This window comes from Contarinia nasturtii, unplaced genomic scaffold (genome assembly GCF_009176525.2).
Source record: "Contarinia nasturtii isolate CC-2019 unplaced genomic scaffold, AAFC_CNas_1.1 Cnas_scaffold_285, whole genome shotgun sequence".
In the NCBI taxonomy this organism is placed as follows: domain Eukaryota; kingdom Metazoa; phylum Arthropoda; class Insecta; order Diptera; family Cecidomyiidae; genus Contarinia; species Contarinia nasturtii.
The window spans coordinates 4062240-4134328 of NW_022197640.1; the positions used below are offsets into that span (position 1 = coordinate 4062240).

General features: G+C 32.9%; 1 protein-coding gene across 6 annotated transcripts; it reads right to left on the reverse strand.

Moving 5' to 3' along the window:
• Positions 1-5138: 5138 nt before the first annotated feature.
• On the reverse strand, positions 5139-36878 carry LOC116337729 (zinc finger protein 1). Of its 6 annotated transcripts, none has more exons than XM_031762547.1 (6): positions 36576-36878; positions 34177-34233; positions 24810-25108; positions 7005-8474; positions 6464-6911; positions 5139-6303 (listed from the first exon to the last, which is right to left on the reverse strand). In XM_031762547.1, exons 2-6 carry the CDS (start codon positions 34229-34231, stop codon positions 6107-6109), a joined length of 2469 nt encoding a protein of 822 aa, XP_031618407.1. In that variant the 5' UTR covers positions 34232-34233; positions 36576-36878; the 3' UTR covers positions 5139-6106. The 6 variants fall into 6 exon arrangements, with proteins under 6 accessions (XP_031618407.1, XP_031618408.1, XP_031618409.1 ...); XM_031762548.1 differs by having other exon boundaries at positions 34177-34239; XM_031762549.1 differs by lacking the exon at positions 34177-34233.
• Between the last annotated feature and the right edge of the window lie 35211 nt (positions 36879-72089).

Here is a 72089-nt window from a genome sequence, read left to right on the forward strand (position 1 = left end):
TTCCATTCCAACAAATCGAGAAACTCGTGTGCAGCAGCAATTCGTTCTTCTTTTTGTGATTTGTTCAAAGTTCTTGGAATCCATCGCGAGCAAACCTTTCTCATGTGCAATTTTTCATGAAGTATGTTGTAAATACTCTTCTCTGAGATGTCAAACATTTCTGCTAACACTTTCTTGCTGATTCGAGGATTTTCGTGCACGTGATGTTCAATTTTTTGCACTACATCTGAAGTTGTTGCTTCAATTGGTCGACCTGTATGAGGATCATCTTCCAATGATTCTTTACCCCATTTGAACTGTTTTGCCCATAGTTTTACTGTGGCATACGATGGAGCAAGAACTCCATAAACATCACGTAAGCGATCATTGATATCCTTTGGTGTCACACCTTCTTTTGTGAGAAACTTAACCACCGCACGATATTCAATTTTATCCATTTTTTCAAAAATATCGAGGTTACTTGGTATGTAATGTTTTTGAAAACAAACGACGAAATATCAACTCAATTTTTTTACGCAATACTATTGACAGTTCGTACGTCAATTACAGCACAAGAACAATTGGTAACTAGTGCCGTCTATATGTCAGGCTTAACAGTTGTTTAATTTAAAAAAAATTGACAGAAAAAACATTAATGTGAAAGTGAATTTAAATAATTTCAAAGAAAAACAGTCACACAGTTATACATCGTTAAAACGATGTTATTTGGATGTCAACTGTGCCCCTTGACTGAATATCAAATAAAAAATACTATGAAATAAACCAATATTGCCATCTATGGCCAATTTCATGAATTTTGCATTAGGGTGCCGGTTTATTTATTTGAAATGTTGCATATTTTGGGCATTTCTTAGAGATTTTTTAAATTTATAACATTTTGGCCAAAAAGAAGATATTTCTGCACCACTGATGGTTAAATAAGATATGATAATAATCAATAATAAAAGGTTGATAATCCGGTGGATCAAATTGGTCTTATGTAATGAATATTTTTTAAACAGTTTATGAAGGTTAAAACGTGGTATATACTCGGGATATTTTTTAAATAAACATTTCAATAACATACCTAGTTTTCACCATAGCAGAACAAGATTCAATCGATTTAAATCTTAAAATTTGGTAAAAATTATTGAATAAAATCATTAAAATTGTGATCAATATAAACTAGATGAATACTGCTTTTCGTTTGGTTATAGAAAACACACACATATAGACAAGTTAAAAAAAAAAAAACAGATTAAAATGGCGAGTGCCATCTATGAACGAATTTATCGATTCACACTGTTAGAAATATTCGGATGCGATTCGAAAGCTGTGAAAAAGCTTGCAGGGAAGCTTTTTTATCGTTGAATTGTCCCATTTGATTTTTCGTTGAGTTTTGAATTTTCTGCCAAGTAAAAAAATTACAAAACAAAAATTCAAGACATAAGACATATTCATTCATAACAATTACAATTTTTGAAAGAATAATATCACGATTTAAAGAAAAGACCGATTGTTGTTTGCTCACTTTGAATGAAAGACTTTGATTGAAACAAGCATTCAGTGAATCATATCCAACTGACGAATCAGACATCAATTAATCATACTTACAATTCCATCTTGAGAATTCCCTGTCAAATGTTCATTTAAAATCGAAATCGAAATTACAAACGCACTTTGTGAATGCTTTCAATTGAAATTTATTTATTCTTGAATTATCATAATAATAGTTAGTATAATATACTTTATGTACATGTCTTTGGGAAACTAGCTTCAATTCTGTTGATTTTGCTGAGAATTGTCATCAAGAAAAAATTTACACTTAAAAATAAAAACGTCTAGCATTTGCATTGCATATTACGTTCGAAGTTGTTATAGTTTAGTCATTACCTTCATCTTTCCTCCTATTAATTTTTTTTTTCTCTTTTCATTCATCTTTTAAATTTGCAATTTTATTTGAATAGATTCAAAAATTTCATACACATGCTTTATGTATACTTTATAGAACTTGTGAGTATGTATGAGTGTTTGTTCGTTGATTTTCATTGGTTTTTTTTTGTTGTTGTTGTAAGTAATTGTATTAAAGTAAGTAAAAAAAAGGAAAGGGATACAAATAATAATCATCAGAATAATTTTAAATGTTCGTTGTTTTGGAAACCTTTTTTTAAATATAATTCTGTTCCATCAAACATGTTGTTGTTTGTACATAACAAACTGTCTGAGCATCTTATAATATGGATGCACTAATAAAAAAGAAAAACGAGATTGAAACTTGGTTGATTTTTGTATATATATATATATATATATGTGTGTGTTGTGTTGTGTTGTGTGGTTGTGTGTTTGTGGAAATACAATCGTTGAATTTCTACAATACGTAGAAAGATATATTATTGTCAATATGATTTGTATGTACTAAATATTAGCTGTGTCTCACATGTTGCCCGAATAAAATTTTGCCGAATCAATGTAAAACAAATTTTCAGCACTTCCATATAATAATACTGACATCCATTAATAAAATACTTGTATACTGAACATGTATTAAAAACAATTGTTACAACTAAATATGATTTGTGACGAAAAAAAATATATATGTTTCTCAATATGGCTTAAAAGCAAACTTGCGCAGACAATTTTGGACATTGAATCGGACAATGGACCCATACTTTCGAAAGTGCAAGACCAAGCGTTTCATTTCATCATAGTTTTTCTTTTCTTTTTTCGTTCATTTTTATGATTAATTTATTTTTTATAGTTTATTCGAGTCACGTTGATTTCTATTCTTTATTGTGTTACTTTAGTTTGAATTTTCCGAAATCTTTTTGCAAAAATGTTCAATCCAGCTATTTTACAATTAATCATTAATATTTTTTTTATTCGTAGTCGAAAATGAAAACTAAAAACCAACAAAAATGTCATGGAATGATTAAAACTTGTTTTCTTCTCTTTCTTTCTCTCTCTCTCTCTCTCTCTCTCTCTCTCTCTCTCTTCGTATTAGTTGATTCGTCAGTTATTATTGCAACGAATTATTTTAATGTAGGTATGTGTTTTTCTCTTTCATTTGGCGATTATTTACGTTATGCTCAGCGTATTTTCAAGATTATCTTCTACAGTAATAATACATATCTGTAATAACATTTTAATATATAATTTTTTCTTGTTAATTTGTATTTTTTTTAATACGTAAATATCAATTTTTTACTGACTTAATTGCTAAAATAATTCTGCAATTTTACATCTAAATAAGAATGAGACTTTGTTTGCTTTAAATTTTTTTTTTGTTAAATGAATTCAAAAAGGATGTTGACATTTGACATGAAAAATCGAAACCATAACGAAATATAATCCCATCATTTGTGTTTTTTTTTGTGGTTTTTCGTTTGAATTGAATGCTCGTTGTTTTAAATAAGTTCTTTTTATTAAAGAAAAAAAAAAAATTCAAATTAATTACGATAAAGACACTGCATAAATCTTATTTAATTTTAATATCTTTAATTCTTATTGTATCTAGAATAGATATTTTTTGAATTGTAAATATTGTTCTAATAATGTTCATCATATTCAACATATTCAAATTTGTTATACGTCTTGCTTCATTCAATGAGCATCTCCATTTCTTTTTTTCGTTATTTTGCGAACAACTAAAAGATACGAGACATTCATTGGTCTAAGTTTATTTTTCGTTTTATGGTGAAATCATAGCAAAGCTGTTAAAATATTTAAAAATTCAATTGTTCACCTCTATAGCTTTTGCAATTTCAAATTTGAGCATATGACAAGTACTGAGTGTGTGTGTGTGTGTAGATTACTTACTTAAATAAAAAAAAGGACACGTCGAAGCGATAAATCTCTTTTGTGTTTTAATCATCTCGGTTGAGTGTCACAGTTGTACAATTTTTATCAACTTGAACTTCGAATAGTTTTTCATTCTTCATTTCTTTATTAACAACTATTTCTAAATTGTAGGCGCTATTAATATCAAATATTTTTTTTGTTACTTTAAACCTTATTTTTTTTTGTTTATTTCATTTCAAATAGTTTTTTTTCTTTAAAGGTATAAATATTTTGTATTGTCTTGTTAACACCTTGTGGTCCAAAATTATGCATCGTTCAACCGATCTCGTTGATTTCTTCTATTTATGTTGATGCTATGAACTATCTCTCTCTGTTTACGAATCATTTTTTTTATTTTTTGACAAAGGAACAAACAAAGACAAAACGCTTGGGAAGAAATGGATTATATCATTATAATTAGGTACCAAACCGAGTGCCGAATGAACCACATTTTTATATCATTCAGAAAGTGTTTATCGTTATAATTTTGGAATTTTTAAAGTATGACATGAATGTCCATTGAGCACGCGATACAGGATTGACAAAAAAAAAACATTTTTTCGTGCCAAAAAGAATCTTTGATTAAAAAAAAAAACGAAAACCAAAGTTGATTGTGATAATTTTGAAAAAAATTGCGAAAGACCCAGCCTTCAGTGATAGATATATGCCGATTGTTATTTTTTTCAATTATTCGTTCACCTTTGAGTACATACTATTTAAAATTGATGGAAATTTTGTTAATTTTTTTCTTCAAATTAATAAAATTCGTTGTGTTTAATCGAATTATGTGATTGGTGCATAAAATAAATGCAAATGTATCGGTATGATCAGGTACCGTATAATATGGAAAAAAAGAAATAAGGCCTTATTTACTGAAACAATGCTCTCAATATATATTATCTCTATCGAATGACTTCATCTATGTAATAAATCATAAAACAAGAGAGGGGACATTGGAAATAGCAACAGTTTGATTTAATAAAAAAGACATAGTGTCGAATTTGTAAATGGCATACATGTTTAGTTTTTTAAAAATTTGGAGTCGAAAATCTTTTCGTAATTGTACATAAATTATATAAACACCGTTCGACCTTACTCAAGAGTTCATTTCTTTTGAGGTCCGAACAAATCTGTCTGTTTAAATTATATGAGAATCAAATAAAGGGAAGAAAGAATCTGTTTAATTTGATATTTTTTAAATGGCTCCTTTACATTTCTATTTTTCTAAGGGAACATTTTCCAAACAGATTCTTCAATTTCAGAGTAGATTTAAATGAAGTAAATAAAAGATATAAAGAAAAAATAAAATAAAACAATGCCATTCGGTAAAATTGTAAAAACAGAAAAATATAAAATATACTTAAAAAAAACAACACCATTATACTATTACCCTACAGGTTTTACAGGTTACATTTAAAATAAAAAAAAATGTGAAAGAATCATTCAGATCGATTTTAAGAAAGGAAAATAATAATAATATTTAAAAACGATTTTAAAAAATATATTGTAACTATTTACCGTCTCTCATTTTATATAGTGGACCTTACATTAATGTTCATCTCATTTTCAGACCATCTGTGGTACTGTTCATAATTACACATATTCTCTCAACCATTTTGCATGGACCATTGAGCAGCCATTATGTACAGTTTGTATTTTCTTAATTGTTAGAAGTAATTCAGATTATTGGCAACGATGAATTCGTGGCTTAGAAATATCTATCTTCTTTCATATAAATACACACATTTGCGCATTTTATAAACCTACATTATAATGGGAATGATTTTTGAATGTGTTTTTTAATATTTTATGTTCTTTTTTCGATTTTTTTTTTGTTTCTTCGTTTATCGTTGTATTTTATTGATGCAATTAAAAGAAGAGAAAGGAAATCAACGTAAATTCTTTTCGTTAAAAAAATGAATTCTTTCTCTTCATCATTAAGTACAAAATTAGAGAGAGAATTTCTTTTTTTCCTCTAAAAAAATCAGTCGCACGTCACATCTCAAATGGAGATTCAAATCTATGGAACTGTGTTTAATGTACATATTTTGGTAAATTATTTTGCGGTTGTTTTCCCTTCTAATTTTTATCTATTTCAATCACCCAAATTCTATCAATTATATATTAAATACGTTTACATATACATATAGAATTTTTTTTTATCGAAATGGCTGTCTGGTTTATTTTCATTTTAACTTATTGTTGTAGTTTTGTCTTCAATTGTTCGCTTAACGAATTCACATATGAATTGTAATGTGATTTCAAATCAGTTGACAGCGATTACCTTAGTTTAAGCTTCTCTATATGGTTTACAGTACGAATAGCGATGATTCATATGCTGACTGTACGATCCTGAATGCGAGAATTTTTTCAAACATTTTGTGCATTGGAACGGTTTTTCACCTGTATGCAGTCGCTTATGCTCGGTCAAATGATGTTTGTGTTTGAATGCTTTTGTACAATCCTGACATTTATACGGACGCTGACCTGTTGTTTTTCACATTTTGTAAAGTAGAAAAGAAAGGGAGAGTTTTATATTATTATAAAGTTATAATTATGAATAAATAAACCACCATAGACGAGTTTCGTCCAAGTGAAAAGTATAATAAAAATAAATTGTTTTACATGTGTTTATAACTATACTAACCAGAATGTTCGTATTTATGTCGCGCCAATGAGCTCTGCTTGTTGAATGCTTTGTCACATTCATCACAAATAAATTGACCTTCGCCTTCAGGAACTTGTTGTTTAACATAGGATCGTTTAGCCGGTGCTTGAGATTGTGTAATTGGCTGTTTTGGTGAAAGATTTCCATTGAATGTATCTTTGACATACTGAAGCTCTTCCTTCCATATACGTTGTTGTTTTTCTGATACTGGGCTCACACTGTCCGACACAAGACTATTTCGAGCCATTTCAGGTGCTATATTTAGAAAACGTTCCATTGGTACGAAACCCAATGGTGGCACATAAGGATAATGTGGTAATGATTTTCGACTTAGATTTATAACTTCTTCAGATGGCAACGGTGCCGTTCCATATCGTGGTGAATTTGATGGCGTTGAAATTGAACCTTCCTTCTTTACTGATAAATCCTGTAGAAAAAATGTAAAAAGAAAATACATTAAATTTTTATTCTTAATCAAATGTATTAGTTCGAAATGAAGATAAAATAAAATTGCACCCACCAGAGGTTGATCGTCCATATTTTCAACGGGGCTGTGATTGAATTTTGGCGATAATTGGCTATTGAGTATCGACTGTTGCAATGGAATTGGCAATGGAATCTTTGTATTATTTGATTGTGATTTGTTGTCAGCTGCAACAACAGCGGCAGCGGCTGCAGCAGCAGCGGCCGACAATTGGCCGTTTACAAACAATTGATGTTGCTTTGAGTATCCCATGTTATTGAGTTTACGTTCGCGTGAACGATTATTTTGAAACCAGACCTGAACTACACGCGAATCCAATGACAAAATTTGTGCAATTGTTCGGAATTCGTCTCGGCCTGGTTTTGGATTTTTTGCATAGTATTCTTTTAAAATGGCTTGTTGTTCTTCTGAAATGGCAGTTCTAACGCGTACTTTTCGTTCATCTTCACTGCCCGATTGTTGTTGATTTGGTAGTCCCATTCCTGCAAAGCTTGCATTCATTGTCATCGTTTCAGCGGCAGCTGCATGAGCTTGAGCTGCTGCATAGGCCTCTTCTTGTTTTCGTATCATTCCGCATAGAATGGTCTCGTGTTGTGCCAATTCAGTGCGATGATTGAATGTCTTACTGCATCGTCCGCATGTCAAATCGTTATTATCATAACCATTTTCGCTGCGACTGTCTTCTTTTTTCATCAATTCACAACGATCTTGAATTGAATTCGGTGACGATATTGGACTACTAACACTGATTGCTGGCGATGGTGACATATCTTCAATTTTCATTTTATTTTCACTTTCATCGCCATCAATGTCCATAACTAATTTTCCCGATTCATCGTTTATATCATCAGTCACCTCTTCGATCATATCTTCCGGATCCGAATGGAGGCTTGGCGTTTTAATATTATGCGAATTATTGAGAAAACCTTCCATCACATTGGATGGTGCACCAGTCAATCCCAATAAACTTTGTATACTGTGAATGTGATGACGTGGATCCATCATAAGGAATGGATTTGGCAAATTACCGAATGCTAGCAATGCATTTACATCGTAACCATGGTATTTCGGCATCATTGATAAGAATGCATTATGATTTGGACTTGTTGGCAAATTATTGTTTTCGTTCAAATTCAATCCGACACCAAGACCAACATTGTTTACATTCGGCAATTGTTGTGATAAAAATCCAGAACGCTTTTGTGTGCCAGTTTTTTCCATTTTCACCGAACGATTTCCTTTTTGTCCCGAATTAATGCATTTCTTTGATGTCATGTGACTTGAATAGGAGCCGGAATGTGAAAATCGTTTACCACAATTACGGCAACCAAATGGTTTTTCACCCGAATGTATGCGAATATGTTCTTTCAAATGATGCTTAAATTTGAACGCCTTATCACAATCGTTGCACTTGAATTTGCGTAGCAATTCCGATTCATCGTGACTAATCATGTGACGTTGTAGACGATACACATTGGCGAATGATTTTTGACACTTTTTACAGCTCTGAAATCATGAAAAAAAAAAGAAAAAACCAAATTATTTTATATATTAATTCACTACATAATAAGTACATATATGCATAATTTCTGAACGAATAAAAGAATCAAATCGGAATTCATTTTCCTGTTGTTATACATCAAACTAAGGCACGACGTTTGCCACATGGGTGCAAGGCACTGTAACCGTTTTTATTCTCTATCTCGTTCTGACGTTTGTTTTTGTAGCAAATGATTCGTGGGCTCGACTTTTTGATCAACAATTTATTCGATGACTCGCAATGTTTGTTATCGTTTTCAAAACCGAACATAAAAATAAAAGCATCATTTTTTCGTTTGAATCCTTTATTGTTAATAATAATACAATAGTCTTGGGTATTTTAAGCGTTGCATACATTCTTTCTCTTTGAAATGGCGATGATTCAAAATTCGTGTACACGTAAAAATACTTAATTCAATAAATATGTCGTTTGTTGTACGGCTTTGTTTTGGCGGAATAAATAATATATTTTTTTCTGCTCGTTTCTGCCGCACATTTACATGGCGGTGAAACGATGGTCATAGGTCACCGCCAATAGATTAGATTCATGAATCAAAATCGACGTGTGTACACGTACATTTCTGTGTAAGTAGAATAGTTTCATATTTTATACCGTCATGTGCTTTTTTCTCTCGCAATTTGGTAAATTGGAATAAGGTTGTTTTTGATAACAACCACAATAATTTTGCCAACATTTAATTCGCGGAATCTCACCGTCAAATAATCAAGCTAGTGTGTGTTTGTGCGCATTGGCCAAGGCAAGTGTGTAAAATAAAAGTATAAACTCAATTTATGTCCATCGTAAAACGTTTTGCCTCGTTTCAACAAATGCTTCATATACATATAAGCGATAAGGGCCACTACATGAATTAGTATTATCATTTTTTAAACGATTTATTCAATTGTTTCATATGAATATAAAAAAAATGATACATCCACACGGAAAAAATTCTTGAGCGAAAAAAATCAACGAATTGAGAGAATAAAAATGCTTTTAAAATGAAAAGTGACCCTTCGATTTGGAGAGGTAATTTTTTTTAAAAGTAAATCGAAAAAGAGAATATGTGAGAATAATTACATTTCCGTCCGGTGTTGGTTGTAGCAATAATAATGAAAGTGAAAAATAAGTGATGCATTTCCTTTCGATAAGCAACACACAACCACATACACTCGTAAAACGTAATTCCACTCAGTATTTGTATCGCAAAATGAACTATTTTCGTAAGCTCCAAAGATTCAAAGAAGGGAAAGTAAGAGAGATAGAAAGATTGAGAGTGACTCGAATTGAAAACGTTTTCATGCACAAATGATTGTGTTGTAGGTGTTGTATACGCCGGAATATGTTCACTCGAAATGGATCGTGTTTCCTTTCCATTAGCTATATTCGTAATAAGCCAGCCACTGATGATAAACCTGCTCCACAATATTAATTGAATATGAATGCGTGCGCTTATATATTCGACATGCGGTGTATTTTTCATATCTGACTACGCTGTACAGTACTCTTTATTTAGCTACAAATACATTTTTAATAGTTTCATGTTCATATGTATACTCAAAACATGAAGATTTTAATTCTTATTCTGTTAAATGTTTCGGAAATTCCGTTCTTTACTTTCAATAATGGCGCGTGCCTATCCAAACATTTAACCGTAAACGATAATACAATACAACTGTTACTGTAGCCGTTGTTGTTTTTATTGCTGCTTAACAGACAGGTGCATATGCCATTTTTAAAAACGAATTCAATCATTTTAAAAATACAAGCGCACACACACCGAGAGAGAGAGAACGGGCAAAAGACGGGCGCATGTGCAATAAGCAATACGCCGGAAAAACTTCTTAAAAATCTTAATTCATATTGGTTTCCATTGGATTGATTATTGTTATGAATATTTCGTTTGTTTTATGCCTGAGCAGCCGCTCTTTGAAAATCCAATATCGACATCGAAGATAATCGGTGTACTCACATACATGTGCATCTGAAATACAGTACAACCATTGAATCGTCAAGTGAAATTATTAATAGCATTCAAAAATATCAACAAATACAATTGATGTTTGTGCCGCGTGCATTTTAAGATAAATAAAAACAAATAGTTCAGCTGCGCAATTTTCAATGGGTGCATTGCTGGTTGGATATGAAGAAATTTAAGTTCGTGCTGACTCTCATCCCAAAAGATAAATTTTACATTTTGGAATTTTTTATCGTGTTTAGTTGAAATTGTTTTTGAACGAAAAACAAAATCATGTCACATTTAGCCTTTTCATTCTCTACTCCATTCCAGTTTCAAATGAGAAAGGAAAAAATTAAACACGCCAAACCATACACGTATCTCAAATGCGACACTAATATTTATGTATGATATATATGAAAGGTGGGCGTCAATTATCTAAGAGAGAGAATATAGAATTGAACAATGCAAATAACAACGAAATATATAACATGCACACAAAATGATCGAGCAGTATATTTGCTGAATGAATGTCTACTGATATTTTCAGATGCTGATTCTCAGCCGCTGAGCGCGTTAAATAAAACGCAGCACAGATTTGAAGAAAGTTCGCACAAAAGAGAATGCAAAAATATATGCGATGAACTTTTGTACTGATGTTGTGTTGTTACACGATCAGCGGCTGAGAATCAGCGTCCAAAATTATCAGTGGATATTCATTCAGCAAATATACTGCTCTCGCTGCTCAGCATTGCTCACACTGAAAATAGTTGACAATGATATTTCTAGAATGGTATCAGGTTTTGTAGATATCTGCCGCACAGTCATGCGAATCATTTCGGGCGTTTGTATCGCGTCTTTGAATGAGTTTCAATGCAATACAAATACAAGTGTAAGCGGTTCCACAGTAAAGACATGCTTTTCGCATGATTCGCACGGCTGTGCGTCAAAGATATCTTAAACATATACAAATTCTAATATCGCATTAAACATTTAATATTACACATTTCATTGCCTGCTATTTTCAGTGCTTGAAAATGAATAAATAACACGTGTAAATGAGAAAAATCAAGTCAAAAAATCTCGTCATTATTAACGAGGTTATATCAGAAGTGAAATTATAGATCATCAGTGTCTCAATAATAATGCAGCAAAAAAAAAACACTTCAGGTTTTTACTGAGGTGTCAAAAATCTCCGTGGCATGCAAATGGAATGAAACTGAAATAGATATTTGGTATGGCAACGATTGTTCTATCGTTCCGATTATCGAGCTTAGTAAACAAATAAATATCACCAATTTATATTTTCATAAAGGTGGAAGAAAAAACTTCGAAAATTCTATAATATACAATGAACATCAAATGAATTTTCTTTTATTATTGTTTATGTCATAAAAGTTGTATCTCTAACGCATTTGGATGTTCGGGCGACGGTGGCGTCGTTGTCAGTCATTTTTTATTGTTTTTTTTTCCTTTCACATTTCTTTCGCATTTCCACTGCTCTCTTTTCAACAGACAAACAGGAAATTAATATTTTAAAAAAATATTTTAAACTCAAGAGCCATCGTTTTCAGCGTGCCTATCAAAATTTATAATGTTTCATAAAATAAATAACGTTTTTATATTCGTTGAAATGGTTTTCGGTTGAAGGTGCAAAAATGATTTTTTCTATTTTGATTGTTACTTGAGTAGTTGAAAGATTTACCACGCATATTGATAGATTTACCGCTTTGAAATAAAAAAAAAAGAACTTGCAATCAACAAACCAATACATTTCCGTAAACATTATCATCAAAGAAACACATAACATAAATAAATGTCGGAACGGCCAATTTAAAGTGAATTACGTTTCATTTTATTTTAATTTCGATTCATAATTATCAAATTTTTGTTGTTCTACCGTAAAAGCATTATGTCAATTCAAAAATCATGTATCAAATTGTTGAAATGTCTATGGTCAAATATACAGATCAAGATTTTCAACTTGTTGATATTTTTATTTTTTTGAATCATCAGATGATGATTTGTTGTGATATATGACGAATCATTTGAAAAATAAAAAACAGCAAGAACGTGCAGTTAAATTATGTGCAAATAAAAAAATTGCTATGATTTCGTAATTATGTTTGGCGTTCATTTTCTTACAGGTTGACTCTTCAAACCAACAAATAGAGTTTAAAATGGAACAACAACGGCGGCACGACTGAATAATTGAGCTTCTTGATAAAATTACAAAATGGACTAATGCATACGTTGTTCACACATTTCATAAAATTACGCATGTTTAAGTTACATTTTAGGAAGATTAATCACTGTGCCACACTAATAAAACGATAATTAAAGCGAAGAAAGCATTTATCGACGAGAATTATTTGACATGCCATAAGACATTTGCCTATCGCTCAATTGACACCAAAGTGTGCACACTCTTCTAAGTAAACGATGCCCCAAAATATGTCATACACCGTAAATGAAAATGAGTTATGAACGACAGGAAAGCAAGTCCGAATGAGAAAAATTAACGACCATTAATTAAAAACAACAAAAAAAAAAATCAGGTGGAAAAGTATGTTTGTTTCGAAAGTAAAAAAAAAACTCATTTGAAAAATGGATAATTGTATTTTGACAGAGAGTGTTTGAGTCAAAAGTTAGACTTTTTATACATTTTTTTTTGTTTTATGGCACAAATTCAAGCAAAACATGTTGAAAATTTAATTTCTTTTTGACGATTTTGATTTGAAATGAAACGGTGTGAATTCTTTTTGTAATTCATCAATAACTTTCCCTTTCGATCGGCCTCTCAACTACACAAATTGCCGATGAACACGCTAGTTCAATATAGAAAGAAAAACATTTATAATTCATTCATTCATGGTAAAGACAATGACCGCTCTCTTATGCATGTAGACATACACACACATAAGCGCGTCCTTTGTTGCGTTGACTGTTCAAATAAAACGCCTTTGATTTCTGATTCGTTACTTTGAATTTTGTGTTAATTAACGACTTGTTGATTTGAATTTTTACGCATGTTCAACTGATTTCTGAGCAAAGAATTTTATGCCTTTGTCACTGTCGTTCCCTTCCATAATGTGTTGCTTGTTTTTTTTTTTATTCCTATGATGGCATTCCATTTGATTTTTCTCCTTACCGCAACAATATAATATGTATATAACATTTTGTGATAAGATAGTTAGTGACTTAAATATTTTATTTTCATATAATAAAGAAAGTTTCGCTTGTGAGTGAGTAGCACGACCGGTTTATTTGTCATAAATGTTTCCTGAGATGTGATATCGTCCATACGCAATTCAACTACGGGATTTCTTATTTCGTTCATTCCATGCGATAACACAAATTGAAAACGTAAACGATCACCATTACATAGAGCAAACCATGTAGTTTGATTAAAATGTAGCCGTACAGACTAGTCTTTCATTTAAATTGTTATGAGCATATTTCATTTCTCGACAAAGCTGGCAAAAAGAAATTTTTATTACGCACTCTTCATGAACTCGTATGATCTTCTGTACTGAGACAAAAAAACAAATGTACTTTTAATTTGATGCATTGAACACTATGGCCATCGCCAGTACAAAATTACGATTCTCCTGAATCGAAAGAACGAGATATGAAAAGAAAAAAGGAGAGAAATCGAACGAAAGGAAAAGGAAAACTAATTGAGATTCGAAATGCACAATTGAAGAATGACTACACATGTAAACTACATTCGTTTAAATTTCGAATTAAAAATTTCTTGACGGCGAGGGGTCTTTATGAAAGGTTATCACCAAGTAACGCACACACACCGAAAAAAAAATATTTTTTTCCACTTCTTTCGTTCTGTTTTTATTTCGTATGCGTTACCCTCCTACTGTTGGAGCTTCATTTGTATGAATTGCAAACAAAAAAAAGACTGAATAATATTCAAAGGCTGTAAATAACATATGTAGTTTTAAGATTTTTTTTCTGACGATGTCGACCGTTCTGATCTCACCCATTTCGTGTGTACTGCTTTTTCCCTGCAGTGTATGGTATCGTTAATTTATAAATAATAAGTATTATCGGTCACCATTTCGTTCGTATTCCGTTGAATATACATATATGATAAATATGTGGTTGAACATACCGAAAGAAAAACAAAAAAAAATACATATAAGATGAGATCGTGTGTTTTGGCTCATAATTAGTGTTCTATCAAGAGATTTCTGATTTCTAGTATCCAAATTCTTGGTACTTTGTGATGCCTTTCCGTCCGTTGTTTTCTTATATTTATTTCTTTGTTTTATTTCTCTCTCTGTCGCTCTCTCTCTCTCTCTCTCTGTGTGTGTGTGTGTGTGTTTGTGTGTTTGACTTGATTTCAAACGATACAATAGCAAAAACAACGCTATAAAGTGATTTTCATGTATTTTTGCTAAGTTGGTACGTTTTCATCTAAATGAAAATTAATTCACAAGGCATATATCGACACAATCAAATAGACTCTATTCATTCTAGATACCCGTTGAGAGATCAAATGATGTATAAAATACACAAGTAAAAAGCAATTCCTAAATATACTCGAACGCAATTATTGATTGTGGTCAGGAAAACGAGCTGCATTTGCGGTAATTGTTTCGACATCTCTTTTTTACCACAGAATGTGCTCTTTTCCGTCATCTACATTTTATTGCTCTATGTCACTAAATCGTTGCCATCTTCTTTCAATCGTGATGCTTGGTGCATATTTCAATTTCAAGTCACTATAATGCTTGTTACATTACGAACCTAGCTGAGTGCCGGTTTTTGTGTTTAAAGGTTTTTTAATTGAAAAGACAATTGGAGCGCATTTATTCGAACATTTCCTTCATAAAAATGCCATAAAATCAATCATAAATGTATTGTACGTACTGTAGACATTTAGATTGGTTGTTGTAATGTTAATACTTTTACAATTAAAACAAACACACATCATCGTATCAATATTTATTAAAAGAGAATGAATGTATTGAAATTTGTCATCAATGGATGAAAAAAAAAAGTTGAAAAAAAAAACGGAATCGGAAAATTTGCTCATTCAAAGTGAGAATGATATTCCAAGAAGATGACATTTTTTTTTTATTATAGTGCATTTCTGCTAATATCAAAAATTCATATTCGAGAAGATTGGAGCGACGAAATGTGTTAAAGGACATTCTTTGAACCTATACTATATTAAAGTGAGACATCCAAAAAGAATGTAAATTATATCGTGAAATTCGCATCGTCGCCAGCCAGCTACTGAATTCTTTAATAATTTAAGTTTAAAATGATGACCGTTTTACTGATTTTTAATTCCATACGGCCAGTATAGCGAAGTGTAGCCAAAGAAATTTTGCCAACAGACAAAAGATAAGATATGTTCGCATTTTTTGAAGAAAAACAGGAATGAAAAAAAAAAAACTATAAATTATGGTAGCAAAAGATTAAACGATTTGTATTTCGATGTATGTCTATAATGTTATTTTAGACACACGTTCCAAATCTATTGCTATGCCAGAGTCGGACACACCTCGAATATCGTTGTGTATTTATATAAACACACAGACATACATTTTGTTTGTTATTTGAATTGACGTCGATTCGAAAATGCGTTCAGGTTTTTGTTCATGCTAAATTTCAATCGAACAATAAAAATAAATAAAAAGAAATGATGATGTTCGACATACGGTTAAAATTTTCGGTTTAAAGTCTTTTTTTCCTCTACAACGTGAATAAATCAGATCAAGAATACTAATCTATGAATCGGCAAATAAACTAGTCGGTGTTTCATTGAACTAATTTCCTTATTTTCTTCGTTAAATTTGCCAGACACACCACAAAAACTGAAATGGTTTTGAGTTGTTTTTTTTATTCGGATAAAACAGACGGTTTACAATCTCTATTTAATCCGTTCAAAATTTTAAACGAAATGTCAAAAATGAATGCGATGCGATTTGGGATTAATTTTGTAAACAATTTAATTAAATTGTAAAAAAAAACATAATCGGTCATTTGAAACACTAGAAATACCGATAATTTTCATATTTAAATACAAAATTGTATATTCATGTAGGCGTATACAATATGCATCTGTTGTTTCATTTATATGAAAACGCATAATTGAAATGCCATGCATCATATTTTATTTCTCTATCACAATAATAACAACAATAACAAAAACTTCTGACATGGGAAACACTTTCGTTTTCGACATCGCGATTGCGATTTGCATCGACAACGAACTTGACTTTGATTATACATAATAAATTCACTTTTCTTTTCAGCATTTGGCTATAAATCGCAAAAATTGTGCATTATGAAAGCGTCTATTGACGACAGTGACGAATATGAATCATTTTCCTGCATAGATAATTGCGTCCAAATTGAATCATTTCATAGCTTGACTCAGTTTTGGTGTAAGAAAACATCCAGATCAGCAATTTAATCTACATACTATGCGCGACCGCAATTACATTTAACAAAAGAAAATAGTTTTTTTTTTGGTTCAATAAGTTTGCTTGTAGATATTTTGTGTTGTGGTTCATTTGATTGTGTTCACTTGGTATTTCATTCGCTTAATTATTGAAATTCAGGCTGAGTCATCGATTTGCTCTTATTTGGTTACCATTTAAATTCATGTAGTTTTTTTTAACTCTGGAAACGATTCAATTTCATATTTTTCGGTGCTTGACAAAAGAAAATACGAGAAATTATCGGAGTGACTCAGAAACCAAAAAACATTATTCGAAAAAAACATTGCCGTTAATAGCGCCGTTTTTTAGTTTCAACAACAAAGAAAAAATTCATGCTACAATATTATTTGAGAGAAAATAAGAACGTTCTTTTATCACAGCAACGATTCATTTAGGATTTTTGTATGCTTTTATGTATTCATAAATATAAATAAATATGTTTGTTATGTATCAACTCTTCCTTCGCCGTCGTGGCACCTTATTTTACACAATATTTTTTTGTTCGATACGTTTCAATATGATGACGTGGAAGTAATTAAAAATGGTGGTGTTAAATAAAAGGTATCATCTTGGGTTCTATTGATAATTCAATGAATCAAAATAAACGAATTGGGCTGGGCCTATTGTTGCAATGTTTGTGCTTGTTTATCAAGAATATGACGAAAAATAAACTTGTGTTTTAGTTTGAATTCTAGATAATGCTGCTTGTGATAACGGCAATTTCGCTCCTTTACATGAATGTTTCTTAACAACAACGAAAAAACAAGAAGAAAGAAACAATAACGACGCAACATTCATGTGACACAATAATATCAATAATAAAATGACTCGTTTGTTCCAATGATGATGTTCATATGAGAGTTAGTCTGATCCAAAGCAACGACAATAAACTTGAATCTGAAAGTGGTTGAAACACCAAATATATTTTAGCATCTTGAACTTTGTATTTGGTCACCCTACCGTGTCTAATGTTTAGAATACGGTTTTACATATTTTTTTGTTGTTGCTGTGCTCTCAAGAAAGTGAAACTTTTTCTCTCAGCTCTTGTTCGATTCTTTCCTTATCGGTAATAATTTTTTTTTTACTCGATAGATATATCTGTGGTAAGTTTGAAAACTCGGTCGTTCCCATGGATTTTGAGTTTGGCACAAAAGTGCAAAGAAACATTCAAAGATATCGTTTGTTATGCTTTGGTGGTGGGTGATATCTTCATTAGACTCATCGTTGTTGGCATTGATATTGTTGTTGTTGTTGTCGTCAGCATTCATCTTCTGCAATAAGTTTTAGTTTGAGTGTGCAAAGCCGAAAAAAAAATGTTCATGATGAAAAACGGCTGATTGGCTTGACTGTGGTGAAGCTATTATATTTGAAAACTATATCGTTCTAGCACCATAAGGCGAACAACACAAGCCGTGCACACTTTTATACAAAACACGTACACATACAGAATGTGTTCACTTCAGGAGCGAAAACGTCATTTTTCGTCCATTTCCGATCTCTCATACACCTTTTTATGAGCGTTTGTGTGCGTGTATGTGTGCAGCATTGGGTAACAACGCATGTTTTTTTATATATCACAAAAAGTGTAATATCGTGTTGATATTTTCACTCGTTTCAATCTTTGATTACACTATTTTTGCCTCTTTTTTCTTGTTGTTGTTGTTGTTAACGGTGTTGTTATTTTAGCCGCATGTGTAATATAGCATCGGAGCATCATTTGATTAGAAAAAGTATAGCTCCAGGGTAGACCAATATACTATCGCTGTTGATATGAAAACTTTTTTGACGCTAGTCGGTTTTTTTTTTCTCTCTCCTATCGCTCTTATATTGTCGTCGATCTTGACTTCAACTTAAATACATTTTTATATGAAATAGTAGTGCACAAACAAGTATACGTTCATTCAGATGTGATTATTGAGATGTGGTTGCGTGTGCGTGTACCCCAAGAGGCATAAGAAAATACACGACAGCCAACCCAAATATTATGTTGTTCGTCGTTCAAAACGCAACTGGACGTTGAATGAACGTAAAAAAAGAGCACACATTTTATGTTTAAATGAAAATGGAGAAAAGAAAATAACAAATAAACATCATACTCGACAAGACAAAAACAACTCATACGCATACATGCATGAAATATGAAAAAAAAAAAAAACAGAAATGCGTTGCTTAGATCGAGAATGGAAAAATATATTTATTATCAACACGGTGAGATGAAGTGAGTATTTCGTTCGCGTTACTGTCCCTTTTCTCTTGCTCTCGATGCATCAACACAAGTGATTGCAAGATTATGAGTTTCTATAGCTAAAATAATACCTATTTTTTTGTCGTACACTCGTTTACTCTCACATGCTCGTTTACTCATACATGTGTATCGGTTTCGGTTATATCAAATATATTTGCTTTGATAAAAATGGTCATAATCGTTAAATTTATGGTCGATTTTTTTTCCATGAGAATGTGTACGCTTATGTTAGCCCATTTTCGGTCCGATATCTTGCAATTCATGAAGGTGTAAGTGTAACTGTACATTATCTTGTGTAATTTCCACCCTCACAAGGCCCATAACCAAATATGGCCGGCTTTTACACGTGTGACAAAACATTCTCTCCGTTTAGTCTTTTTCGACTGTTTTTTTTTCTGACCATCTTCGAAAAAATCTTTTTGCAATATAACCTTTTCCGCTTAAGCTTTGTTTTTTTGTATAACTTCCGCTCGTAATTTTCTATTGCCTTTTCATTTTAACGATATTTCCTTTTTTCATCTTGCGATGAAAACTCAACATAATTTTTTTCGAAGATATTCAAGAGAAAAAAATGGTTTTAGCACACATTTTCCAAAGGTATTGGCGTTGTTGTGCGTAAACAAGTGGAAAAAAAAATTACTTTTGCTTTCGGTATTTATCTAGAAACGGCAACACGTTTCTAAACGGCAACATTTTCGTCACATTTTGAAATGATAGTCAGACTTTATTTTGTATTATTTATACACAAAGTAAGACCCAGACTATTGAATATGCTCAATTCTTTGAAATTAGATCGGAGCGCAGTTTATTTATTTAGTTTTCTTAATTTTACGTAAATATATAATAACTGTTTATGGATGACACATTGGAACGCAGCACAAAGATTACAATTTCAAATGAATTTGAACTTTGTGAATTGTGTGAAAAGATATGCTTTAGTTGTATGTTGTTCGTTTGCATTATGCAATGTAGTTAGAGAGCAGAAAAGAAATGCAAAAGAGAGAGAGAGAGAAAGATTGCGCGCGTGAGAGAAGGAGAAAAGAACGACAGCCTTACAAAAATATCATATTTACCACTGTCAACATAAACAACGATGCCAAAGTACACAATTTTTTTTGCGCCTAATGTGTCCGAACCATTCGAATAAATGGTAGAATGCAATTTCAACAATTTTGAATGTTCAAGGCATGTGAGCAAATTGAAACCTGGAATCTCGATACAATCGCACAACATACCACAGCAACGATGGAGAAGAGAAAAAAAAAACTCCATTCTAAATAAAAATGTGAAACACGGAAGAATTCCACTGTTGATTTCTGTTATTTTCTTTGTTATGTGTGTGTAACTCGCGGCTCATTTTGTTTACATGAAGAAAAAAAAATCGAAAACAATGAATGCAACGAAATGAACCTTGAATAGGATTGGTGAAAAAAAAGTGAACGGAGCGAAGAAAAAGTGTAAAATGAAAAAAAAAAATATTTTTTCAATTTTCATAGATGTTCACGGTTGCAAGGAATGAATATGTGTACAGTGTTGGCATTTAACATCAAACGAGAGGAATAGAGCATATTGTCTATCTGAACGCTGATGAGTAGTGAGATCGCACATTCAACCAAAATGCAGAACATTTTTTTTGTCTATATTCTCTTACTCGCTCACTCATATATCGGCTGAATTTTTTTATCGTCATTCCCTTCGTATTACTTTTGACCTTTCACGTCACACACGTTATATATATATTTTTTTTGCCTTCTTTTGTACGTTGCTGTTGGTTGTTTTAATTCTTTTTGCTGTAGAAACAAAAACAGACGGACATCCCGACACTGACTGATAGAACGATTCTTTCGTATATGTTGTTGTTTTTTTTTGGTGTGCGTGAATGAGCGTTTTTTCATTGGTTATACAGTATCGTTCTCGCTCTTGTGCACTTTCCTTGGCCTAGCTTTTGTATATGTGTCCTCGTTGCTGTTATTTTTTGTTGTTGTTGTTTCTTCTCTTTTTTTCATTAAAAACTCTCCCATGTCGTTACTCCAAACAAAATGATAAATTATATGTAGTCTCCAAAGCGTACATCAGAACGTCTGTTCAAAATGTGCGTTTGTACACTAATACATATTGGTTGAAGTGTTTGTGCACACCGTGCAATTCTCGCTCATCACCACACCATTGTATATCTACATATAAACATGTTAGCTTATGATTTTATACTTTAATGTCTTCGCTTTTTTCTTCATGTGATAAATCCGTATGCTTCCAATTGACTGTGTTGTTTTCTTTGTATTCATTCATTCCTAATAGGTAATATTCTTTAGATTGAAGAAAATTTGTTGATGTGTTTTCTGTTTTTTTTTTCTCTGCTCCTCTCATATCGTTCGATTTTTGTGTGTGTGTTTTTTTTGTGTACTTGTTGTTGCCTTTGATTTTGCTTCTTTTTTTTTTGTTGGTATATATTGGAAATACGCCTGTATAGTTCGATACCTAGATCAAGGCTGACATTCTTACAGTCGTTTAATTTGTGATGTGTATTTGTTGGACCGTTAAGTGCCATGTGTATGATAAGTTTGATGTTTCGTGTGTTACAAGTATAATTTTGTACGGATGTTGGGAGATAGGACGAGAGTGAGAATGTACGCGTTGCATGTGCGCCATTTACTCTACCTACCATTTACTTTATCTATCGATAAATAACAAAATGAGACGAATAACACGTTCATTCGATTCGTACATAATGTTGTTGTTATATACATGTTTTTTTTATTTTGTTTCTTTTCGTTTATATTTCGTTCGTGTATGATCCATTTGTATGTGAAGCGAATGAAACGCAGAATCAAAATGACGATAAAGAAAATGGAATACAAAGGAGAATTCAAGTAAGATCGAAGAACAGAGAAACAAGAATATGCCGGGTTATGAAAAAACAACAACAACAAACGAATAGAAGGAGAAACTAAAAAAGAAATATTAAATCACTTGATTTATTCGTTTTTGGAGTTGATTTCGTTTATGTTATCTTATTTCACTTTGTCCTGAACATGTTGAATTTATGATTCGGTTTTGATTCGTCTTTGTTACCTGCTTACTCACAAGTGCAAGCACCATATGTCAAACTCTCTCGTAAAAATACCCAAACAAGCATTATTGACGAAGACTCATCGTACAATCCATTTTTAAACAAAATGGCCGACTGACATACACGCGCCCTCTTTCTCGCTTTCTCATCAAACAATGTCGAGATCAGTAATTAAGATCGAACAACAAGAGCAATAACCGTTTCGCTTTTAATACTGATCTGAGTTGCGGCGTTCTTTTTTTGCTGGTGCTGCTGCTGCTCTCATTCATTCGCTCTGTTCACTCATCATTTTCGTTTAATTGTTTTTTACTTCTTATCGTTTCATTTACCACCGTCATTCGTTCGCGTTTCATTCGTTCGCAGGGCAAAGCGATAAAATTTGTCCACGTAGAAATGAATACATTTTATTGTTTTCCGCTACAGCACACTTATTTACTCTCGTTGCTTTCACATCTTTCGTCTTGCAATTTTCGTGAAATCAAATGCTTAAATTTATTCTTTTCTTCTTCTTATTCTTATTCTTTTTCAATTAAGTAGTTAAATTTATAGCGGTAAAATGCAGCAAACGATATAGAAAGCGAGAAAAGAGCTAAGTTAATAAAGCGAAGAAAAATGGAATGAAGAAGAAAAAAAAAAAAAGATGTGAATATAAAGCAGTCAACAGAAATGCATGTGTGTGTGTCTTTCGCTCTGTGTGTGTGTACTAAAAACAATCAATTCAGTGTGCGCCGATTCGAATTTACACTTTTCCCAGCGATTGCGAGATATTTTTAGACAAATCTAAATTTAAAAACAACATAAATTCCAGGTTGAACTGACTCAAAATTACAATTATAAAAAAGTTATTTATGTAGAAAACAACAGACTTGCCAGCGAACACACAATATCCACTGTATACATCATTCAGGAAATGAGAGTCTTGTTGATGATGATGTGCGGTGTGTGCATTGCACAAAGCACTGATTCATCAAGTGAAAGAGCAAGAGAGAGTATATAAACAAAATTGAAATAAAAACGACTTTGCACATTATCACTGCATATCACAATGAATTGGAATACATTTCAAACATAAACGGTCCATTTAGTATCGTATCCAAATTCTAAATCAAAATGAATTTGATTGTATTAATAAATTTCATGGCATTGAAGAACATCATATGCTTGTGATTCTTGGTCCTGAAAACTGAACGCTTCATTCTATTTGTACAAGCTCACGTGATATTTTGCCATTAAAGTAGCTCAATTTGAGACTGAATCCATAACGCGCCCATACACACAGACACATCACACATATACACAACCACAATTGTTACACATATGTGAACGATTGAAAATAAAAACAAATCGACATGCTACACATACATACAAAATTGTATACATTAAGGTTTTCGACCGACAAAGAGATTGAATTTCGGTTAAATCGAATATTCGACTTTGTGACGACATTGTAATACCGTGTTATGTTTGTGTATTACTTTGAGATGAAAACTCTCTTTCTTACTTGATCTCTCTCTCACTCACTCACTCATTCTATCTGTTAGCTGAGAAAGAAAAATCGAGAGCAATACCAAGAGAAAACCATGTCTATACGGTAGAATTGAAAATGAACGTAAATGAAAAACCACTATAAGATGGCTGAGATTTAACAAACTATATGTGTATGTATCTATTTTCTAAATTGATGGCGATAAAGAAAAGTATCGGATTTCACGTGTATTTTTGTTGTATGGTTTTCTGGTTTCTCATTCAAGTTTGGACTTAATTTTTCATCATTTTTATGCCACTTCCTCTCAAATCCCAAAAAAAAATATCATACCTAAATGAACACAACATAGTCCAACTTGCTTAGTTCAATGTCTTTGATTTTCAGCGATGAAAAATGCATAAAAATAATTCACCAAAATGCAAAAAAAATCATTTTCAAATATACAATGTGTTTCCCTTTCAAGTTCTACTTTTCTGCGAAATTTGTGTGTGTGCGTGTGTGTGCGCATGAGAGAAACTTAATTCAAAGTCGTTTTTGTCTAACAAGTGTTTTTATGAGAAATCGTAAATGTTTTCTCTCCTGTTACAATCCATCTGAGCCATAATAATTTAATATTTATGTGATTTACGACTGCAAATCCAAGTAGAAGGGTATATGTGTATGTACGAGCGAGTGAAGGAGAGAGGGAGAGAAAATAAAAAAATATTGTGTAGACTGTAGCCAAAATTTGACATTTATATTTTAGTGTTTTGTTGTACAGGACAAACGTTCTAACATTTGCTAGTTCAGTTTTATTGCAGCTCTCGTTTTAGAAAAGAAATTGCGCACTTGACGAAGGCGCTATCACGAAGAAAAAAAAAAGATATGAAAAAAAAAAGTTGGTGTACACATACATTTGCATGCATCGATGCTTTTTATTTTCAAGGTGAAAACAAAGAGAGAGAACGACCGTTTGATGTATCACAATTTATTTGTTCTTATTTATTTCGTTCTTATTTGTTTTCATCCCATATATAATAATGCATATAGTACATTTAGGTTACTCATCAAAATGCCGGGGAAAAATTACTTACCACCGATTGTTGCGAATTAGGTGAGTGCATGGCTTCATGCTCGTGCTTTTCTAGTTGATCACGATTTAAGAACGAGGCGGAGCACTGTGAGCATGCGTATGATCCATCCACCGATATGCTCGGACTAATGGAACTACCTCTTTTTTCATCATTGATTTCTTCTTTGTAAGTAAGGAGCATAGTCGATAAATGTGTTGATGTCGGTGTGTATTGTGGCTGCTGCTGTTGTTGATGCTTCAGAAAAAAATCAACTGGCATATTCTTGTTATCGCCAGATAAACCTGACACTAACGATGGAACTAAATGGCAAAAAAAAAAAATGAAACAAAAAACAACACGAAATTAATGAATATAGAAGATGAACATGCATAATTATTCAGTCGACAATTGATGACACATTTATTATTTTGAATTTAGGATTTTTTTCAATATAAAATTGTGAAAATGAAAAAAAAAAAAAAAAGATTTGCCCAAACAAAGTTTAAATTGTGTAAATCACCTTGAGACACATTCATGCATACACTACGTCACATTTGATAAAAAAAAACACACACACACAAAATAAAACAAAAACATTTTAAACGAATTACCAAAAAAGGGCAGAAAAATAATTTCAGTTTTTGGGTTTTTTGTTTTTATTCGCTACTCTTAGTCATTCGGTAGAAAATTAACAAAGATCAAAAAGTTGACCAGAACAACATATGTTATTCGAATTTTGCATGTGTATCTTTATCAAGCGAATGCAAAAAAAAGAGAAAACGAAAATACCAACAAACAAAAAAACAAACGCGTCAAGATACAACGAAAAGAGATATTGAAAGAGGCGTCAAAAATGGCGGCGAATAGTAAGTGCTATTATTCTTTTATGTTTGATTAATGCGAAAATGCAAAGAAATTACTGTGCCGTTGTGGTTGTTGCTTGAAGCGATATGGAACACGTGTATAAATGCGTATAAGTATATGAACAGTGCGATGATCTCATCACCACCGCGCACGAAATGCTGTCAACGAAAAATGAAATATCAACCAGCCAACCAGCCCATACTGTATTGAATAACACGAATAAACCAATTCTGGGTATTCATTTGCAATGCAATTTAGCTACGTTTATCATTTCAATCAATGGACATGGGACGGTAACATGAATTGTATTTGAAAAAAAAAAAACAAACGAAAACGCGAGCTTTTGCTTCGGAAACGACGTTCGCAAACGATGCTCTCATGATTATAGACAATATATATGTTCAAACAAAAGAGTAGGGAGATGGAGACGCATGAAAAAGAAATCATTTCAAAATATAAGAACGAATTCTTCATTCTTTCTACATTGTTCATGAGTTTGTACACAAATAGAAGAAAAGTAGTAATTGTTGGTGTTGTTGTTGTCGTCGTCGTCGTCGTTGTCGTATGACGTTATTATTACAAGAAAATATGAAGCGATTTTACTAACGCATCAGCATGAACTCATCAATTCAGTTTATAGAACATTTGGCATTATGTGTGTGTGTGCTCTTGTAAAGAGTATGTGAGTGCACACAATGGCATGAATGCATGTGTATTTTTTTAGTACCTTAATTTATATCAATTAACCACATACGGGTTGTCTGAGCGAGAAACGACATAAAACTAAAAACGAATGAAAAAGCCATTGTACGATGTACTATCATATGCAGAATGTATGTATTGAATACGTTGGACATTTCATACAATAATCATTTTTGACAATTCCGTTATGGCAATAAAAGACTGTGTAGTGTACAAATATGGAACGTACGTGAACATTCTCAGCTCATACGGTTCTTTTTTCTCTTTTTTTCCTCATTATTTGATTGAATCTTTAATAATATCATTATATTTATAAAATTCGATGAATTTGTACCCTGGTTAAGTCAAAATAATGAGAAAATCAACGAAATTCGGCGAATTGTTGCTCTATGAGAGCAATTGAAACGGTGTTTAGATTCATGTAATATATTAAATAATTGTACTGGATACTTTTGGCCAAAACACACTTCTTTTGAGCCGTGTTTACGTAACAAAGAATACATACCCATACGTAAAATAAAAGAAGAGAGAGAGAGATGAAGAGAACAGGGAGATCACATGGAATATTGATATATGGGTACATTATATTAATATATTCGTAAATGTGCCTCCACAAATTAGTGAGTTCTTTTTTTTATTCTATTTTATTAAATGATCGCTTTAAATGTTCTGTATGTACAGTATTCGCCATCGATATGACGGCACTTTCATTGAATATCGACTCCTGCAAAAAATCATCTTTCATTAACGATACATATGTCGTTATGATAGTGGACACAATTTTGGGACGTTTAATAAAGAACTAATGCCCAACTTTTAATTTTTTCGCCGGAAATTTTGGGTGGCATTGCATACATAATTATCGGTGTATTTTTTCCATTTTTCACTCCAGATTCATTCAGTCTGTGTGATTTATACAACCTTGTCTTTTCTTTAATAACGAGTAATGTGTTTCTTCTGAACGTATGCGAATCTTTTGCAATGCAAAATGTGTGCAAATGTGACAATCAATATGAAAAAAAGTGACACAAAGAAGACGAAAAATGCGATCGTGGAAAGCAAATTGTTTAAATTTGGACTTCCATTTCGTTCTCGTTTATGCGATCAGTTTATTCATCTTGTCGGTTGATTTTTCGCTCGTTTTTCCATTTGCTTGTGTCTATATAGTATTTCAGAGAATTTGGCGGCTGGTTTATGTTGTTTTTGACTGCGTTTTTCTTTGTTCGAACATTCATCGTTTTAAGAAAAAGGCAAACGCATTGATGTATCGAAAAAAGTATATACTAAAGTGCATGAGAAAAGAGGAAAAAAGAATAAAATTAACGATTCGAAAAAGGCGCAGTGTACACGTTAGTGAGATATGTATGATGAAAGTGCATAAAAAAATGATGGATGAGACACATGTTTTAAAAATTAAATGATAACATGGTGTTAAACAAACCATTTTGCGGTCTAGTTTGTAATCTAAACGAATGAATGCAGTCCCATACATGTGTGATATGTACATATACGTATGCTGGAGAGTCACTCGATTTTGTATACAGAGTAGGTATGTGATCGGGCTTATATTCCGACACTTAACCGCAGCAACTACACCGATATATAACATAGAATTGTCAAATAAATTAATTAGCTTTTAAATTTTCGATAATTTTTCATTAGTTTTTTTTTTGTTTATGATAATTTTATTATTGGCTTTTGTCGTCCTCGTATGGTTCGTTTGACGTATGAAGAATGTTCATCAGAGACTTTCGTTTGAGTGATTTTTAGTTTTAATTCGTTTGCAATGAAGTAGAACGAAATTCATATTATCCCATTTGGAAATGGATGGTGTAAACGCGTCAACATTAACATATAAATTGAAAAGAAATGCCCCTCGATGTCAATTTGTTTGACTTTAAAAGTGTTCATATGTTATTTTGAAGAAAAATTACTTTTTATTCAAAATGAATATCTAAAAATATGTAATTTTAGAAATGTAGATGGAAATCTTTGCAAAATTTTGACGCCTTTGCAGACGATTTCACCTAAGAATAAAATTAAGAAAATAAATATAACAAAATAAAACGGAGAGAGAGAAGGTTCACCGTATCGATAAATAGGATATATAGGAAAAGCGCTAAAAATGAGTTATGACATTTGACAACTCATAAATTTGACTACGAAAAAAGTGACCAAACAAACACACCAAAGTGATTTATTCGGTTAAACAAAATTGTGAAAAGGCCATACCATCATCATACACTTATTATACACAGCCGGAATGGACACAACAATTTCTCAAAAAAATGCGTTGTTTCTATTTTGAAATAGCGGAGGAGAAAATTCATAAAAGCCAACATCAATTAACAAAATAAGAGCTCATCGAAATACCTGCCGTTATTAGCATGAGCTGAAGCTATTAAATAGCCGAAGGTTTAACGTAAATTCATTCGTCATATCTCATTTGAATTGCACGAGCGTGTATTTTGGTGACGTAGAATGAGAGCAAAATCGTAAAAGAGTCATCGAGAGAAAGAAAGACAAAAATAAGGAAAATGAAAATCATCTATGGAAATGACCTCATTTATATATGACAGCAACAACAACAACATTTGTGTGCGCTTATGTCGATTCGATGGTGTGAGATAACATATACACGCGGTTAAACAAAAATATCGAAAATCACTAAATAAACTGTTGTGAAAAGCGAAAAATCAGTGACAGAAAAACTGTGTATGTATATTCATAGCAATACATTTAGAGGCACGTTAGTATGAACGTGAGATTTCATCTATTCGACACATATACTTAACATTTCAGATGAACGAGAAAAAAAGATCACGCTTTAGCCTCACAAATGTGCGCTTGCTGTTTTTATGAATGAAAGTCCACCAAACGAAAAATTATAGATAGTATATTCGACGACGTGTATGACAAACATATATTTTAAAATTCAATTAAAAATTCTCACAGACTCGATCCTATTCTTACTCATCCATTCGGGGAAGCGCAATTTTTGGTTTAGCTTGTTGAATTTTTGTCGTGCAATTTTCGACAAACAAATATTTTAAATATATTCTCGTACATTAGTTTATTAATTCTTGCATTCCAAGAAAGCTTTTTTTTTTTAAAAAAACCATTCAAAGCAAATGAATATATTTGCAGGCGAAACTGTCGCAAGCTGCCTATCTTGGCATATATCTGTTGCCTGTGCTAGTTTGGTTGCTTTATTCTTTTTCTACTTACATCATCATCGACTGGTGTTAGTGTTTTTGTCAATCGATCGTATGCATCAACGTAATTTTGACAATGCTGGAAATAAATAGCTATTTGTGGGGTCTCAAGGCGCAAAATCTTCAATTTTTTTTTTTTCGAAAAATATTTTTTATTTTGAATTGGAATGTTCAACATTCACTCATTAGTTTTTAAATTGGTAAGCATAAAAGCAAACGTATAAACCACCTGGCAATCAGAGCAGTATTCTTTCTTCGGCAACAGAATAAAATGCATTCAAAATCCCGTTCATTCGTTCAATTCGAATATGTAATATTCGATTTGACATGATCATTGCGCAACGCACATGGGGTCCAAATAAAACAGCAAACAATTAATTTAATTCGAAAACGTTCGAAAAACGTATTGACATTAGGTAACAGTGACCAAACGTAAATCACCGTTTCACCCATTTTATATATGACACATCAAATAGAAATTTATTGTCACTGCAACATATTGGTGAGACAATCTTTATGACTAAACATTAACAGATATATATATTCCATCTCACATGCGTTGCACGTGCAACAAGAGCGAAAGAGAATTATTTAACAAAAATGTGGAAGTGTCGATGCGATATGAAAAAACCTCCACCTTCGACATTTTTCCAGGACCACCAATGAACGTATTTAAACACCAGAATCACCAAAAAGATCACAGATAAATAAATAACGTATTCGAAAATATGCAAATAGAACATGGCAGATATTGTGCGTATTGCATTTGAGTAGCGGTGTGTTGAAACCAGTTAAAAACGGATGCATATGTTTACATGGAAATTTATAAGTTCATTTGCACTTTTTTGTGCAGCTGCCGAAAACATCGAAGGATAGAGAGAGAGAAAGAGAACAACATCAACAACATAAATCGCAACAAACAACACATTCATTGATTGAATTGGCATTGGAAGTGTTAAAATGAACGTAAGAAAAAATCTATTCCACAATTATCTCATTTAGTATTTTCAAATGAATCTCTGAAGGGTGTGAAATGCTGCAATTGAGCAATTTCTATGGACAGTTTACCTGTCAATAGATGGCAAACAATAATTTCCATAGATTTGAACATAAATTAGCGTCATTGAATATCGCGGCCACACTTTGTTTACCGTATTTATTTGTTTCTTTGTGTATCGGTTTACAGGCATATAAATCGATGCGTATATATATATGCATGTGAAAATTGCAATTGCCCAGCAAAATGGAGAAAATGTGAACAATTTCCAATTGTTCGCTTCGGTTTATGCTCATTTTACATAACAAAATGGCATGTGCGTGTTTGTGACTGTGTTGGGTTATTTTTCGACTATAGAACCATATTGACATGCATACAAATTTATGGTCGGATCTAATATAGTGCAGAGGCTCTAGGCCAATATCGATACGGTGTTAAATTTTTGCACATAAATATCTGATGTTTTTGCTCGAAAGCATTCGATGAGTCTGGTGATATAAGAGTGAGAGAGCGACAAAACTATTGTGTTTTTAGCTTATGATGGTATGCCGAGACGAATTCACCACATAAAATCGAAAGTGCCGTCGCCGAGTTTGCATGGCATTACGTGCGATTTAGTTGAACCGAGTGGTTTTTATGCGACCATATGCAACAGTCAATGTGCAACGTGCATAATATGTAACGATTATTCAACCATTTCATAACCGTCAAACATGCTCCCAGCCTCCCTCTCTCTGATTTTTTTTTCGCATCAAAACGGCATACGACAAGGCTGCTTGGCAGCTAAAAGTCATTGAACAGACAAAACATATACACTCTATTGGCCGATCTTCAAACAATGTTGGAAAATTAATCATATGATGGACATTCAATGTCGAAATAATATTAAAAAAAATACAAAGAAAGACAGCAGCAACATACACTCCGCGACAAAATCAGAAAGAAATCTTTGCATTTCAAATAAGATTTTTGGAAAAATGTTACGCCGTGAAATTTGAAACGGTATACGCCCTATAAATCAAATTTTTCTTTTCAAGTTAAAATATCTGAAGAAAGAAAAATCTTTGTTGTGCAATGTTAGACAACATCTTGACTTTCTCCAAGAACAAAAACAATAAGAATATAATGATATCCAAGAACAAATAATATTTATTTTCGTGAAGAGATTCGTTGAATCATTAACCGAGAGAAAGGACATTTGAATTTACGAATGTGATCGTAATTGTCGGCTTGGATAATAAACAAAAAAAAAAATGAATTCCACGAAGTCGGCACAATTTTGTAAACAATATTCGATACTAAATAAAAAGCGCAACAAATGATATGACATTCATTTACACACCTAACATAGAAAATGTATACAAACAATAACATGACAAAAAACACGCAGCACTGTATAATTCACGGCATTAAAATAAACATCGTTATCATATTTCTGCAAAAATTTGATGATTTGGTTGAAAGTGATGGCGTGTGTGTGTTTTCCATGTTTACGATTTCGCTCACCGAATGATACATTGACTTTTTCAATCCTGTTTATGTTTTTTTTTTGTGTGCGCTTGATTTCATGTATGCGCAGAACAGAACCCGGCGCATTTCATCAGAACAGAGAGCATGATGCAATGTTTATTGTGTTTTCAGTTCAAATAACAAGCATTTGATCTCATTAAAAAAAAACTATGACCATTTGGAAAAAAAGAAGAGTTTATATCATCATATTCATCTAAACAATAGTGCAAATAATAGCCGCGTATATCCTTGTCAATTTGTTTCAGTGTAGGCTTGCAACTGAAACCTATTCAATTAAATTTGGTGGTTCAAATAACATAATAAAGTAATTGTTTTAAAAACATTGCATAGAAAAATGGTCGATTTCGAATTAATAAAAGTGTAATATGGTCATTTCAGAGTGAAAAAAAAGCGACTGACACCGTATAAACAAAGTGAGAGCAGTTAAAACAGACTTGCCATACCAACAACAAATTTGCAATTAAACACTTTAACACCAAACTATTACAACATGTCAGCCCTCTGCCATTAAAATACAATAACAAATTTGTTTATAATTACAGTTGAAAAGTTATATTTTTTATTATTATTATTGTTGTGCTATAGTATGGCGCACAAAAATGTTTGTTCGTGCAACAAATCTATTCGCTAAATCCGCTTCGAAGTCGAGCATTCACAGTGCATCGCACGGTTTCTATGAAAAACACATCCAACACACACATACGTTTTTTTCTTTTCTTCTTTTGTGTTTTATTTAAACGAAGCGTCTATTTCATTTGCTATTCGTTAACGGAGTGTGCATACACACACCATAAAATATGGATATAAAATGTTGTCGAAGTGTGCAATAGTCTTGTTACGAATAGTTATTGCTTTGGCATCAATCGATTTCATGCTAATTGCCACTAAAATGCTCATATGTAACACCTATTGGAATCTCTGTGGCTCCATTTTCCCATTGATTCTATCACGCCACATTGATCTTTCCGATGCATTTCGCAATGCATGGAAATTTCGAAGGTGATTTGTGTGTGTGCGTGTGATCTTAAATAGTAAATCATTTCGTTTTGTGTTGAGAACACTATTCCAACCGATTTACAATTGATAGTATGAAATGAACAAACGACAAATGTATTGAAGCGACGAATAATTAAGAAAGCAACAAACGTATGAAATGTTTAAAATTCGTCACCCGCAAACCACAATGACCACGAATTATATTCAATATCCGGCTAAAATTGTAATGGGAATATATGTAACCAAATGAAACCAAATCAAATACGACGAATATGCATGTTTTTGAATATGTTGGTGTTCAGTGAATGTTACACTGAACAAAATTATGATTATTTGCAATGCGATTCAAAATAAATCACAAATTAAACATCATCATCCCACATGCGGTTCACGGCGTTTAGTGTTCACTTATTATTATTTTACACACTATTTCTACTAAATTTTTTTTTGCATAATAACATTCAAATGCGCATCGGTATCGACTGAAATACGAATCATTCAAGTAAATGTGATTTTATGCGAGTACTCAAATGAAAAATTATGAAACCGAAAATGACATTCGATCGATCCGATATTTGCGAGCATTGATCAAAATAAATAAATGCGGAGGGGGAGAGTGCATGAGAGCGAACGATAGAGCGAAAGTGAAAATGTGCAATGGTAATTGGGCAAGCGAACATATTTCACAGTGAGATCAAAAAGCCAAATGTTCAAAATGTTTACATAGCTCGATTTAGTGTGCCGATTTTGATTGATGTCTATTTTGGTTAGAACTTCATGGCGGCATGCATGTGAACAAGTTGTACCGGCTTGTAAAATGTTTGAAGTTTTCTAACCAGTTTGTCGAATAGCAAAAGCATGTCAAATTTAATGTGTCAATTTCAGGAAAAAAGAAGAAGAAGAAGAAGTGCCATAACATATATACAGTGCACATATATGCAATACGCATTCATTCAAGAAATTATACATTAGAAAGAGAAATAGAAATACCAAACAATAAAAACGATAAAAAAGAAGGAAAGAACAAAATAAGAGGTAAGACAGCGTAAACCTGTTGTGCTATTAAATATTTATTCACACTTACTTTTTTGGTCAAAATCTAATAATGATTGGCTCGTGCATAACATAGTTGCTGCCATTGCTGTTGCTTCCGAACAAAAAAAAAAAATAAGAAAAAGGTAGGGAGAGATCATGAGCGAAAACCACAAATATTCTCTTTTGTGTGTGTTTTTTTTTATTATTATTGTATTTCATTCTTCACTACACCGTTGGATCTTCGGTCTCAGCAAGCGATACAGGCACACCTGCCTGATGCGTATGAATGCACAAAAGGCGCTTGCAAACCTATGATATGTCTTAGTTTCCCTTACTATTCTTCAATTCTACTTCTTTTATTTTTGTTCGTTATTGTTATATGCCCCCCCTCCCAACAGTGAGTGTCTTTTCATTCACCATTCATAATGGATGAGAACAGGTTTTCATAGTCCACCTCATTCACAATAAGACGTGTGTTTGTTTGTTTGTTTTGGTTCGTACCTTTATTCTTTTCTTGAGTGTGTACCGAATGTTTGAATAGTTTTTGGTGTCGACCCACCGAAACAGTATGTATTGATAAACAGCTATTAGTTATGGCAATGATTCAGGTAAACCATGCGTAAACACTTTACTAAATGTTGTCGCTTAAATACTTTTAAGCAATTGCTAAGTGTATTATTGAAGATTTTACTTTGTTACTTGGTTTTTATTTTTAAAGCATCTTTCACGAATTTCTCATCATCGCCATTTGTTTATATTTACTAAGGGGTTGATGCTGTGTTGACCACAAGCAACAAATGACTGATGACTGGAAATGAAAATGTAAACGATAACAGTAAGTGTGTTGAAGATAAATATTTATTCAAATGGTGATTGTCTTCCGTATTCAAACAAACTGGTACTGTTATGCATTATTATGTAGTCGGTTGATAAAGGTGACTTCGGAGCTATTCTTCAAGTCCATCAACAAATACAAAGGCCAATTTTGATGACAACGAAATTAAGCGATAATGATGGAGAATGGAAAAAAGGTGGTAATCGTAATCAATCTTCAGGAAATATGCATTATTACTATTATCACAATGTTTTCAGTGATAGCACAATTTACCAATGGAAAATGAAAGAGACAGACACACACAGAGAGAGAATGACAATATTTGATGATGCGATAGCAACAACACAAAATTGTCATTTATGCTTATGTTAAAATATATGATTTGGTCATTCATTTACAAAATGGTGAGAACAACGACAAAAGGTTTCCAAACGATAAACTTTGGCCGGTTGGTAAAACATTGGATTGGCATTCCATTCAGTTTACACATTCGAATCAAACATAAACATATTTAGTCTCTTCAATAAACGCCTACAAAGAAATGTTGTTTATCGCATTTGTTGATCGCATAATCGACTAAAGTAAAATGCATTTTAAGACACAACAAAACAATATCAATCATTGATTTCATGATACACCTTTGTTTTCTCACACACATACAATTGATGTGGTGATGTTTATATGAATCGCTTAGCGATACATTCGATACGATGAGAAGATGATACGAAAGTGTACGTTGAATTGTTTCAATATTTAGTTCACCTTTAGTCGGGACAAAAATTGTTTGTGTTTGCACTTCAGAAAATCGGCATTTGGATTTGAATTGAGTCAGCTACGGCGGTAGGTACAGTGAAACAAATAAAAAAAAACGAAAGAGAGGCAGAGATAGATAGAGAGAGAGAGATTGAAGAAATCAAGAATACAAACAATGCCGTATTGCTGTTGCCGTTTATATGAATTTATTTTACATTTGATAAATTCACTCACGTTCACATTGTGGCACACAGACACATACACACACAAATGTAAAAATATCCTATTTGCACAGAGAAGTACAAAATGTTCAGTGATAATTTTCTTGCAATTTGTCGATTGTTCTTTGAACGATTGTTTTCTCGTCATCATCAAATTCAAGATGACTTTGGACGATTCATGTTCGATATCGATAAAAACCAATATAGATCAACGTTTATTTGCCAAAATCATCTTTCTGAGACAAAAAAAAAAGTGAGGAAAAAAAACAATGTGGACTTGTATTCTTTTTCGGTTTTAAATGTTGATGGCAATTGACACAACACCGTCGATTATGATGATTATGTTGTAATTTTATTATTCTTGCCGAAGTTGTTGATTTTTTACGTGTTGAATATGTTATTGTGAAATAGTTTTGTCGAATTGGACGAATGTTGATTGGAAATATAAAACGTAATTAACATTTATGACAAATTCAATTAAACTATTTGGACCGATATGAGTCAGAATTATAGATATAAAATAAACAGTGATGTTTTGCTTTTCATACGACAAACATATCATCCCAAAAAAAAATCACTCACAAAATTGTTTATCGAAAATAACTTTGAAAACTCATATCATTTCGAGCCGTTGCTTACCACTAAATTTAATAGTAATCCACAAACTTTTTTAACACAAAATATTTTTTTTTTTGTTTTTTCAAATTTATTTCTTTTTCGCGATTTTCACACAATGAGTGTTTTTAATTTATTTCTTTTTCGCGGTTTTCACACAATGAGTAAGTCGAATCATTTAATTGATCTTTTCTAAAAAAAAAATTGTCTCAAATACCGAATGAACGATTTTCTATTTTTTTTTCTCTTGTTTCTTCGAATGAAAAAAATAAATTCAAACACACGCCGACATGAGGACAATCGAAAAATACGACGCGTTCACTTCGACGATTCTCTCGTAAGTGTGATTGAACAAACATCCAAATATATAAAATGCGTTCATCGAATGGATACGGTGACGCAGCGGTGTGCTGATTCGATCCGACGCATGTCTCTTCGCCAGCAGGCACGAATTCAAACAACCGAAACGCTAGACTGCATCTACATAGCACCAATATCGCAAGTAAATTTTTGTTTGACTTGATTTACGTGTGCATGTGTGTGTGTATGTGAGTAGAGGTGGAAACGGAATCGTCTTACGTCGTGTGTTTCGTTGTTCGTCGTTGGGAAAGTCCCACTTTTATGGTGGTACCTGCCTATTTTCTCTTCCCCTGTTGCTACTTACATTTGCATCTAAATGCCATTGTCATTGTCATGGAGTAACCATGTGCACAATTTTACTCTTTCAAAATGTGTTAAAAATATATATATAAATCGCTGTATAGTTTGTTAAATAATTTTAATAACATTCCGAAGAAAAACTTATGAACGATAAGAAAAAGATCATATTAATTGCATTTGCAAAATACATGATTTTAAGTAAAAATCTGTTTAAATCTTGTTTGGAACACCAATTCAGCAGCTGGCTTTGGAAATGTAAAAACAGCAGGGCAAAGGCATTTCCGATTATTCTTTCAACGCATATCCGTACTGGATGCAATCGTAAAAATCATTATCAACACGTTCATAGGGTTTCTCAGAATCATATCCAAATAATTCATTGTTTAAAGAAAAACAATACAGATGTTGCTTTTTGGTTTAGTTTTGTTTTTTAATTCTGTTTTCTTTTTAGTTTTGCTCCCTGTGTTTTGAATAAATGTTATTTTCCTTGTCTTATGTGTTTTTTTTTTCTGCAGTGTTTAGCATTGAAGTTTATCTTATTATTGCAAGCACATGCGGCCGCACGTTCCATGCCGGTCGAAGTGAAAAAAAAAAATTGGAAACAAAAGGATAAAAAAATGAACCGTAAAAATTCTGAAGGACCAATTGCTTTGGTCTACATCTCAATGAACAAATAAATTTTCAGTAATCACAACTCTACTTGGGAAGAATGTGTGAAGATGGAAAAAAAATATGTCCGAGATAAGAACATTTGTTAGCCAAATGTTAAAATCAACATCTACTATGGTAGTTATGCCCAACAAACGATGCATGTTGTTGCTTCTCCCTTTTCGGACTTTAGTTGTTTTTCTTTAAATTTCCAATAATGAGACATTGCGTACATTGCATGGAATGCACTAACAAGGTGAAAAATCGGTTTTTCGACACGCCATGAAAATTATTATTATTCAAAGCGATTCATTTAATTTATATTTATATCCATGCCATCTGGATTCAAATGGAATGGAAATGAGAATATTTATTGCGTATTGCATTTATGTGTCGCTGAGAATGAAAATGACTTAAAGAATTTTACCTCTTGCTCTTGCACACATAGATGTAAATATTGATCGATGTTCAGCGATGCAGGCGGTACGATGCTCTAAGTCATTCACATTGTCAGCTCGATATGAAAGGGAATATTTCATTCGGACAGGGTTCTGTCGAAATATGCATTGATTCCAGTATTGGACCAACTTACTTATTTTTCACTAATACATTGTGGTTATTTTGTTGCATCATCCGTTGTACTTCATTAACATTTTCTTTACTCTTTACGATGTATTTGATTTGCTTATTTAATGTCAAACTTCAAAATAATCTGCGTGGGATTGTGTCGTTCGGTGCGATTGAAAATTCTTGAAAATTTTAATTTATTTCATTTCACAGGCGCTGCCTCCACACATGCAAACACAAACACATCGAATTCCGATATGGGTTTGAAGGAAAAACGGCGCTCGTGTGATAGATTCTTCATATGCATATCTTATGTCATTCAACGTACTGTTAACTGTCGTTTGATTTAAATAAACGGGGTAAATAAATCAATGTTCTGTTTTTGAAAACGAATATTTGTCACACAAACATTTTTTCGTGAAATAACATTGAAAATTCCATTACCACATACACCAAACGGATTTATAAATCTGAACTTCCAAATGCCCAATGTACCGTTTGATTTAATATATATTTTCGCTGTATTTTCGTTCGAAGACCTCGCAGTAAATCTACTGTGCAGCAACTGTCAAATGGAAATGCATTAATTTTCTTTCATTGTAGATCATTGTTTACGTTTCTCGACGATTTGATTCTTCAGGGCTTTGAATCTTTTCTGATTACACCATAAATACACAATCATTTGATTCAAATTAATAGAAGAAAGTAGACGAACGCTAGTTCATTCGAAGGTGTTAATTCATTTAATCATTTAGATATGAATCAAGAATAACACAAAAATTTAAATGGATTTTATGGTAATTTGCGTAATACTTGTCGGATTTATATTCTCTTACTCTGTTTCTATCTATTGTTCATCTACTTTGTTCTCACCTATCAGTAGAGCTTGTTGTGAATTTTTATTAATTTTCACTTAGTCGACGATGGTGAAAAGCGGCGACGAATAGCCAGTGATGCTATTCAACTTAAGACGCGAAATATGGAAATTAAATCTCTTTGAAATATTTATGTTTTCAACTAAATCTTCTTGCGTCTCCCCATACCTGATGTTTGTGAACGCTAAAGTATTTCTTAAATCTAGTGAAAACAACGATGAGAGAGTATGTAATTTTTCAGCTAAAATTATTTCAAGAGGAGATTATGTCTTTGGGCGATTATGTTAATACAGTATAACGAAAAGTGCCAATGGTGGAAAATTTGAAAAAAAAAATGCCCATTGGCAGTACTCATACAAAATGACCCGAACAGTGGGAATGCCCTCGAATCCCACCATATTTTTCGAAAATTTCTTTTGTTTATGGATAATACAAAAAACAAAAATGAATTGAATTTTATAATACACAGCGATATAAGTATTAAATGATAAACGAAAGATGGTAAATTTCTTCGCATTTTTTAAAGGAGATGTTAAACTTCAAATTATGAATGTAAATAATTTAAAGTTATGTGAAACCAGGTCAACAGAGTAAAAAATGCTCAAATTACGGCACCGTGTGGAATATTAAACAAATATGTACGCAAGCAGCATAACAATTGTGTAATGTCGGCGTATGCGAATTTATCTATGCTGATACATATGCGGTACGGATATAGCTATGTTATATTGAATCGTTGCATATATTTTCATGAGTGGCCCTGATACTACAGATCCCGTTCACTTGCTATTATCAGTTATTAATATACCAAAAAAAAAATGTCAAATATGTTCAGTTAGGCATTGGAAATCTAAGATTTTAGAAAACCAAATACTATAGACATTTCAAGGCAGTATTAAAAAACACTCCATACCTCATTCGTGCTATGAGTCATAGTCTATACCTTCCCACTGGAACCCTTGAAATAGACCACACATTTTGGACCAAAAAAAGTTTTTAAGAAAGCGAAATTCGGAAATCCACATTTCGCCCATTGTTTTTGTCTCATATTTCCATGACCTTTCCAACGGTATAGAAAATAGCAATCAATGCTCAGATTTTGAAAAGTCGCCGTATAATATATAAGTATATATAGGTGGGTTGTTTTGTATTAGTATGAAGGGTTGCGACGCATGGAAAATTATCGGTCTCCATGATTCAAATATTCTTCGAATTGCCCGATTTTAATTGTTTTTTCACGATTGTTGGTGCTGATGTCACCGAAATTAAAATATCACAGTTTATAATTTGTTGGAAAAATGTAATGTTCTATGGCTTTTCGCAGAACATTCAAAATTACGGATTACACATTTCAGTTTTACGCATGGCAATCCATTTACAGAACTTATCGACAACTGATTCCCCTTTATCCAAATGACTTCTTACTGTTGACCAAATCTCTAACAAATAAATGCACAAATTGCGAAACGCATTGATGTGCAGCATCAAATTTCACTGTTATTTATTCGAAATAAAAGTGTAAATAATATCTCATCGTCAACGAAAAACCGTTAGATTTTTTTTCTTCCTCCGAATATGTACGTATCGAAAAATGAGCACACGACCGGTGTACAAATGCCACAATAGAAATGTCGATTTCACCCTCGAATTTGGTGTGCATACATTCTCAAAAGTTAAAGCTCAAACAATCAGATGTGAGGTTATTATATTTCATTATTTTCGATTCGTCTTGTTTGTGAAATGAAAACAAAAATGCAGACACATTTTAGGTGCATTAATGATTGCATAGATTTAGTGCGTGTCAGGGATTTTGTTTGCGTTGTTAAAAACCTGAACGAGATGGCAAATGGAATTGATTTAGTTTCCGTTTTGCTCGGGCAATGTACGATGGTCGTGTTCAACAGTCAAATTTGCTCTCCGTGTGTTATTCTCGCATCGTATGTATGCTGGTTCGGTTCTAATTGTGCAGAAAGCCTCAATCTCATTTCAAGCGTATTCACTTACCCTCCTGTGCACACGATTGGATTTTTTGCTCTTTCCTATCGGTAATGGTTTTAAGGTTTTAGTTTTTGTCACATATGCGGCATTAATTTTTAACGTTACTCATTTGCTCTCTGTCGCCTCTCACGCGTACACTTACTCAATCGCCCTCTCTTCGTTTCTCTATCAGCTTTTCTTTTTCACCGAATTGTGCATAAAATTTGTTGCTGATTTTCTATATGTTTTATTATGTACCACTTTTTCCCTACCTAACTAGCAACATTTTTTTTTTTGCCAGGACTTGATCAAAAAGGTGAACACATGGAATCTAATCGAAAAAAAGAAATGTAAATTCACAGAAAAAACGAAATTCCCCTCAAGCAAAAAATAAAATAGTATACTCTTTTCTAGCATACGATCGACCGGAACTAACATTGTTCGGAATCACGAGATAGTATTCTGCAGCAGCCGTTACAATGAAAGAAGTACTCTCACAAACAAAAGTGCGTCAAATGAAGTAAACACAAAATAAAAATTATTAAAACTATAATCGGTAAAAATCATGGAATGGTGAATACGTGGCACGCGACCTGCTTTATCCTGATAGTCATTATGAGTTTTGATGCTGTGAGCCCAATGGAAAAGAAAGAGAAAAAATATCGTTACAAACAATAGTGGCTATGATGAATGTTATTGCTGCCGTTGAACTCTCTCTCTACCGTTGCTCTTGATGAGGATGATGATGATCAATGCTTCGAATGCTCAGCGCACACTTTGAACGCATACAATTTCATTATTCGGTTTCATTCACTTGAAAACAATAAAGAACAACATTGTGCCGTGTGCACGTTTGTGTGTATATGTTTTTATAGGCGTTAAAAAAAGAAAGAATGATAGAATTAACAACAACAAAGAAGAAGAAGTACACACAAGGCAGGATGGCATATTCACGGTTCCCCTATGTTTTCTATACGATACACAAAGGTAATACAACAATAAATAGAATCTAACACTACACAAAAAGCAGTTTTTTTTCCCCGACGACATCAGGTCGCTTAAGCGGTACTCGGCAGTACCGTATATGTATGTGTATATAAATGAATTGGATCTTTACGTAATTTTTTTTTTGTTCGTTTTTCTGATTTGAATGATGTTCTCTCTTTCTGTCACACCTGATTTTCAATTTCACATAGGGCTGCTCACGGCAGTGTATCAATAACTTCCTTTGAAGGTACACACGCACACACATTTTCGCAATTGCATAACAATAGAATGAGAGTGAGAGATCTGTTCAAATTCGAAGAGACCAGTTTTTGTATGGCAATAATAATTCTCTGCATAAATTTGCTGATCGAAATACACATTTGGGTCGCTTGGTGAAGAGCGCACACACACGATGCCATCTGTGGCTTCGGAAATTCAATATAATTGTTGTTTCACTTTCATTCATGCCCGTTTTTTTTTTCCTTCCTTTGCGTCTCACATCGCCAGCATGCGATCACATGTATGTGTGTGTGCATGAGCAATGTGACCGCGTTTTGGTCGTTTCGTCCTTACACGTATTTATATATGTGTGTATATGCGTACGTTTGTTATAGTTTCCATTGATCTCTAAACGTTCATTTCGCTAGTTTCCAGACCCATCCTCGTTACACGTTTACGGTTATTCTGTAGCTGTTTCATTATCGACGTTGTTCTCCTGCATGCGACCGCCTGATTTGATTCAAATGAATGAACAATTGAACAAATGGCATTTAAATTTTAAATCGCCGTGTATAACACCACCACATCATCAAACGCACATTGAAACTACGATGTATGAATATGGAAAGGAGCAAGGAAGCCGAGAAGAGTGCAGGAAAGAGAGAGAGAGAGAGAGTTAAATTGTAGAATTTGAAATAAAAAAAAACTAAAGCCAAATTCTATTGTTGTGTATCGCGTGTAGAAAATTTGATATACAGATTTTCAATTCAAAGTATGCACAGCTCAACATAGAAATAAATTGAACGAGTAAAGAGGGATGCGATTCGAGATTATTTTATTTTTGTTTTTCATTTGGGAAACGGTACGCTTTTTTTCTTTCATTCTGGCTCACTTCAATTCACTCGTTTCAATGATTTGTGTGATTTACGCGCGTGCACTCCCGTCTACTGGAAATTTATGCAACAATGAATGAGATAGAGTGAGCGACAAATTGGATTGAAGGTAGATAAGACGCTTTTGCTTGCCCATTTTTAAATGAGATTTTATTGTTGGGTTTTCTTTTTTCATTATCATTTACTTTTGATATATTCCATGCAAAATGACATTAAAAAGCAACATGTCAAAGTCACTTTTTTCACGCATCAATTCATTTCGATTCAAATAATGTGAACAAAACGATTCAGAAGTGGTATTCAAGCGGCAATGCCAACAACGGACAAATACACGATGATTTTATCGATGCATCACACAGATAATTTCGAATTTTGTGCTATGAATTTGTGAACAGGTCAAAGCAATAAATAATTCATATAGGAATACAGTCGAACGGTTCGATGCTGAGCATTTTTTTTTCTTCTTCTTCTTATTTTACTTATTTCCTTTTCCTATACATTAAACTCATATTTGATTTGGATTTCTGCTCATTATCGACCACAAACATGGATTTGCATTTAACATATGGGAATTCAAAAATGTGAACTAACAAACGCTGGGTTACTCATCCGCTTTTGATAATGGGCTGTCACTGGAATGAATAAATAAAAAAACGACATGGAATACATTAGATGCATGTGCATGTTATCAGTAGTTCATAAAATATGATGTGATGAGAAATGAACTCAGATTCTCAACAAAACACACCAGCGACAACCCATTTTCTTTGAAAGATACAGATTTTCAATGCATTTTTTTTTAAATGAGAAATTATCTTTGTTTTGTGCTGGTGTTCGTTTGCTGGAATCCAGCCATTAAAAAAATGTTTGTTGGTTCGTTGAAGTCTGGCTATTAAAAATGTTCTTTCACGTTTTTTTTTTTAAATACATTATATATTTTATTCAAAATGTGGTACAAAGAAACAAACCGAAAATGATTCATCAAGCAAAATGTGTGTGTGTGAATGTGCAATAAAAGACCGACAAAAATTCACCAAAAGTCAAAGCAAAAATATCGGTGAATAAATGTATCTTGTGTTTGAAAGAATTAATAGCTTCACAGATTCAATTTGGAAGTTCATTTTACCATTTTCGAATGAATAAACCGAATACCAATAACGGAAAAAGAATTGAGTGCAAAATGTGTTTATGCAGACATTTTATGTGCACTAAAATTGATAGCAATATTCAGTAGCATTTTCTTTTCCTCTGTCTTGCTCACACTTAAAAATTCACAACGTTTGGATAAAATAAACTTCAATGAGCAATGAAAATGTTCCAATCAATTCTGTGCTACAGTTCAAATTGTGCCGGTGAATTTCCAAAGAAAAATAATTTTCATTCATTCTGTAATTCGTTTGGCGTAAGTGGGGCAAAAACCTTCGACACACTATCGGGACTGGAAAATGGCAACACGCCAAAAGAACCAAAAAACAATGAAACAAAAACAAACATAGGAAGAAAGAATGAGAGCAAAACAAGTAAAATAAATATACACCTTTGAATATACCAACAATTGAATATTCTCGGAGTACACATATGCAAAAAGGTTTCCTTCACATTGCCACTTTCTCCCTCTCTCTCTCATTCTCTTTCATTCTTCTTTTGTTCAACTATAGTGTTTAGTATACATGTACAATGGTACATATCCCGAATAGATGGAGTGCATTTAATTAAAAATCAATTTCAAAAGTTTTGTGTGTTGCATATGTGGCAGGCATTTTATTTTGCCATATTCCAAATTGGAAATTCCAATTTACCTACTCAATTTCAGTCATTCACTTTCGACGAGTGCAAGTAAAAAACTTGTTGGCAAATCTCGGAAAGGCAAGAAAATAACAGCAACAGCACCAACCAAAATAAAAACAACGAAAATATTGAATTTATTGGCGAAAAAGTTTCTTTGCATAATTTGAGTTCAACATTTTCTTCAATGGCGTTCCAAATTAGATTATGTCTATGAAAATAGCTAGTATCCAAAAAGTGGCATTTTTTGTTCCATTGCCCGGTAATATTGTGGCAATTTTCGTAATATTTTACATCGTAAAAAAAAACAGAACGTAAAAAGATGCCAAAAGAACAGCAGCATTGAGCAAATATTGAATTCTTCAGATTTTGTGTAATCAGGAGAATGTGGCACGAGCCCTTTCATTCTATTTGATTGAATCAATCATAATCAGCTGTCCACTGAACGTTACCCCATTCAGCGTTTCACCTTTTTGATTTAGATTTTGGATTTTTGCCATTGTCATCATCGTCTTGAATAATTTTAATTCGGTAACATTTCACACCATAGACAATGGCCAAATATGGCATTCTATTGTGGAACAAATGCGACGAGCATTCGATTTTTGTCACTCATTCGACATTCCATTCAGGAGATCGTTTCATAATCTAATGCGTTTTGGTTTTTATTGTTGCCGTGATTATTGCTATTATTTGTGTGACAACGAGCGAGAGAGCAAATTGAATGCCAATCCAAATACGGTGCACATGTGCATCGGTGACATCGAAAAAACGTACGTGTGCCGAAAGAAAGGGACAACCAACATACAACAAAGCGTACACAGTAACTAATGCAGTTATCGGTCGATGCAAAATGAAGGGAGATAAATTTACTATCCTATTGTGTGTACCATTGTAAAAACAGGATCGGGAACGATCGAGCTAAATAAAAAAAAGTAAACGGTAAACGGTATACACCGTAGTGAAACGAGTCAAACCTGGACTCGAGCAACTTTCAAAAGGAAAACAAATTTATGCGACCGACTGGCTTAATACATTCACTAATACGTGTGTAAACACTATACTTTCCGTCTGTGCACGGGAAAAAAGAGGCGCACATGCCATTCTGACTAATAACCAAAGACGAGAGTGAAAAAAAATATATATATATATATCTAGCATTTGAATATTTACGGCCGTAACCGGCCTACGCATACAATTCAAGTAATGCATCAACCAACGTGAACATTTCAGCATTCGAAGGATATGAATTGCTTTTAAATAACACATAAATTATGCAGTCACATTTTATTAGGGTTACGATGATTGGACTCTGTAAATTGCAATGAACATTTTTTACCTTGTTTATATGTGCTCCTGTGTGTGTCACACAAAACCCGGTGAACGCTCAGCATTTGACTTCATTAGTAAAATGTACGAGATGCTGTGCACACATCTTGCGCTTTTAAATTGTGCATAGGTAGTTAAAAGCAAGACTAAAACACTATTAGAACCATGTGCATATGTACATTGTACGAGCAAACACTTATTTATTTGCCAAATATAATAAAAATCGCTACAACACTTCGCGTTGGTACAAACAAAGAGAAAAAGAAATAGAGAGAAAGAGAAAAAAAACAAACCGGTGAAATCTGTTTTAGTGTTTCCATTGCTTTGCACCGAGTACGAGTTTGTATATGCTGATTAAGTTACAGAAGAAACACACTAAGAACAACAACAGATGGCCTGAATCGATGTTATGGCCCAACATTTGTACCAAACAATTTCGGAATTGTGTACGCGGTGATTTTGAAAGGTGATTTTGTCAACCCTATTTTGATGCATGAAAATCGACAACGATGACGACCAACGCAACTGAATAAGCGCATCGTATTACATTTCTGAATTGAAAATTTCCGTTTTTATAAAAATGCACTCGGCTAATGTTTATTACTTTGGTTGCCATGTGCCATTCATCTCATTTTTACGGATTTGTTCACACACTGAACTCTTAGCATTTGCAGTCACACAATTAGGCTCTGTGTTCCGATCGCCAAACACAATTGCAAAATGGATGAAATCAATTCAATCTTTTCACTTTTAATTGGCCATTTACATTTGCCATTAAATTTGGGCAATTGAGTAATTATGATTACGAACTTTTTCGAAAAGTGAGAAGATTGAAACGAACTTTCCATGCGTTTGGAGGGGTAGTAAATGTGATTTCTTTGCTCGCTATTTGAAATGACAATTCAATTAAAACGCATTAGTTGTACAACTAACAAGTAACTATCACCTAATTAAATGGAATATCGTTGCAAAATGTTGTTGTTGTTGTTGTTGTTTTGTTCAACGCATGAATCCTTGAAGAAAATTCAAACATTTTTGATAGCAATACGTTTTTCTCATTTCTCATTCTACATGATTTATTTACATGTTGTTTGAATGAGTTTTCGTTATATTGCCAAGTACCTATTTCATTTCCAAATATTTTGTTAATGTAATGCGTAAAGCAGGATCACATACCGGCTCAAGAAGATTTCATTGCGTCATTTTCACTTGCAAATACTCAACTTTTGTCGATTTCATCGTATTTAAAATTTTAAAATGTTGGCTGCCTGTAGCAGCACCAAACAAATAAACAAACAGATAGACAACGATGAAGAAAGTACAATAAACTTTTGTCATATGCAAAGCAAAGTTAATGATACACGTGCAGTTTGTAATGCGCAAGCAACAGCGGAAGAACATTTTATTTATTTCTCATTTTCAAGTATGTGAAATTGTAAAGAAGAATCAAATGATGTGAATCGTTTGCACGGTTTAAGGTGAGACAACAACGAGAGACGCCATATTCATTTAAATAAAGATAACATTATATATAGATGTGTTTGTGTGTGTACATTTTTTCCATTGAAAATACAATTAACATACTTGGGAATAGATCGTTTGTTGTTAGCGGCTTTTGTTTTGTTTACACAGCGCGCAAAAGAAATGCATCTGAATATCTCGCACATTTTGGAAGGGTTGAAAATCGCTTTCTTTTCCACACATTCACCACACGAATTAGACACACATCTCCACTCGATTCGTTTTTTAAGTACAATTCCCAAACAATGCCATATCACTTGTGTATTTTGCCGCGAAAATTTTAGGTGACAAAGGTAATTTAAATTAAATGCAAATAAAGTTTTTCGTAAGTATGTTATTCCCAAATGTGAAGGCTGATGAATGAAGTGCCATTTAAAGAGAACGCAAGCAAGTAAAAGTGTCTACGACTACGTCTTGTCGGAGACTACTTAAAATAAGTGTATAATGTGTAACTGCCACCATATGAATGGTGTCGTTCAATTTCAAATAACAACATTTCGGTGGTGAAATTATTACCTTTGTTCCATACGATTGCTTGTACTTTCACACTCCGATTGCAATTTCAGTTGGAAAAATATATTCGTGACATGTTTTTATCGTGAATTCTTCGTCGTTCTCTTGCCACATAACGACCAAACTTAATGACTCACTTCAACGTTGAGATTATTATTTCGCGACAAAGTTGGAATCGCAATGTTGTGCGGTAAGAAGATTGAGAGACATGACAATGACTATGTTTTTACCTTTTTTTCTCCTTAAATTGAGGGAATTTCTTAAATTACTTTTAACTGACATTTGAACCACAGAATTGGTGCAATGAAGCCAACTTCGTTAATTTATTTTTTTATTTAAGAAATTAGTTCATTTTCGTGCGAGAACATTCAATCAAATGTATGTATCTAATGTGTTTAATGAAATCGGGAGACTTATTTATTGGATGTTGTATTGATCCAAATGTCATGACCCCACCCCATTGCGATGATAGTCCTGAAATTTAGCTAATAAAAGAAATAAAAATAAAGTAAAAAGGTGCGAAAAGATTTTGTTAAAAAAATAAGCAGAAATTTAGTTGCAATTTCTGCTGTTTCAAATCAATAAATTAAAACATCTCAGTTTCGGCACGTTCAACATATTAAAGATGTTTTTATCACTCAAAGTGACTGCCTGCAAATCATTCTCTGTGATTAATGCTTGTTTGGAAATGTATCTTTTTGCGAAGCATGTGTGTGTCGTAAGTGCGCGATTTACAAGAGCTCGTCAAATTAAAAACAAAGAAGAAAGTAAGGTATCGTTTTTGTGTCTCTGGAGAATTAAGCAAAAATGATTGCTTGAATGCTGATGATAAAAACAACGATGATGATGAGACCCACAAAAACTCAACATCGCCCGAATTCATTAAAAAATTATTTTCCGAATTTTTTTGGTGCTACTGAAATGAGGCAATCATATTGTAACAAAGTGGTTTATTTGTGCCATGATCTCTTTGCATGTTGTGATTGGAAGTAGAATGGGGATGCGCGCATAAAGTAAATAAGGTTTATGATTGTGTTTTCTTTTTCTCTTTTCTTTTATTTTGGAGAGCTTTTGTTTTGTTTTTCTGATTATTTGGCCGAACCGAATGAAAAAATGGAAGAAGAGAGAATGAGAAAAATACGACCAATGTATATTTGTCATGTGATGTTTTCATTTTCCTTCGAAACAATATTTTTTTTTTAGAAACAAACATAAAAATGAATAGGTTTATGAAAATCTAACATCCAATGACTACATATTATGAGCATAGTGATGTCAAACGGTCGATTCAATTCAATGCAATCCAATGAAAACGGTATAATACTTAATTCCTGAGTTTTTCAATTGTTGACTTTTCATTTTGGCTGTCATCGTGCAGATAATACGATGACGAACAATATCCTTGACATGGGAAATCTCTTGATTTTGAATGTCGAATATGCCTCTAATGACCATATTTTGCTTGCGATTCAATGCGCATTGCTTCACATTTTGAATATTGAAGGAGAGAATGAAAAAGCAAAACGTGAACAAGACAGAGAAAGTCCACAAAATAAGTATTAATGACATCTTCAAATTTGAAAATATGAAAATTCATTCGGTACATCGCGGTAATTCCAATTTCAAAAGTCAACATAAAAAAGGTTGAATTTCGTACAAATTACTATTTGTATTCAATTTTAAAGGCTCGCAATACGAATGAACCAAATGTTATATTTAAAAAAGAAAGCGTTTGACATCATAAAAAGAAGAGTGAACGTATTATTCAACCACGACTAAATAATCACAATAACAATAAATATTAATCGCACTTCGTTATTATTTCGTCCGTTGTTCCAATAGCTAAATTTTGCTGTGGCTAAACATTGATCCCCATTCTCTCTGATGTACACTGTTTTTATTTTCGTTGAATCTATGTATTTTTTGGCGCAAGATGACTTTCAATGCTGAAATTACTCATGCGAGTGCGTGTTCATGCTTTTTTTCTTCTTCTTCTTCTTTATTTCGACGATTGAATTGCCGCAGAATTATACATTTTGGTTATAGATTACATCCTTCTATTTCAAATACTGAATTAGATACGTATTCGGAATGGTGAGTAACGAGACCAATGTGAAATGAGGATTACAGTAAAACAATAAACATCAGCTGCTCGCATATTTTCAATGGTTTTTTTTTTATTTCTCTACTGTAGCGCGTTGATTCGGTTTCGCTACGATCATATTACTACGCTCATAAGGCCTGAATGCAATGCCAATCGAACCAAAAACCAATTGTCATATTTATGTAGTTCGACAAACAATGCGAACAAAATGAAAATGTTTATGATTTTATATGATAAAATACAATTACAATTTTAATGGATTGAATTTGGGGGGTGTGCGATTTGCATGTTTGTTGTATCGTCTATGTATATTTTTTTTCTCATCTCGTCGTTTGACTCGTGCACTTTTCATTTATAACATGACCGCAGTATTTTTGATTAACCAAAAAACACATAAACAAAATATACAATCAAAATACACTATTTTTTTTATTCTATTCGAATATCTTTGGGTCTTTTCTCAGTGTTTCACAGCAAACAACTTATATTTTATATCTTGAACGGAATGAGATTGTGATTGTGCTCAGCTAGTGGAATTTATTTATAATTTCTAGTAATAAAAACATATTATCCGTTATGTGATTTGTTATGAAATCAGAAATAGCAACAAAATTATTTTAACTGAAATTTGACTTTTTTTTATTCTCCGTCCCTTTTATCATTCGTTCTTTGTCCTCCAATTGTATTTGCAGTTCTACACGGTTTTGAAATCAGAAAGGCATTTCTTTCATCTTTTTAAAATCAAATAATTCGCCATGATTATTTTTCATTCAGTTTCATTTAGTGGTGATTCCAGATAATATGCAAGTGATTGAAGTGAAATGAGCCAATGAGAAAAAATTTCACGAAATGATTACTATTTTCCACAAATTCAAAAATATCATATTCATGTCATGGTAAACATTCCAAGGCGAGAAATACACGTTCGTCAGTCATAATAGGAAGGTAGCAATAGTTAGGTCTACTCGGTCGTTTTAAACCGTTGAAAAACATAAAGATGCATCTAGTAGACCACATATTGGAATAAACTGCATAAAGATTCGTCTGATAAGTAGAGCAAAAAATCTAATTATAATAGGAACATTAATTATTTTTTTGATACATTTGGGGTATTCCAAATGGGACCTATTGAATGGTAGCTAATTACGGCTAATAGGTCATAAAGCTATTGCTTTCTTGACCAATTCATATCAGTAATGCTTATGCACAGACAATGTACAAATAAAATTCCAATAAAATAGCAGTTCATGCTCTGGAATAATGCTAACAAACCCATCATTTTAGTTCTTGCCATTTAAAAAACGCAAAAGAACCACAATTTTTAATTAATTTGCCCGAATTTATTTTTCTTCTGTGAACGATAATGGGATGCATCATTTTTCCCTTGTCGCCTTTTTTTCTCGCATCTATTTTGTCTGGTTCTTTAGCAGCAGATTTCTTTCTTTTTCTTCCACTCTCCGAAGATGTAACAAATTAAATCAATTTCTCTTATTATTGTGATTTCAGTTCAGGTTCAAATCACTTGTATATGCTTTTTTATGTCTTGTGTCTGTCGTATTTTGCAAATTATGGTGGTTTTTTTTTCTCTTCTTCAAATTAAACTTCTGGTATACAGTGCTCGCTCATTGAGAAAAGGGTTATGAATTGATTTTCGAGACAAAAATGGATACATATTTTCGATTATTGTCGAACAAAAGCGTAACGACTACAAATTAATTGGCGGTTTTATGGAAATCCGTTGATAGAAACTGCTAATTGAATTTTCTTGATCAATGGAACAAAAGAAGAAGAAGAAAAAACAAATACAATTAGGACTCAACTCCCAACTAATTTGAAATTTAAAAAGAAAATATTCCACGTTCTTTGATATTGAAGTATGAATTTTGAAAATCCAAAAACATTTCTTTAATGAAACCAAAAAAAAAAGTCATTTTACACTCATGGCAGGAAAAGTGCGCTCCATGTGCCATGTATGTTAAGTTGGTCTTAAGGCATGACATTTTCAATTAACATTAACGGCAAATGCAGTGTATTACGTTCGAATGGTTCACGCAATAAAAACAAATGCACAATTTCATAACAATAAAAAAATGATTAAAAAAAATGTCAAAAATCTCATTAAAATCATAAGTTTATTTGGATTCGGCATGATCATGTATCGTGCGAAATCGTATTTTTTACGTTTACGCCGTCCAAGTGCAACGTTATAATAAAAACTAATAGATGTCAAGCGACAGCAGCAGAAATCGAAATGGACTTCCGGTTTGGTTTTTACGTAGCAGTGGCGCAAAGAGTGTTGCCTCAATATCAATTTTGCTTAAATCCAATGCATTGAAAGTGATCTTAAACTGAGGGCGGGAGAGAGAAAGAGAGAGAAAATTGCCTGATTCTTTTCGAGCAAACATAACTTTTGCCAAAAGTCATTTAATGCTGTTCACATGAATGTTATATGTTTGGTAGACGCATTGTAAAGACGCGTTTCATTTAATCTGTTGAAAGACAATGACAATTTCAAATGATAAGATTATGAACATAGAGATCGAGATAGCAGAAAAAAAAGAAAGAGGTAGCAATGAATACCCAATGTCTCACACAATGTCTTTTGATATAACTATTTTCTAATTCAAGTGTTGCGCAACTGCTGTCAGTTTTGATTTTCATTTGTTTCAGAGAAAAGCACCTCCCGTAAATTGCAGCTATTTAATATATTTTCACTAATTGAATGAGTTGGAATTCAAGTGACATGTAATTTCGTTGGAAATAAAGCGGAAATATAATTTTTATTTTTAATTACCTACAGAAAAATTGGCTTCGTACTCAAAATTTTGTCACATCAATTTTTTTCTAAATGAATACCCCTAACCATTAGTACACTTCCAAATAAATTTGTACACATCTTGTACCCATGGTTAGAGGTTTTAATTAAAAAAAAAAAAATGATGTGAATAAACTTTGAGCACGAAGCCAGAAAATGACGCCAAGATGTTTTTTTTCGCGAAACAATTTCAGCAAAAAATGATAAAATCATGAACTTTGAAAATGCTAAATTTGATGTCTCCAAATTTGATGTATCGCAAACTGCGTGGATTGACAACGTATATCTCGGTAATTAAAATAAGAACAACTCTACGTAAAAAAAACTATCATCTCGTTTTATTTTAAACGGAATTTCAGGTCATTTTAGCTCTAATCCATTTAACTGTTATTATCTTGGCCATTTAATCGTTTGTACTTGAAAAAAAAATATCATAGATGCTGCCCCATTCAAGATGATACGCACATTTACCAAATAGTAAATGTCCCTTAAATTATTCTGATGTTGGTGAATTTTCACAAGCATATTAGTTGCATTGAAATCATAAAAACGATTGTTTTTATGTGCAATCATTTGAAAGTTTCATAACCGTGAAAGCGTTTTATTCTGCAAACGAAATGCACATCAGCAGCAGCATAACCAAACAATAACACAAAACAAATAACCGAAAAACGAGCAAAGAGCAAATGCATTAGATCACAAAATGGTCCATTGATTATGTAGGAATGAAAGAAAAATGTTCGAAATTCTTTTCATCTTAATGACCATTTGAATGAAAAGCAATGACACTCTAAATCAAATTCAAATAAGTTACTTTGTTAAGGATATTCGTAAATTTCATCGAAAACAAAAGCAAACCATAATACTGTGCATTTAGTGGCAATTTATTATGTCAAAATGTGTACATATACTGCGCCAGTGTATTTCGAGGCTGGTCCCAAGATCATCGCCAAAAATGTAATTTATGCAACCGAAAAATTGGAAGCCGCTCACGACTCAAATAAAAGGAAGTCAACGCAAATATATAATTGAAGAATGAAAATGGAAAGGAAGACGAGATGAGTGGAAAAATAAAAATGCAATAAAATCATTTGAAATAGCCACAAGCTGTAAAACATATTCAATGGGTACGAGAACACTTACTTTAACTGTTATTATTTAATAATCACAAGTTTTCGTTCCTTTTCACACTACAATCATTTCGAATATGTATAATTTTGAATGTTTTGTTGATGATGGCGTCACCGTTATATTTGCACATATTCGTCGTTGTTTTCTTTTTTCAATCTCAAGCCCATTTTGATGTTGTTACATATAGTGCTTTATATGACGGCATATACACAAAAATGACAAAAAAAAATCACATAGTTTTAAAGTTTCCAGAAAACATCTATTTCATCTTCAATTCACTTATGATCTTGCAACAACTATATGTTATACACATTTGGCGTACCATCAAAAATTTGAATGTTGTCTTTGAAATTCTTTGGCTGCACCTAAATTGGCCAATTAATTTGATTTATATTTAATGAAAATATGACAGAAAAATGTTTTTTTTTTTAATGTCCGAAGCAGAGAAGTGGCTTCTCTTCAATGCTATTCGACCATATTTTGGTGGCTGCCATATTTGTTCGTTGATTTTTTGGTCTGGTTTATTTGCTCATCGTCGTCATTGCTATTGTTTCAACCACTCACGCAAATTGTCGAAGTGCATGCAACCAGAAATATGCTCATGCATTACCATATAGCATTTTAAGCTTTGAACTATATCAATTCAATATTGTATATATATACAATTCAACCATACTCTCTCAACATATTACAGTAGATTTTATTTTTGTGCGATGGCCATCATTGTTATCTTCGAAGCATCTAAACGCGTATCCATGCGTCCGTATTATTGTCATCGCACCACCACCACAACAAAGACCAAAGACATTCGCCTTCGTATTATTTGGTTCTATGGCAGAATTTTCATCTCTTTTTAACCCTCCCCATCCCCTTTTTTGTCGCATTTTGCAAATCTTTTTTCTCGCTTTATTTTGTTGCAAAACACAATTACACTCCATTACGATTGCCATATTCCTCGATTTCATTTTAATACTTTATTGAAGATGATGTATGGAAAAAAGGATGTAAATGGCTCATTTCTTTTTTCACTACATTTATTACAAACTTTTCAACGACAACAACAACAACAAAAAGAAGAAAATATAAATATTTATTCCGTTTCGGTGTTTGTTTTTAGCTTGTATTTATCGCGATTTAATGGCCTCTCAGACAAAAGGCGATCGTAACGACGCTTATATATTTGATATTGTTGATTGTGAATTTTTACAAAACACATAAATTATATACGTACATTTTGTTGGATTTTTTTTACTTTTTTCTTTCAATTCGGATTCAATGTGAAAATAAGATATCATGTAAATACCAATATTTATTGTGTCTCAGTGATATTTGTGAATTTTGGAATTATTTTTTTTTCAGCCGCTCTTTCTTTTATTTTATTCATTTTTGAACTAAAAGAAAATGTAGGAAAAGTGCATTTGAACCAATCAACCCTTAGTATGTAAGTTGACAAATTCAAAATTCAATGCAAAAGAAACGCAACGCCTAAACGATATTTCCAGACAATTCCGAATGAACGGATGCAAATCACTGGTTTTTAAATATATTCATTCAAAACAAACGATTCCAATAAAAATAAAATGTTTTATAGACTTTGAAACGAAATCGTTTTATTCTGTGCACATCATTAATCTCCATCTCTTTGACGTGAGTTAAAGAATTTGTCTCTGCAACAAGCATATGTTGTGATATATTTTGTTGTTGTTGTTGATTTTCATTTGTTATGTGCGTAACAAAAACAAAATGAGAAGAGTCTCGATTCAAATTAACAAATAAGTTCTTGCCGCGTAATCTAAGTCATTTCATTTGTCTGTTGTGCTATGCTCTTCTGTCGTTTGTGCGAGCAATATTTCCACGAAAATTCAGTGAAAAACACTGTGAATGAATCTGAATTTAGTGTTTGCGAATGAAAATGTATGATTTCTCATCGCAATGTGTATGCGTACCATAATGTTTTGTCATTGGCATTGGAATTTTCCCTTCAATGACACTGAATTCGTCTTCGGCCCTCAAAAATCCTGAATATCCAAGATCCATATCTAAGTTATTTCAATCGAGCTAATCTATTCCTTGATTTGATTTCATTTTGGCGATTTTATTGCGCGAAAGAATTACCTTTTTTTATATAACCTAATTTAAGTGTTTTGGTCTTGTGTGTATGCTCTCTTCTGTTTTATTTTCATTCTCTGCGCTCCTATTGACATTGGATTTTGTTTCTTACACTAGTATATGACTGTATACTATCTATATTATCTTTTTGCTGTGAAAGTCTTTCGATAAATTGTTTCTTCTACTGATGAACGCTAAGCGCACCACCATCGAGCGATTGGCCTAGAGAAAAGAAAGAGAGAGCGAGAGAGAGATACGGCGAATTTTAAGCCACATGAAAAGTCCTTTATTATTTGAGTGAGGAAATTTTAGTACGAGTCGAATCCAACACAATTTCACATGATTCTAACTAATATATTCTTATTCTTTATATTTCTAATGATAATAGATCAATTTGTACTGGTGAATTGCTAGTGCCATTTTCTTCATCACCAACACGCACACACACACCAAGCAAAAGCGGTGGCAAATAAAAAACAATAAAATAACACGAACGATTCTTTTTTTCATCATCATTCACTTTGAAAACTCGTCCCTCAAATAATGTTGGCTTGAGGGCTTATTGATATATCAATAACAGAAATTGGTGGCAATTCAATTTTAACTTGAAAAAAAAAGAGAAGAAGAAACACATTGTCTTTAACAAAATAAAATTTAACAGTAGAAGAAAAAAGTACGAAAGTCTTCACATTATAAAATAAATGTTTTCATTTCAATTTATGTTTGGTTCAGTGCAAATGAGTTCAGACGTGGCAGCAATTGCAATGAAGGGAAAATATAACTTTGCTCGGTTTTTGTATATGTATATACCTACAACGTTGTGCCATTAGTTTAAAGTGTAATTTGGGACGATTTCAATTCAAAGTCATTTCGAATCGCGACTTTTTCCCATCATACGGTCGCCTTCATTTTTTGTCCGCTCTGTTACATCATGAGACATTGAACAAAGTACATACTCTCTCACTCTCCAATTTCTTTTAAATTCGGTAATTTATTTAATAGTGTCACGCTGCTGTAAAATCAACAAGCCATAGGTATTGCATTTGCGTCATGTTTGGTTTATTGGAAAAGTATTTATGATACGGACGACTGGGCTACAATTTGAAAATGATTATTAGATAAGGCTGAATGCGGTGAATTTATCGAAATTCGGTATTATTTAATTGAAATGTAACAGCTTCTCTTTTATTGTTATTGCATGCGATAGCAAATTTTGGGCTATTTCCGCGATTCGATTCGATTGAATTCGAATTTTGTATACTTTTGATATAATCACCGCAAGTCAAAGACAAAGCAACGAGATAATCAATACACTTGGTTTATACAGCCGGAAACCGTCGAAACATATCTGTTTTAAATATAAACAAACAAATTTTTAAACGAAATTATCAGAAAAATACGAGCGTTTTGTGAGTCAAAGAAACTGTCACCGAATAAAGAGAATGCGTATATGTAACTATAACGGACGTCAATTGAATTAACAAAATCCAATTGACAAGTTCTAAAACCAGTGCCAGCCGAAAAAAAAAACAATGCCAACCCTCTTCTGATGTCGACAAAAAAAAACAATGGCGATAGAATAGACTTTCTATTCTAGACAGTGAATTGAGAGATATGTTTTGATAAAAAGTACCTTGGGGACCGTAAAGAGAGTATGAAAAAAGGAAAAAAAAAATCCAACATACACCAACAGTGGTGTGGCTTACTTCCGCAGTACCAAGTGATAAGATTCGATCATAAAATCATGTATGAATATGTATGTCAGTGATTTGAATATGCAATGAACCAAGCGAAAGGCATGAATTTTTTTTCAGTTCTTCAAAACTGATATCTCGATATCTATTTGTCAGATGAATGTTGTTTGACAGATTTAAACGACATCTTTGGCATTCGGTATTACCAAGAAACCAAAATATTGTTTCTAACTTAGTAGATAGACAAAAAAAAGTGCCTATGCATTGTCTACACAATATCCTCATCAAAAAGTTTACTCTGCGATTGCTTTTTCTCTCGTCTTTCTCTAACGTTTTATTCACAATTTGTTCCTCTCACTCTTATCCACTTCTATTTTTATTTTTCGCATCGGTTGCAGCAATAACCAACCGTTAGAACGCAACATGGAAACGAATGAAATTCAAAGAATTAAGCAAACACAAGGATAAGACGAGACAGAAACAAAAAATGTTTATTCTGTAACAATCTTTCCTCCTATGGGTTTTTCTTGTTGAAATTCCCATACCATTCACGTTGTTAAAAATTTGTTTTGACATCGTATGTCCGATTTGCATTTTCGCTCTCTGTGCATCACATTTTCAACTTCTTTTTTAAAAAAATTATATATATACTTACACACTTATAATTTACATTTGTTTTTGTATTTTTGTCGCTAAACATTTTATAACAATTCGGTGTATTTCAACCGGTAAAATGTGCTGCAATGACAAAAAAAGTATGCAAGTTTTGTTCCCTTTTCTCTTCGTTGGTTCGAACTTCCAGCGGCACAGCACCAATAAATTATTTGGTATTCTGGACAGATTTGTGCGTCTGCACGTAAATTTCTTCAACTAGATACATGTACAATTATATCCATTAACCGAAAAGGACAGAAGTCAAGGCAAGACCGATTTGTGTATTGTTCTTGAGCTGTGTCTCCTGAAAATATAACGTTAACTAAGGAGAAAAAAAATCAACAATCATTTACGCTTCAATTATTCAGAGAACGACAAAAGAAGAAGAGGAAGAAAATGAAGAAGAAGAAAATGAATTACAAGCATATACAATAAACTTTAGCCGTAGCGACTTGCTCCATAAATTAATGTCATAAAACTTTTCTTTTAGCAAATTTCTACATTTTTAGGATGCGCTGCAAAAAAAAATATCATTTGTTCGTTACAATTAAAAATTATCAATTGTGGAAAGAGCAAACAACTTATAAAAAAAGAGTTGTTGGGGATGAGAGATAGATATGGAGAAAGAGAAAAAAAAGAATAATTACAAGAATCGTTTGGTTTAAATAAAAAGTAACCCACAAAGCAATTTAAGCGGAATTTTTAATGACCGTTTCGCATTGTTAAATTGGTTTTAATGTTCAATTAAAGAATCACCCAAACACGCAAACGAACATAACGGCAATAAAGTCAACGAAATGAACCGATGCAATTTCAATATGCCACTGTTAAAGTGATACCAATATGCCAATTAAAAATGCACCACGTTCGGTGTTACAATGTGTGCGTAACAAAAGACGTTTGTTTTTCTCATTTATTCGTGCTATTCCTTTGACAGTGTTGAAAACCGATGGCAAAAATATTGGTCCGTTTTGAATAGACAAGATTTGGATGAATGAAGTGAAAAACATAAATTCAAACTTTAGCTAGTGTCTCACTCTTTTCGGTAAAGGTGTCAGAGCATTTCTGAATACTTTTCGGTAAAAGGTTTGAAAGAACGAATAAAAAAAGTGTCGCTAACAAATTTGAAGTGTGCTATGTAATGCTCCAATTCAATTCGTTTTGTGAAACGATAAAGTTTTCAAAGTCAATTTCATTTGTTTCGATGTTGTTAGTTTCATTTTTTCTTCTTCTCATTTCATCTCTTTCGTAATGTATCCCCCCATCATGAGATAATTCTGTACAGACTTCAAGTGGCACGAACACCGTATGTTATTTTTTTGCAAAGATGTGTATGGAGTTGAAAAAAAAAGTTTTCAATCTTCTCATAAAATAAATAGATTGATGCCAATAAATTCGCCATCGAAATGACCAACACCGAAAAAACTTATCGGCTTTAATAGATGGGACACCGTTGGAATGTTGGCTCATTCTGATGAATGTGTGATGTGTTGGTAAACGTTTTGTGTGAAAAAGTTTAGATTGAAAATTTACTTGGTTTTTTGGGGGGCGGATGTATTTTGGTTGATTCTTTTCATGAAAAGTTTTTGCGTTGAAGATGCGCGATAAAAACACGTTGATGTAGTAAAGAAGCTGCAAATGGCCCAAAAATTAATCCATCAATTGGGATGAGAGAAAATGCGTATACCTAATTGAAGAATAAACACCGACTTAGCCAAAGTTTTCCCCTTTTTTTGCATTTTTATGAAGTGTGATTTAGAAATAATTACAATTTTTTAAATTATATTTAAAAAAAAGTGCGTTCAATTACAACCAAATAATGTCCACATGCAACACATTGCTATGCCAGCCAAAAAGCAAAAATAAAATTTATATTCTTTATCATCAAATACCATGCGTCGCATGCAATTCTGCCCTGCCGTCGCGTAATGAATAAAGTGAATGGGTTTAACCAGAAAATCAAAACAGAAATTGTTTATGTTTTACCTTATAATTAAGCATCAATCTAATTTCTTAACATTCAGCCATCTTAAATCCCTTTTATATATTTCTTTTATTGTTATTCGGGTACCGCATTTCGATTCCACTTCTCTTGCTCGCTTTTTTTTTTAAATAAGCAATTTCATTCAATTTAAACACTGTAGCCCCTTCAGCGTCCACACGTAGCTAATCTCATTGTCATTTACAAAATGTGTTGTTGTTGTTTTATATATTGAATGAACGAAAGATGGAAAGAAACCAAAACCGAAATGAATCGCACTCAATTCCTCAAAAAATGTATATAGAACAAATGAAAGAAAAATAAATGGTAATTATGTTTTGAGTATAGTGGGAACTTGAGCAGCAGTCAACGAGTTGAAAACAAAAATCAAATGTCCAAAAATGAGTGGGTATTCACTTTCTTCCGTACAGCACCTAAGCGAAATGAGCAATCATCATCACTGAAAACCGTTTAAAATTGGTTACCCTTAATTATTTCGTTTTAAATATACGGTGCACGATAAAATTTCATGGAAAAATTGGATAAGTTTCATGGTGTGTAATAGAACGTCAGCAGCGGCTCTATCCCAGCAGTCGCATCGAATGTATCCCAAGGAGTGCGAGAGAAAGGGTTTTTTTTTCTCATTTTGGAAAATGAAAAATTGTGCGTCTTTATTGCTCAAAGAACGAAATTAAAAGCCGGTATTAAATGAATTAAGATTTCGTAAAAAATAATGGTTGATTACAGCTGAAAGTGCGCAATTGGTCGAACTCTTTCGCAAGTATGGTTACGTTCATATCAGACTAAAAAAAAGGGAAAAAAAGTATGTAACATTCTTGTGCTTGGTTTGGAAAGGAAATTGCGGCTGTTGTCGATAGCCAAACTTTGAAAATGATGTTTCGAAGAGAGAGAAAAAAAGTCACACTCCAATGGAAAAAAGGGAGTTTCATGAACAGAAAAAAACACTCAATCACAAAAGCAAAAATATTTGAAAATTCGGCAGGAGCTGAAGTCAGTGAAAGAAAGAGAGCAAAAGTTTCAAGCGCCTCTGTATACGAAAAGAATAACACAAAAACGTAATTTTCAGCATCTGTTTGTAACCTTAACTATAGCAGATAGCCGAGTGTTGGCCGTGTGATGTTTTACGCGCATATTTGACACTAACTTCAATAGCGCTCAAATTAATGTAAAAAAAAATGTTGAATTAATCAAATATATTTCGTTGAAAATCGGCCACACCACACGCGTATGCCTTACCAGTCTCAAAATATTGCGCACATTTCCACATGAATCCTGATTTAATGGTTCGGCACAATCTTTTGAAATGACGTGCGTCCATAATAACATCATTTAATTGAAGAATTATGCAAGTGAAATATTGCGTCGCGTAAGAAATGTACTCATGTTGCTACCTTTTGGAGTTTTTGACTTCAACAATGAATCTGTTACCATTAATTTATTGGAACCATGTAGACTTTGAACCCAACAAGAAAAAAGCTTCACCGTCATCCATGGGCGCCAGATCAAAACATGATTTTATGAAAAGAAAGAGAAAAAAAACACACACTACCCTCCGCTGAAATCAACGTTCATTTAATTTCGATTTGATTTCTTTATTTGACTTGTTTTATGAGTGAGCACTTGCTTTTTGTGTTCAACCGGGGTGCATTTCAACTTAGAAAGTCGTATTGTTGTCGTGTTTTTTTTATCACTTCGCTGAATGCTCGGCAACGTTTTTACGATTGAATACATTTCAGATAAGTAGCTTGAGTTTTTGTATACTTTTTTTTTTCTTCGTTTCTCCTGTCAGATAACTGTGGACCGAATTCTGAATGTATAATATGTGTATTGGTTTTCTTCCCTGTCCAAAGGTATTAGTATTGTGTGTGACAGCATTTTGAAACAATCGGTGAACGCAAAAGAAACCGAGAAAAAAAAGAGATCACAACAAATCACAGCGGTTCTAGTGAGTTTGTCGTGTTTTTAGCAATAAAGAAGTTTGGAGGTACAGAAGAGGACTTTAGTCACTTAAGTCGTTATGTTGAACGCTTCTCAGAGATCTATACCGCTGTGAATTTTTCTAACTTTCCGAATTAATTTCATTAATCTAAATGTCGTTTAATTATGCTGAAAACTTTTTTCTTAATGGATTGAAGTAATTAAAAAAAGCGGATGGAATAACATTTCTGGTTTCCTGGCCAATTTTATTTTATTATTGGTGTCATTTGCCTAAGACCTGTTTCATTCTCCTCAATTTAACAATTGAGTGGAAATGGCGTTTGTATTTCACGTGAAAATTAAAAAGAAACTGTTCATCGTTCTTTCTTATTAGTGAAAAGTTTTAATACATTTCACCAAATGATTTCGTACGCCTACCGTCAATAAAATCAAGGTAATGTATTTTATAACAGTACGAATGTTGAAATGTCGCTTTTTGTATTATATTTATTTTCACTGTAATTAGATCGCAAATCGTTTAGCGGCATTTTCATATCGATTTTTTTGGCTGGAGAAATGTAGCATAAATCGATATTTTTATTTCAAAGTTTCAAAAACTCTGTATAAAAACAACGATGGCTTCGCGGAAAACTATTAGAAATTGGAATTAAAACATCCGCGACCACATATGTTTTTATGAATACGAACAAAAATTGTCAATTTGAATAAATCCATTCATTGGTGTTTGAAAAATTTCCTTGATTCACATCAGTAGCATGCTGTGGTGTAAGTTTTGTTATAGTCGCAAATTCAGCATCACAAAAACCAACTACAAGTCGACGAAGTTTTTGGGTGATCGAATGTGAACTCCAATGAACGGGCACAAAATCTCGTTGAATGCAAAACGCGCAATTTCATTGCACTGCATTCAACACACATACACACGCATTTGGTTATAAGTTTCATTTATTTTAGTTTGACATGTTGGGGGATTTTCTTACAATTTTCTTGAAATTCTTTTAACACTTTGTCAAAACTTGGGAGCAGTTAACACCACAACATACATTCAAGATCCTGCAAATTAGTTGCAATGTCGAAATGTAGTTTGATACTCTTTTGAATTTTCAGTGAAACATTCATCTGCATAGGGCTTGATGGGGTAGATCTGAACATTTCACTTTTAACATAAATGTTTCAATTTTAATTAATTTGGAAGAATAGATAGCTAAAGTAAGTGTACATTACGGCTAGTTGGCTATCGATAATCTGGCTCATTTTTCTCGGTGAACCATTAATTTATCTCTGTTGGTGTTTTCAAAGTGAATTGGCATTAATTTTCAAACATGTTGTTCCATCTCTTTTTAAAGTATAAAAATGGTCTCTGCTTCTACAATGAACATACACATGTACACCAAAAGAAGGTGAGTATATTCATATAAGTCTTCAATGAAGAACATACAGTCGAACAAAAAGGATTATGCTTTTTTTACCCGAATTGAAAAGTGTTAATGCTTATGCTGGAGCCCGCACTTGCATTCGTTGTTTCATTAAACATTTAACAAAGCTGCTGTTTATGGTTGTCATAATTTGTGAAATCATTCAAGGTTGAATTCCATCAAACTTTTTAATACCTAAGTCATTAGCGACAAACTGCATTGATCAAAGCTTAATTTGTGCCACAGCGACGAGAATAAAACAAATCAACCTTTTCTTTACTGCACTGCAACAATGGAAAAAGTGTGTATGGGTTACTGGTGCTGATTCATTGACTTTTTTTTCGGTAACGACTTTTACAGTTTTGTCTATGTGTCTCTATTGACGTCAATTTAATAACTGTAATGAAATGCTTTTCTTTTTTTTTGCGCTTATTTTGCAGTGAATTGTGAAGTTTCTTTTTTGTTCGGTTTTCATTTGTTTGCAATCTTTTTTCGATGTATATTGAGCGTGATGGAGTGAGTTAGCGCCAATTGGATGCCATAATGTATGACTGTTTGTTTAAAAGCTCATCAGTCATCGTTGGAACACAAGACGATTTAGAAGAGCCTGAAACACAGAGAGAGACATTGATATGAATTTAATACTCCCTGCCATTGTGTGTACGGCTTGCCACTAAAATGTTATCATCGTCATTGTTTTATTATACCACGTACTATTCATACCATATTCGAATTGGTTCAAATAGCAACGTCAAAAAATCAAGTAATTTTCTGCTTTTATCAATGTGCCATTTTTTTCACTCTCCTTCAAACTAAATGACTTCATATGGGAACTGTTTTTTTTTTTTTGGTTTCAGCTAAGTGCCGGTGCTCTCGATTTTTTCGGGTGTTTAAATGATCATAATAAAACGCAGCTCTTTTTTTCGCCGAAATTGAAACGAACAAAAGTTATTAACATGATTGCTGTATCGAGAAAAAAAAGTGAGACGTGAATGCATTTCGCTTTGTCTATAACTGATTTGAGCGTGTGTTGCATACATCATTTTTCCTGCCACTCCGTCAAACGTCGTATACATATAACACTGTGAAAGAGCATCACAGCAGCAAATATTGAATGGAAAAAAATGGCCTATGATTTCAAATTGCTCATTTGCATAATGATTTAATAAATACATAATTCAGTGTGTGCGGGTGTGTGTGTTCAATTCGATATGCGTTTGAAATTGAATGCTATCAACTGCTGTTGCTGTTGCTATTTTCGATGCATTGACAGAATGCCATCGACAAAAGAGGAAATCAAATTGGTCTAGTTCGACATTGTCGCGCTTCCAATATTGTATGGCAATCATCGTTCACGTATTTAAAGCAATCACACAACATTCGTTTGGAATTCGATATGTTCCAACGATCAAATTTGTATTTGATGCATTCAATGGAGAGCGCATGTTGATGGTATACATATATGTCTAGTATGATTATGATGGCCAAAACGAACGGCAACACCAACCACTAAATCTAATGTAATACATTCCCAAGATGTTTGCGGATTTTAAATGGATGGCAGTCAAGTGATACCACTCTATATATGTGTGAAACTCATGTTCCAATTATAAAACATGCCATACGTTGAAAATTTTATCTAACTCACATATCATGTGTGTGTGTGTGTGTCACTTTTTTGCACATTTGGAACTATCTATCGAAAACGATGACGACGACAACAACACCGACGACGATGACGATGATGATGACTTCAGGCATCAGTAACACATATGGAGTTAACGGCAGAGGGAGAGAAGACAACCATTACACAAAAAAAAACACATCAACGGTATTGGTAAGTGTCAAGCCAATAGTATAGTTATGTTGATGATCATGTCATCCGTATCACAAACCGTATATAACACCGTTGACGTGAATGCATGCTGCGCTCGAGGATTCGATATATTAAAAGATATGCTGATGATTCGCTTGCCTTGGCACAATATAAATCCACATTTGATACGAAATGTGTGTGTTGTTGTTTTTTTTTCGTCGGTTTAAAAAGGCAAATAATAAAAATGCTAACGGAAGAAAACATCGACATCAACAAATGGCAACCTTAAAACAATGCGAGATAGAAAGAGATAGCAAAACAGGTCGTGAAATTGATACGACGAATGGTTGATGTGAAGGTGATGGTGTAGGGAATAAATCGAACGGGTTACACAGGCAATACTGTACTTACCGCCACCGATACCAAAAACCTAAAATGTTCGGCACTTGCTTGCTGTGATTGTTCGGTGTGATGTTTTCTTTTTCGTTTTTTTTTTTTTTGTTAAATTCAATTCGATGTTTGGTTATTTTGTGTTTTTTAAGTCCGTTTATTTCTTTGTTTTTGCTGATGTCACATGTATTTTGTGTGCTTGTGTTATGTTTGTAAATCGGTTGGCTTACGTAATTGGTTTCTCGTTTCGTTTTTTATTGCTATTTACCGTATTCACAATGGAAAGATATCATTTCAACTATTTTCAATTCAAATGATGCGAATTTCATCACACATAAACACATTTTGAGATTGGTAAACACACGCTTCGCTTCCACCATTGTCATCATCGCAAAAAGAGATCTCGGTTGTGCTCATTTTTAGCACGACCAGAAATCGAAGTCGAATCTATTGAAACAATATATACGATGTGCGAATACATTTTTCAATCGGTTTTACTTTGCGTTTAATGATATGATAGATACTTTTCGAACGAAAATGCACAGAGAATGAGAGATGACGAAAAAAGAAAGAAAAAAAAAACCAAAGCACGAAAAAGAGTTACAAAAAATGAGATGGCAAGTAACATGAAGCGGCATGAAGCCACGTGAATAACGACTGCACGACCAAAGGAGTGAAACGGAACCATCATCAACACAGACTTCAACAACACCAACAAACCATCTAATGGCAATAGTGAAACTATTTATGAGGGTTGTTTTATAGCTACACTATTCTTGCGAATCGAAGTACACAATTTTCAAATGTAGCGAAAGAAACAATATCACACACGAATAAGAATGAAATGAGATAAAAAATAGAAAAGCGAATATTGCATATGGAAAAAGAGCAATGCCAAAAGTGTACATGAGACAGAAACAACATGAAGAAGAAAATTTTGGCGACAAAGCAAATTGCCGATACAGAGAATGGCAGATAGCGAAATAGAAGACGAAGAGAGAGCGGAATAGTTGAAAAAAAAAAATCAACTCGTTCCACTAGCCAGCCCAACATTCATCCAAATATAAATCGCACACATGGATCGCGCGATGGTTTTTTTCTTCTTTGCAAATAGAATAAAAGTGTTGAAAGAAATTGGGGGTGAAAATTGGAAAATTTGTGCTATGTGATTTGAATTTTATTTCCATTGTCGTTGATACAATATTGCTCCCCAATATCATTGGCTTTGTGTGCAAAAGTGTTTTTCAAATGCGCACGGCTGACATAAAAACGAAACAAAACATATTTGACGGATTTTATACGGTGTTTAATGTACAATATGTGTTGTATGTGTATTTAAATCCAACAACGAGCAGCTCAGTAAAATACACACCAACAACAACGAAAACGAGAAAAAGAGAAAGGAAAATGCATTGCCAAATCAACGACATATTCAAACATTAAATTCATATACACATGTTTAATGTGCGAACTGAATGGCTCAGCAACACTTTCCGCATTCAATGCTCTATCAATAAGAACAACCAATTCTTAGAGGGAACAAAACACTTCAGACGCACAAACATTATGGTTATTGGAAATGCAATCGAAATTCATGAAATGGAAAGAAGAGTTGGATAACCTGTAGCCGAAGATGAAAAACAAGACACCGAAATGGCGTTACTTCGACAGACGAAAATCATATGATGATAAATTATATCTATCGATATTTCGAGCCCAATAGAATTTATTACTGCCATTGATTGAACTGAAATTGAGTAATTTAGATGAAAATTATACACCGTTTCTTGTGATAAAATCTTTATTATCTTTGTTTTGCTTAAAATTAATTGATTAAATTCAGATTTATGAACCAGTATCCAAAAATGATAGAAATATAAAAGACGTTATAACGTCACATAAAAACGTACGAAAAATAACAGAAAAAGGGGATTTTCATTTAACCGTTTTCGTTAAATATAAAAAGTAGTTTACTGGTTATGCCCATGAATATTAACCCTTTTGATAGTACTTACTAAATAAACAAAAACAAATAAAAAACCATCAAAATAATTGTAGACAATCAAACTTGCTCATTTTTCGAACATTGTTGTTAGATATTAACTAATTCAAAGCAAATCACCAAATAGTATGCACTTAATAATAACAGTCAAACTTGGAAATAGTTACATGATTGTATTTAAAAAAATAAATAAATAAGAGAATTTTGTCATTATAAATGTTGCAAATGTTTATATTAAAAGAGAATACGAATGAAATACAGTGCTTGAAAACATTCGAAGAAATTGAGCATTTGTTCACTCTGAATAAAGTAAAAGTATGTATGTGTAAAAATGGTTTTTAATTAACTTTAGTAATATTTTCCGTGCACAAACATACTCTCGATCATCGTAGTGAAAGTAAAAAAAACATACTCTCGTGTCTATTCAATGGACATTATATTCCTAGATACGGCACAATTTATTCATCAATTTAGTTGAGTAGACCATCAAAAACACAATGGCGCTCTTTTCATCGCCAGATCTATGATGAAAATACGTAAATACGTGATACAAAAATGCTAATAATGACTAAACTGTCAAAAGACAGCAAAAACCATTAGCATAATTTGAGTTCAGTTTGTGTTTAACACATTTTACAAAATAGCTACACCTCATCATTTGTTTTTCGAGCAATTCTGTCACCGCATTATATCGTCAACTTATTTGAAACGCAAAAGCTGAACAAATTTTTTTTTGTGTCTCTTTTTGTGCTATATACTAGATTTTTTTCTTCGTATAATCTGTGAGTACATTCGATAGGCAATTTATGTGTGAATGTGTCAGCAGTTATAATTTCCGTGAAGTTAAAGAAAAATGATTCTGATGAAAAACAGTTAATGATTTTTAAAAACGGTACACAAAGTTGTCTGATTCCCTTTCGTACGGCTTCTCGTTACATATAAATTGAAAATGAATCCATATACAAACAGACATGTGCAGATTGATTTTTCTATGGCAGCAAACGATCTAGACAAAACAAGATACAAATCACGTAAAAAATTGTGCATATGGAATAGAGTCCTTCAATTCAGTCTTATTACTAGAGAGGTTTTTTCATCATTTTTTACTGTTAAAAAGTATCAATTGTCATTTGGAATATTGTGAAAAGTGTGCGTTAAGTTGGCAAATGGCACCTTTTCACTGAAATTGTATATAACAATCAATGATTATTAATCATGTATAAAACTTATTAGATTCGAGTAAATATGTATTGTGAATGTTTTTCCAATGCATTTTTAAAGGCACACATTTCGTTGGTATTGAAAAAGTCAACGAGTTATTTTAACAGTCAAGGGTCTCGGGATTTTCCCTGGATTTTTACTTATGACCCCCTATCGATTTTTACAATTAGCCCAGAATCTTTGCGTTAACGCCCGAACGTAAAAGGTGAATGGAGAAAAGAAAGAATCTCATGTTGAGATTCAAGGGAAGCCAATTAAATAAACGTTCGAAGCAAGTGATTGACAAAGAATGATGAATACATGGGGGGCTGAAAACTTTTGAAATGAAAAGCGACTCCTCTTTGGGTCAATTTTAATCAAAATGTATTCTGTTGTCTTGCATTTCGACAATGATGCAGTAATCGGCAAGTTTTGAAAAAATCCACCATATAATCCAGAATATCATTTACTTCTATTTCTATGAAATTCCACACTGGAGTAAAGTAAGCCCCAAAATGGTACTGCCAAAATGACTTGTGCCGAGTTTGTCGCCAGAAATCCCGAAAGATCTAGTCCGGCTGAATATTGGAAGTACTCACAAAATGACAGAAGGTCATCGATCAAAGTTCAATTGTTTTAAATTTTATGATAAAAAGTCGCAATACTTATTTATCAGCCCAATACATCATGTGGATTTTCGTAATGATTTGCACATAAAAAATCACCTATGTACTTTTGTCATCCATATAATTAATGATGTAGGCGGAAAAGGTTTATGATGAAAAATTGGATTTTTGTTTTGATGAGCGCTGCCTTCGTTGCCAGTCAAATTGAATGAATGGAGATGGCTTATTTGTTTGACAAACTGATGTGAATCTGCATCCATTATGCGAAATTGCAATGCATTCCCAAATGGAAATATAAATAATGATGGTTTTTGTCAAATTCTTTTACGTCTTTGGATGCTACATTTTTTTTTCTTCTTATTCACAACAAACAACCTAAAATGAAATCCATTTTCATTTCACTTGAAGCACTTGAAATTGTTGTTTTTTCTAAAGACTGGCTGAATTTTCTTTCGTATGTAGATATGAAATTGTTTATCTCAATCTCAATGTCACATGAATTCGGTTGGTAGTAGGTAGACACTTTTTCTCGGCAACGATAAATATTACGGGTTCGCCTGCTTGATTGAAGTAGATTATTTTGTGTTGCGTTTTTTTTTCTTTGTCGATGAACGTTTTTTTATATATGCCATTCGATAACACTTGCCATCCTTCTTGGTAAGATTTGGTATTTTCATGGTTCAAAATAAAATGAGCACATATGAATATGAAAAAAAAAACCAGCTTGCACACTCTTAGCCACCAACGCTGTTATTCGCAGTCACACGTATGCTTTTCGGGAGAAAGGGAGAAAAAAGGCGCGCAACTTTAAAGTAACGGCAACTTTTTATGGGTACGGAGGACATCAGACATAAAAAATACGGTTTGCTATCTTTTAGCCGTGACTATTACACGAAAGAGGTGTTTCTCAGCTATTTCATTTAACAACCGTGCTGGAAAATGCAAATTTTTCATGTTTCGCCAAAAATTGTAATGTGTGTGTGTGTGTGAGTACCAACAATCCAGAACATATAGATAGAGAAATTGAATCAAAAAGGCGTATTGGCCATATGGTATTGTTTTTTGGTCGTTGGTTTGCACATTTCGTTCGGTAGCATATCACAAATGTGCGCCTGTGTGTATGCTGTATGTTAGTATGCATTGGACACTATTTATAAAGCACAAAAAGAAAATGCCACACTAAATGTTAGCCCGTATAATTCGGTTATTCAACGAAAATGATATTTAACATTTATTTTATTAGTCAAAATAAAAAAAGTAAATCTGAATGTTGAAATAATTCATTTATATTTATGCACGGGCGTACATCATTGACTTCGGTTCATTCATTCATACCGAATCGAATCTGATTCACTCTGTAAACAATTAAATCTCTTATGCTTTTTTACTTAATAAAATGGAAATTTCAAAACATTGTACAACCCTTTATGATTAGACGTTTCGCGAATACAAATAATTACCTTTGAAATTTCACAAATTTATTTTATTGACCAACACTATTCACTAACGTGTACGTAATTCTCAAAATATGGTGGCGGAAACTGAATTTCCATTAACAAATGGCAAAAACAGAAGCCTGGGTGTCTCACACCAACGACCTGCCGTGTGTTTCAAGTTAATATGCGAAGGCAACGGCAGCAGCAACGGCGACAATGGCATTGTGCGATG

Excerpts from the sequence above, each read along its gene's own strand:
- LOC116337729 (XM_031762547.1), bottom strand. The coding sequence starts at position 34,231 with ATGGCAGCAACTATGTTATGCACGAGCCAATCATTATTAGATTTTGAC. Across the intron at positions 25,109-34,176 it reads ATTAGATTTTGACCAAAAAA|TTCCATCGTTAGTGTCAGGT; the intron begins GTAAGTGTGAAT and ends TTTGCCATTTAG. Across the intron at positions 6,912-7,004 it reads ATATGGACGATCAACCTCTG|GATTTATCAGTAAAGAAGGA; the intron begins GTGGGTGCAATT and ends TTTTTTCTACAG.